General features: G+C 35.4%; 9 protein-coding genes and 2 non-coding genes across 15 annotated transcripts; 8 read left to right on the top strand and 3 right to left on the bottom strand.

Annotated features, from left to right (window-relative positions):
* Window positions 1-13,323: 13,323 nt before the first annotated feature.
* Window positions 13,324-16,639, top strand: LOC132045131 (uncharacterized). The gene is made up of 4 exons (XM_059435668.1): window positions 13,324-13,735; window positions 14,346-14,404; window positions 16,121-16,238; window positions 16,336-16,639. Exons 1-4 carry the CDS (start codon window positions 13,506-13,508, stop codon window positions 16,412-16,414), a joined length of 486 nt encoding a protein of 161 aa, XP_059291651.1. The 5' UTR covers window positions 13,324-13,505; the 3' UTR covers window positions 16,415-16,639.
* Window positions 16,640-18,300: 1,661 nt separating this feature from the next.
* Window positions 18,301-19,864, bottom strand: LOC132045139 (uncharacterized protein At4g14100-like). The gene is made up of 2 exons (XM_059435679.1): window positions 19,320-19,864; window positions 18,301-18,578 (listed from the first exon to the last, which is right to left on the bottom strand). Exons 1-2 carry the CDS (start codon window positions 19,789-19,791, stop codon window positions 18,388-18,390), a joined length of 663 nt encoding a protein of 220 aa, XP_059291662.1. The 5' UTR covers window positions 19,792-19,864; the 3' UTR covers window positions 18,301-18,387.
* TRNAK-CUU (transfer RNA lysine (anticodon CUU)) lies at window positions 19,034-19,106 on the top strand. The gene has a single exon. It is a non-coding gene; the product is annotated as a tRNA-Lys (tRNA).
* Window positions 19,865-21,075: 1,211 nt separating the features above from the next.
* LOC132045133 (succinate dehydrogenase assembly factor 2, mitochondrial) lies at window positions 21,076-25,146 on the bottom strand. The gene is made up of 5 exons (XM_059435672.1): window positions 24,899-25,146; window positions 24,704-24,799; window positions 24,438-24,564; window positions 21,558-21,626; window positions 21,076-21,472 (listed from the first exon to the last, which is right to left on the bottom strand). The coding sequence occupies exons 1-5, from the start codon at window positions 25,003-25,005 to the stop codon at window positions 21,326-21,328; spliced, it is 546 nt and encodes a 181-aa protein (XP_059291655.1). The 5' UTR covers window positions 25,006-25,146; the 3' UTR covers window positions 21,076-21,325.
* A 5,173-nt stretch (window positions 25,147-30,319) lies between these two features.
* Window positions 30,320-31,761, top strand: LOC132045140 (probable glutathione S-transferase parA). Its single transcript, XM_059435680.1, has 2 exons — window positions 30,320-30,835; window positions 31,225-31,761. The coding sequence occupies exons 1-2, from the start codon at window positions 30,515-30,517 to the stop codon at window positions 31,567-31,569; spliced, it is 666 nt and encodes a 221-aa protein (XP_059291663.1). The 5' UTR covers window positions 30,320-30,514; the 3' UTR covers window positions 31,570-31,761.
* Window positions 31,762-33,578: 1,817 nt separating this feature from the next.
* On the top strand, window positions 33,579-36,267 carry LOC132045138 (uncharacterized). The gene is made up of 4 exons (XM_059435678.1): window positions 33,579-33,857; window positions 34,407-34,665; window positions 34,763-34,957; window positions 35,489-36,267. The coding sequence occupies exons 1-4, from the start codon at window positions 33,709-33,711 to the stop codon at window positions 35,882-35,884; spliced, it is 999 nt and encodes a 332-aa protein (XP_059291661.1). The 5' UTR covers window positions 33,579-33,708; the 3' UTR covers window positions 35,885-36,267.
* A 1,736-nt stretch (window positions 36,268-38,003) lies between these two features.
* LOC132045103 (calcium-dependent mitochondrial ATP-magnesium/phosphate carrier protein 2) lies at window positions 38,004-44,566 on the top strand. 2 transcript variants are annotated; one of them, XM_059435634.1, is made up of 5 exons: window positions 38,004-38,892; window positions 42,914-43,699; window positions 43,787-43,877; window positions 43,982-44,179; window positions 44,221-44,566. In XM_059435634.1, exons 1-4 carry the CDS (start codon window positions 38,493-38,495, stop codon window positions 44,172-44,174), a joined length of 1,470 nt encoding a protein of 489 aa, XP_059291617.1. In that variant the 5' UTR covers window positions 38,004-38,492; the 3' UTR covers window positions 44,175-44,179; window positions 44,221-44,566. The 2 variants fall into 2 exon arrangements, with proteins under 2 accessions (XP_059291617.1, XP_059291616.1); XM_059435633.1 differs by having other exon boundaries at window positions 43,982-44,566.
* A 558-nt stretch (window positions 44,567-45,124) lies between these two features.
* On the top strand, window positions 45,125-47,276 carry LOC132045136 (small ribosomal subunit protein eS27z-like). Of its 2 annotated transcripts, XR_009412351.1 has the most exons (5): window positions 45,125-45,244; window positions 46,042-46,085; window positions 46,169-46,267; window positions 46,361-46,389; window positions 46,502-47,276. XR_009412351.1 is itself a non-coding variant. In XM_059435675.1 (4 exons), exons 1-4 carry the CDS (start codon window positions 46,083-46,085, stop codon window positions 46,629-46,631), a joined length of 261 nt encoding a protein of 86 aa, XP_059291658.1. In that variant the 5' UTR covers window positions 45,490-46,082; the 3' UTR covers window positions 46,632-47,276. The 2 variants fall into 2 exon arrangements, 1 of the variants encoding a protein (XP_059291658.1); XM_059435675.1 differs by lacking the exon at window positions 45,125-45,244 and having other exon boundaries at window positions 45,490-46,085.
* A 2,850-nt stretch (window positions 47,277-50,126) lies between these two features.
* TRNAS-AGA (transfer RNA serine (anticodon AGA)) lies at window positions 50,127-50,208 on the top strand. The gene has a single exon. It is a non-coding gene; the product is annotated as a tRNA-Ser (tRNA).
* Window positions 50,139-51,974, top strand: LOC132045098 (pentatricopeptide repeat-containing protein At5g61800). Its single transcript, XM_059435625.1, has one exon. It carries the CDS (start codon window positions 50,325-50,327, stop codon window positions 51,951-51,953), a length of 1,629 nt encoding a protein of 542 aa, XP_059291608.1. The 5' UTR covers window positions 50,139-50,324; the 3' UTR covers window positions 51,954-51,974.
* Window positions 51,975-52,569: 595 nt separating this feature from the next.
* LOC132045099 (sucrose nonfermenting 4-like protein) lies at window positions 52,570-60,226 on the bottom strand. 3 transcript variants are annotated; one of them, XM_059435626.1, is made up of 14 exons: window positions 59,830-60,226; window positions 59,549-59,636; window positions 58,253-58,435; window positions 57,970-58,104; window positions 57,793-57,852; window positions 56,146-56,235; window positions 55,389-55,526; window positions 54,950-55,091; window positions 54,669-54,845; window positions 53,935-53,998; window positions 53,750-53,819; window positions 53,222-53,318; window positions 53,020-53,135; window positions 52,570-52,817 (listed from the first exon to the last, which is right to left on the bottom strand). In XM_059435626.1, exons 1-13 carry the CDS (start codon window positions 59,895-59,897, stop codon window positions 53,044-53,046), a joined length of 1,404 nt encoding a protein of 467 aa, XP_059291609.1. In that variant the 5' UTR covers window positions 59,898-60,226; the 3' UTR covers window positions 52,570-52,817; window positions 53,020-53,043. The 3 variants fall into 3 exon arrangements, 2 of the variants coding, with proteins under 2 accessions (XP_059291609.1, XP_059291610.1); XM_059435627.1 differs by having other exon boundaries at window positions 58,253-58,621; window positions 59,830-59,869; XR_009412346.1 differs by lacking the exons at window positions 52,570-52,817; window positions 53,020-53,135 and having other exon boundaries at window positions 53,257-53,318; window positions 53,914-53,998.
* Window positions 60,227-66,581: the final 6,355 nt, after the last annotated feature.

Genomic DNA, 66,581 nt, shown 5'->3' with positions numbered 1-66,581 from the left:
GATCTTGATTCTGATATTACTGTTTAGGATCACGTCTTTACCATGATATATGAATTAATTTGCATGTTAATGTTGTTTCATTAAAATATCTGGTAAAATACAAGGAGTAGACTCATTATTCACTGAATCTTGAATCACGGTGCACGGTCTTCAAGAATTTCTCAATTAGTCATTGTTGACACCTTGTGGTTTTGTGTCAAAAAGTGTTTTGAAATGATTTTCTTTTCTTTATTTGAGCTGAGGTCGATCGAAAATAATCTCTAATATTTCTGATTTCATCTTATACTTCTCAAACCTACTTGTGAAATTATACTGGGTTTGTTGTAGGCACCTTGTGTTTTTCACAAGGATCTTTTACTCGATTTGACGGATTTCACGCTGTTTACCTTTTACTTCTCTTGTCCTTTTTAACGGTAGCTACATAGCCAACTACCAAATCCTCCATCCCCCACTCCTTTTTTACTTCTAAATTTCAAAGATATTTACTTAATTTGGTTGCGAATCTAGATCCTCCGTACACTATTATAGCTAATAATTTTGCAAGCATCACTGCTTTTGTGCTGTCGAAGATGGACGACAGCATCTACCATTATTTGGTTCAATGATTCTTTTCTTTGCTCTATATCGAAATTGGCAGTGTAGTGACGCTTCTTTGTTTTTCTTCTCTCCTTTTGATCGAACATTTTCATTTTCCGGAGGAGAGTGATTAATAAATAGCGCTAAACTGTTAAGAATCAATTGAGTGCCGCGTTGGTTGCAACCGGGAGCGATTTTAGGTGGTAGAACTTGGAAACGCGAACATACGATCTCTCCGCAAAAACTGGTGATTTTACGTATATATTTTCAAAAAAGTAGCAAGATAATGCTATCTCTTTGGGCCCATACTACAAAAAGCGTTAAATTCACAAGACTTTTAAGGTTAAGTTAATAGGATTAGGGATCAATTCTTACTTAATAAATTTTTTCCTTCTTTCTTAATACATCTTTTGGTGGTGAACTCATATTCAAAAAAATCCTAGGTTCGGCTTTGGTTGCAACGATATTGGTATTAGCTTATAGTCTTTTGAGTTGGCTTTCCTGTTCGGTCTATAACATAAATTTTTTGTTAGCGCTTGGCAACTTGCTAGTGAAATTGTTGGTACCACAAACTTAATGTGAAAAAAGGTGAAGCATTTTTACCAATACAAGATGAGCATATTGAGTTATTGGCTTTAAATAGAAAAAGAGTAGCCATATTGAGCATTCCTTGCTTTATTTTAATTCATGAATCGTCAATTCGGCATTGTCAAACTACCAGGCTTTTCTTTATGAGTGGAATACATACATAGAATTGTCTATAAAATTCCTTCATTACTAACCATCAACCATAAAAATAACAACAGATTTGTGTTCTTGATTGTAACTGCTTGGACCAGTGACTATATAGCACAGATTGTGTCGCGTTATGTCAAGTCGGACACCAGGCCCAAAATTGGCTCCTATATTCGCATGGTTTGCTTCAAATAGGCTGGCCTTTAATTTAACCCTCCAAAATCGAACTAATGCTTGACCCAAGATAAGTTCTTTAGGACATAACTCGTGAAATATTATGATATGAAAATATTAACTTATGCCCCACAAACAAATTATATACCTTGAAGGGAAAATATTTAAAGACCAGCACAAAATAGGGAAAAAGTGAAAATGAACCTTCTTTATGAAATGATTCCCAGAACAGGACTGATTTTGCTTTTACCTCAACTATTTGCGGGCTAAATTCTTTGGGCATATGGAGCGGTCCTCCCGCTTCATTTTCGATGACATAGTATTTCACTGGCCTCTTTTGAGTTTCACATGTAAAATTCAAAACTCAATGATAGTGACTATTTTCCGGTCATAAGGTTAAAAAGTGTTTTATTTGTTAACTTTACTTTCATTTCCCTTATAAAGTAGTAATTTATTGTGTTAAAGTGATTTACCATAAAATTGTGAAGTAGTCTAAATTTGCTTTTCCAACACTTGTATGGGCTAAATACTTGGGAAACTTCAAATGGGTTTGGCCATAAAAGAATTTTCTTTTGACGGGATAGTTGCTGGTTAAGTGCACCAATTACCACTTTTACTTGGACAATCCAAAGGAATGCTCTTATTTCGGGATGGTCTTTAATTTTATCCCTCAAATTGCGGTTCATTAATTTTTGGCCTTAGGCTAAAAAGGTGGCCGAAAATACGCTGACATTTTGGGTTCGAATCCTAGAGTAAAAAAAAATCGCAAGGAAAGATTTCATAGCAAATTATGCCTAATCGGGGTTAAAGTTATGCCTTAAGGCATAGGTATGTAGAAATTAAGTTATCTTACAGAACTATGTCTTACTATACCTTAAGGCATAGTCTCCAGATGGAAGTTATGCCTCCAGGCATAACTTTACCCTGAATAAAAGATAGTTTCTATGAAAATTCTGCCTTGCCATTTTTTTTTTATTCTGCTGAGGTTCGAACCCGAATATCTGATTTCGTAGACGCGCGAATAAGGATAATTTAACCCTCAAATCTTCATTAAATGAGAAGTAGAGTAAAAAATTAAAGACCACCTATTTGAGCGTCAAAATTTAAAGACCAGCCCATATGAAGAGAATCCGCGCAATTTTTTGTCAACCAAATCTAAAGTCCAGCAAGATGTCAAGCCCATTTCTTTACCTTACCGCTACAACTCAACTTACCACAGCTTTGAGATCTATAAAAAAATCATTATTAGTCTATATGAGTTTTTTTACTTTAACATCAATTGTTAGTCTATATAGGTGAATACATTACTTAAATGTCTTCTATAATGTGGGTCTGCTGCAATATGAAAATTGCTGTTCAAGTGGTCCTGAGTTAATTTTGCATCATATACTTGTGATTTCAACTATCAATGAAGTAGTTTAAAGTTTAGCACACCTTCCCTTACAACATTTAACACGAGTGTCATGAACATTGCAAGCAAACGAGACCAAATTATTGTGAATTCGTTCGGTCGTTATTTTTTATATTTTTATTTAAACAAGTTGCTCCATATACATTGTATTAACACTTCTAAATATTTCACGTATTAGTTATGAATATCTGGTCTATTTTCCTTGAAGCCTATTTGGATCATTTTTCACCCACCCCCTATCCCCTCCCATTGCCAGTTCGTCCCTTATCTTTTTCTTTCTTCATCCAACTTCTCTACAATTAGTCACTGCTTGTACTTTGTTGACGAAAGAAAGTGAAAGAGGGAGATAGTTCTTAACTGGCCGTTCTTTTGTTGTTTTCAATGATCATATAATACAACGTGATTGTCTCATTTTTCAGTCTTCATCTCTTCCATAAATCACACTCTAAAGAGAAACACTGTGAAAGTCAAAAGGAAGAAGGAGAATATGATACAATAGTTTCACATGAATCCCTATGTTTAGGCTCATACTCTGCTAAAACCCCACGTAAAAAATTGATATCTTTGGATAATTGTCACAAACGGAATCGCCTTACCCTCAATTGATTTCTTCTCTGGCTTGGCTGCCATTTGTATTGAGAACCTGACGGTGTTGTTTGAAATTGTTGGTGATCTTAATTCTTCTCGTGTATTGATTTATTTATTGTTTGCGAAAATTATTGGTCTGGGAAAAGCAAATAACGACTTCATTAGAGTAAACAAACAGGTAGTAACTTAGTATAAATATCTATTTTCCTTTGTATGAGGTACGAAATCAGCCATATATTTCCCTGCTCAACAATATAAAGTGCAACAATAGTACAATACAACTGAATGATCACAATTATTGAAGTGTGTTCCGTTTTTATGATAATATGTACAAAAACATTCAGTTGGAACTTGTAAGAGATGAGGGTGTTGAACCTTTTTGAAAAATTATATTTTATAAAATATACAGTATTGGAACTTAAAGGGTCTAAAAGAATTGCCGACCTGCATCTGTTGAGCGGTTTCGGAGCCATTTCCTCAGGTCGTGGGCAATGTCTCTCTAAAGGGCATTTTTTCGAACACTTCGTGGTCGTCAAAATAACCATGTCGTGCTGGTAAGCACTTGTGTTCCAGTTTTGCAGTAATGCCGGTAACAACGATGTAGTTATTAAAAGACGTAAATAAATATCCTTAACGTTGGTAAGTGTAAACAAAACATGACGATAAAAATACTACTTATAAGTTACAACTTGTCTCATATCAATTTGATGAAAAAACACATCTTAAAATATTAATCAAAGTTCATACAATTTGAATCTCGAGAAGCGAAAAGTATCTCATAACTTGAGACAGAGGGAGTAGAACATTATAACCGAAAGTAGGCATTCTTGGCAAAATGATCTATTGGTTAAATTTTCTCAGGGGAGGGGGTTTGCAGCTGAAAAGGACGTTTAGTAGTTATCATCAAGAACTAAAACAAGAGAAATTAATGAACATATTGATTGAAAAATACTTACTCAGCTCGTATTGATGTTTAAATTAATTCAAATAATTCAATTTTAAAAATCACGAGTTAAAATAATTATTGTAATATCGATTACTTAATCATGACGAAGCAACGAAAATTTACACTATTTTTTTCTTCATAATGAATACACAGATATTCTTTTTCATATTTCGATTAAGTGTTGATAAAGAAAAAGTGAGATGATAAGAAAGTGTCCAAAAAGTGAGTGACAAAAGTATTATATGGGGAGCATGACAGCCACGCGTTCCATGTACAATTTTGTAGACACTATACGTATCAATCCATTACCTCAATTCATCTGAATTTTTTTTTTTCTCCAAAAATTGATGGAGGAAAAAAAGATGACTAATAATAATATTCGGAAAAGGGTCAAATATACCCCTGTACTATCAGAAAAGGGTTAAATATATCCCTTGTTATACTTTAGATCTAAATATACTCTCTCGTTATACTTTGGGTTCAGATATACCCTCCTCTGTTAAAATTGTTCAAGGTGGACACTAAATCTGACGTGACACTGACAACTCAGTGAGAGAGACACCACATGGCAATGCCACCTCATCACCCAAACCCATTTACCCCTCTCTTCACCTTCTTCTTCTTCCACCACTACCATTTCCTCCCCCTCCACAACCTTTGCCGCCATTAACACCACCATCTCCACCTTCACTCCTGCCTACAAAACCCTAATCGTAAATGTAACTGTTGCGGCTATTCATGTTGATGTATTCACACTGGTAATTACATATTACTCCTAGCAGATTGTTAGCTTTAGAAAATGAAAGGATGTAAGATGTTGATTTCATTTCACCTGATGTAGATGATTATAAATTTTAGTACCCTTTTCCGGTAGAGATTTCCTTTTGATTGAATGTTTGTCGGGACAAAAAGTGATCAGTTTAGTTCAAAGCCATATAAATTTACGATTAGGTTTGTTGTAGGCAGAGAGAGTGAAGGTGGAGATTGATACGCCCAAATTACACCTTTAAAATAGGAGTAAACGGTCGTTGCCAAATATAGAACCCCACGAGGTTGGGGTCGAATCCCACAGAGAATACAATGAAGAAATATACTCGTTAAGTGTAACGCTTGACTAATAGTCTTATTTCTAGAGACGGGAATGTACATAAAGTTTGGTTTTAATGTTTGTCATGATCATTGGTAAGAGAATGATTGATTTATGATTAACAATTACTAAAGACACTAAGGTTGTGGTTCCAATGGAAAGTAATGCAACTGGGTATTAATCCAATTCCTTTATATGTGTAGCTGTAATTAAATATGGGATACACAAATTTATCAAGAGTTTCTCAACCAAGGTGATAAATGTCATCACTAAGCTTTCTCAAGCCTTAGGATGTAGAATATGAATGAACACCCATTTTATTTAAAGTAACTTTCCTATCTCTAGCTCATGTTATTAGATGAGGTTTAGAAGCCTCAAATTCTTGCTATTTACTCTTTTCCTAACTTCCCCTTTCCTTCTCAAGCAAAGAAAAAGTAAATAGGCACAAATAATGTTGTACACCATTAAATGGCATTAAAGAATGAAGAGTAAATAGAAAAGCATCATACACATAAATGGAAGTTGAATGCAAAAACCCAATCACAAAACTAACACATTTGGTCCCACAACCTTAGCTAAATGATTTAGCTATTCATACTCATTAAATAAAAAGTAGTAGCAAATAGAATATTCATGGAAGCTTATAATAATGTTAAAGAAGAAGATGACAAAAGGTGAAGAATCTGTAAAAGCTTCCCACAACAATAGTATTCAATGCTCTCTTTAGTGCTAAAAGACAACTAAAACTGAAAAGTGAGGAATATTCAATAATGTTGATAGAGGCACTAGGTACAAGTATTTATAGAGGGAGGACAAAAAGTCAAATTTCGAACAAATATACGACTTGCGACCCAAGTTTGCGGTCGCATTATCTGCAACAATTCTTCTCGCTTTTTCCAAGACGCGGCACAGAAGTAGTTTATGACCGCTTCGCAAATTTAGGCATGTAGCTTGGTTCATTGGGTGTTCGAACCTCCAAAATGCGACCGCAACTCCAAAGTTGCGGTGCCGCATTCTCATCACAAGTTGATGATCTTTTCTCAGCTTACTGTCATTTCTCTGGGCAGAAGATGCGGTCACAAATTCACTTTGCGGTGCCGCATATTGGCCGCAACTTTATGCTTGTTTGCTCTTTTTGTTCCATTGGTCCCTCTTCTGTCCTCGATTCACAAAATCTGTAAACACACGAAAACACGAACAAACACTTGAAAAGACTACTCAAAAAGTATAAGTAGTGGATGTAAAAAGCCTTAAAATCCACGAATTATCAGAGATGGTGGTGTGGTAGTGTTAAATGGTGAAAAAGGTTGTGGAGGGGGAGGAGATGATAGTGGTGGAAGAAGAAAGGAAAGAGAAGGGTAAATGTAATGGGGGTGGTGAGCAGGCATGCCATGTGGTGTAGAAACAGGGCCGGCCAGAGGGCCAAGCCACTAAAGCAGGGGCTTTAGGCCCTAAAATTTTGGGGGGCCATTTTTTTTCAATCGGTTTTTAGTACCTGTGTTGAATTTCCCGAGTAATTCGATTTCGAGACATGCAAGGCCAATTAAAGAAGGAAGCACTCCCTAGCAAGTTTTTTTTTTATTTTTTTTATTTCTGAGGCTCAAACCAAGACCTCTAGTTAAAGGAGGATGAGGCCTAATTTTTACCTACAATAGATTTATAAGTTAAATTTTCTTTTAAAAAATATTTAGCAGAAAAAATAAGGCTTCCCATTAAAGTTGTCTTTAGGCCACCGATCTTATTGCGCTGCCTATGTGTCCACCTCACCGAGTGATCAGTGCCATGACAGATCTCGTGTCCACCTTAAATAAGTTTAATGAAGGGAGTATATTTAGACCCAAAGTATAATAAGAGGGGTATATTTGAACCCAAAGTAGAACGAGGGGTATATTTAATCATTTTCTGATAGTACAAGGGTATATTTGACCCTTTTTCGAATAATAATTATCCCATGTCTTCTTTCTACCTCATTTTGCTTCAAGAGAGGTGAATTTAATAAGATCTAGAGCCGGCGAATTCAAAATGTATCGTCAAAATTTAGACACGGTCCTTCTAAAAAAAAAAATTAGACATGGTCCCCGTCAAAATTTGCACCGCACAAATTTTCTAAAAATATATTCTAACCCGTGCTGCCCTGCACAACACCCGTATAAGTCTAAACCCGCCTCGCCTCCCCCCGTTGCCATCCTTATCAGAAAGTCCCATCAAAAGTTGCACTGGGCTCTAGAAATAATCCAAAAATAGCAGAAATTACAAAATTTGTGCTCTAAATGTGAGTTTCCAGTAATTTCCTCTTTATATAGTTCTTACCGTCAAATCTAATAGATAGAGTTTGAAGACAGAGACTAAAAATATTAACTTTTGGCATACTTAAAGGATCAAAACTGTTCAAAATATACTTAAGGGACTATTTTGAACGTATTACCCTCAAATATAAGTGATCATTTTTGTTATTTTCTCATAATATAGCTAGCGTTTGGCCATTTCCCAAAATAAATTTGAAAAACCTGATTTATGTGAAGTTTTTCAAATTTTGAAAATGTGTTTGGCCATAGTTTTTTTTTTTTTTTTTTTTTGAAAAACATGAAACATGACTTATACCTATGATTTTTAAAAATTATCAAAAATACTGAATCGTACCATAAAGACCAAGTTATGTAGAATCTTTATCGATGATGTTCATTATCATTTTCAGAAGGGAAAAGGGTCAAAAATACCCATCTACTTTTGTTTATTAGCTAGTTTTGTCCTCCATTACAAGTTCAGGCTATTTATACCCATGTCGTTACCAAAGATAATAAAATTACCTCAATTGGATGGAATCCCTCAAATCAACTTCGATTCCCCAATTTCACTTAAAATTACCCGATTTTCACTTTTCAACCTGACCCGACCCATCTAACTAAAATAGCCCACTAAATATATCCCATTTCCCCAAAACATTTCAGATTTTATTAGAACAGATGATTGGAGCTGAGAAAGAAGGATCCCTAGAGCTGAGTTACATGTTGTTTTTCCTACACGGCCTTTTCCACCTACAACTACCCATTTCAATGTGTCCTGTTCCACTAGGTTACCTACTGTACCTCAGGGGCGAATATCTGTATAAAAAATGAGTCACGTGAACTCATGGTCACCCGACTAAATTCGGTATATTATGTATATAATTCTTAAAATATATCTAATATTAACTGAAGAAACACATGATCAAACTTTACTAAGTGGAGCACTGATTAAGTGTTGGGTTTAGTCCCTTAACGTTATGGGATTGAACCCCACTAAATGAACTTTTGCGTATTACTCGAAGCCATTAATTTAAATTAAATGAAAAGACAGTTTATATATATAGTAATTGGGAAGAATAGTGTAAGGGACTGTATGATGCCAGGGAGTCTGTTCTTTGATGATTCATTTTTGACGCAATAAAAATGATAATGTTAAATCTCCCCAATTGATAATCAATTTATTGTTTGAACAAGTACGTTCAACTCCATATTCCTTTTTAGTTTAGTTTTTTTTTTCATTTTTCTCCTTAATTTTGTGACACGTGTTTTAAGGGAAATGCGACTTGAAAATCTCATAGGGTGGCAGATCCTCTTTTTATTTTTTATGGATAAAAGCCAACTAATCGAGGATTAAAAGGCTAGGTGAGTATTCTCTTCTCTAATTTTTTTTTTAGGCTTAATGGATATGCGGCCCCCTAAACTTGTCCATTTTTTTTTTTCATTTTGACACCTTAACTAAGTGTTATTCCTATTGAATCCCTAAACTCATCCTCAAGTGTATCTATCAAACACAATCCAACTTACATAGCATTCCATCTTTAATGTAGCAACATGCTAATATATATTCAAATTTAATTATGCCATCTTTTAGTTAAGATTAGCAAAGAATTGAGGGAAAAAAAAGTAGCCTTAATTGTTTCAGTAGTGGAAGAAACAGAACTAGCAGATCTGACACATCCATGACCTAAAGAATAACTTACCACATGTCTAACATATCACTCTGCCTTCATTTCCCCAATTTAATTTCTGCTTCTAATAAAAATCAGATTTAGAGGGTTTGATAAACACACTTGAGGACGAGTTTAGGGGTTCAATAGGAACAACACTTAGTTGAAGTTTCAAAATGGAAAAAAGAGACAACTTTAGGGGCCGTATATGCATTAAGCCTTTTTTTTTTTTTTTAATCTAGTACATCCGTCTGAGCTTATTTCTTATTTAATCCACTTCAAAATGAATAATTCTTTTTAAATTTAGAAATATTAAATTTTTCATTTGACTTTTAAGATCTGAAATGTTTTGGGGGAAATGGGGGTATATTTGGTGGGTTATTTTAGTTTGGTGGGTCGGGTCAGGTTGAAAAAAATCAGTTAATTTTAAGTGAAATTGGCAAATTGGAGTTGATTTGGAGGATTCCATCCAATTGAGGGATACTTTTGTTAACTTTGATAACGGCAAGGGTATAAATAGCCAACTTGTAACAGAGGACAAAACTAGCCAATAAATGAAAGTAGATGGTATTTTTGACCCTTTAACCTTATCAGAAACCATAATCACATATATAGATAGGTTAGACACAATGTTTTTTTATAATGAACTAAATAATACAAAAGATCCTAGAACCATAATACGAAATTTTAATAAAAACCGCTAATAACACAATTACTAGCTACTACAAAAAGTCAAATTACAATTATTTATAAAGAACCATAAGTGCAAAAAAAAAAAAAAAAAAAAAAAAAGGTAGAATGGGTTCATAAATGGGGGGCCTCTTTAATAAAATACAAAAGTCTGGGATAAAATTTAAATTTTAAAAAAGCGAACAATTATATCTTGGGCCAAAAACAGAGTTGAACAGATTAAATTTTGAAGATTTGATTTTCAAAATTCTATGGCCAAACAAATATTTTAAAAAACTCCTACCAAAATCTATTGCCAAATGGGAGCATAGATTACTTGTAGCAATATGAAATACTATTGCATTATATCTTTGTTATCAAACACGCTCATACATAAATTCATCAATTGAAGTGGATACAAATTTAACCTAAATATAAATGATAAAAAAGGAGGACAACTATGAAGATGAAGAAACACCTTTAATTTAATTTTAATTCAAACTATTAAAAGGTAATCCTCATTTCTAGAAAATAAAAAGAGAAAAGGAAAATAAATATCCTTATTTTTGGGGACATGTGTCTCCAGTCAGGGTGCATTCGCAAGTAATAAAACCGTCCTCATAGATACAGTTTGCTTCACACACTTTATCAGCTCCAAATCGCTGAGAGCAAAAAGCTTGACATAAGGCTTCGCTTCAATGACTCTTGCACACCCCCCTATAGCTCGTTGTACATGTTTCTCCACAACGTCCTTGTGCTACACACGCTGTCATATATATACACATACAAAGGGTCCGTGGGAGATAGGATCAAAATTTTACTATTGAGAGTCAAAAATAAATAAATAATTAAGCACATAAAAAGTCAAGGATATTCAACATATAATAGTATATGTACATTTTTTTTACCATTTACACACTCTAATTTCTCGCGAAGGGGTATCGATTTACACAGTACAATTGACACACCTTGATTAAATGTGACTCTGCCACTAACAGGAATTTCCAACCGACGTTCTGTCAGAAATTTGGTATTTCTAAGGGAAAGTCTTTTTGAAACGTTTCTGACAAGTAAATTTCTGACGTAGTTTCCAAGAGAAATGGTATGTTTTTGGTAGTTTTATTAGGAGATTTGGTTTTAGAAATATAACTATAATGCTTCACGACGCACAAAAGTTAATTCAAAATTTTCTACTATAAATAAAAAAATAAATAATAATAACTACTAAGGCTAATCGAGAAGAGGATGCTACATTGTAGCAGCGGGTTCATTTAAATCTAGTACTTTTGATGTGTAGCATAAATTTATGTGTAAAATACAACAAATGTATATCTGAACCTATAAATCTTAAAAATACAAATTTAATGCTAAGACTAAAGATTGAACCCTAAATAGTTAAATCTTGAATCGATCAGCCTCTGGCTATAACATTTTATTAGAGAAAAAAAGAGGTTACCTTATGCAATGGCAATAAGGATGAGGAAGATCAAAAAGTTTTTTGAGGACATTGCCATTTTTCAATTATTTGTAAAACAAAATGAAAAAAGGTAGTAGTGATGTAGTATGATTTGCGAGTTTTCTATGTACACCCTCTATATTTATACAATTTAGGCTAATGATAAGTATCTCTATTAAAATCTTCGTTAGGAACGTCTTTAAAGATTTGACTAAATACCAGTAGTCAAATTTGATTGTCACTTAGAAGGTCAATCAATTGCTTTCCGAAGATGTTATAGTGACAAGAAAGATCTACACAATATGTTGCAATATATATGTCTATATATATATGTATATATATATGCATATCCAAATTCAATAAATTGTCAATTCAGGATTTAGTAAGATCTTGATCTTAGATAAATTGTTACTAAACAAAGAGTGATATTTGATTGTCACTGAGAAGGTCAATCAACTGCTTTTCGAAGATGTTATGGTAACAAAAAAGATCCACATAATACATTGCTATATATATGCACATCCAATTTTTTTGTAAATTTAGAATTTAGTAAGATCTTGATTTTAGATAAATTGTTATAAACAAAGAGTGAATACAAATTGATTGAGTGACTAGTTCATATCACAGGAAATTATACAAATATTGGTTCAATCAAATATATATATATATATAATAATTCCTAAGTTTCCAAACGGGGTATATCGGTCTTTCAGAAACCAAATCATGGTGTTATTTACTTCACTAGTTAGCGAGTGATTATGTTTGGTGAAAAATTCTGAATTGTAATCTAGCATTTTCCAATTAAAAATGTTTAAAAAGTTAAATTTTTACTGATAGTGTTACTGTACATTTAGAAACCACACAGGGCATATTACTGTAAACAACACTTCTAAAGAAATAATCTTAGCAGTTAGCACATCGCATAAAAATTTGGATTTTGCTCGTTCATTAATTCTCGATACTCTCCTTTCAAGGTGGAAATAGGAAAGAAAAAAGAGATTTCTTGATATCCGAAAAAGAATCGTTTACCATAAAGTAAGCTATGTGACAAATAAATTATACTTCAACAGAAGTGTTACTCGTGTTTTTCATAATTGAGCTAAGCCTGCCTTATTTCAAAATTTTGGACCTCATGTTTTTTTTTAATAGATTTCTACTTATGATCCCTTTTTTGGGTCAGATAAAACGCCTGCTAATAAAATTTGATTAGTTTTACTGATAATCACTAATTTTATTCTTTGTAAGACCGACGTCACAAAAACTACTACCTATTATTGTAAAGTTATCGATTTAGAGATCGAATATGAGATCTCTTAATAAGTGTAACGGAATTCAGACATTATACTCTTTGAAAAAAAAAAAAGTCATCGATTTAGTTATTTGTAATATTAAATTTAGAAAAATAATTTTTGTAAGTTGTAACTATACTAAACTATGAGGTGGTTGCCAGAATACAAATATCGGGAAGTCAAATATTTGGTTCCATTATACTTCATCGCCGCATAATTCTTTATTACTATGTAAAACAAAATTATTACAAAAATCTGTCTTTCATAATTTATGTTTTAAATAAATATAATTAAATTTTCGACGTCAAAAAATGACATGTCGTATTGACCGACCAGGTTGATAAAAGAAGCGCAGAGAAGATAAGAAAGTGTGTATAAAGTGAGTGGCAAAAGTAATGTGTGGGGAGCATGACAGCCACGCGTTTTACATACAATCTGTAGACACTATAGACAGACATCAACCTATTACCTCTAACGTAAACACAAATTTTACCACTAAAAACATCACCACTTATTTCCAATCTCTTCCTCTACTACTTCTTTCTTCTTTTAGCAATTAAAAGAAACTACATAACGAGTAGAGTTCCAAGAAAGACAATTTGAAGGGCAATTAATATAAGAAATGGCCCTGCAAGCACCTACTAGAATTCCAGCTAGTCCTTTAGCCCCAAATGGTGGCAACAGTGGTCTTAGACAGGCACCAAATGGTTTAGCTTTGAAATCATCATTTTTTTCTCCATCAGTTCATCTCTTGCTTCCACCTCCATCACTCTCTGGTGCTGCTCCTGCTACTGCCCCTCGAATCTCCATGCGTGTTACCTCTAAACAGGCCTATATTTGCCGGGATTGCGGGTAACTCCTGTTTTCTTTCTACTTTATCCTATTCCAATTTCAGGGGATCTAAAGTCTGAATTTAAAATAATTTGATATTATTATATGTATATACTCCGTCCGTCTCATAATATTTGTGGTCTTCGCTAAAAATATTTGGCTCAAAATACTTGTTATTTTATTTAACCAAGATAAATTAAGTAGTTTTTACCCCTTTTACCCCGTGTTAAATACATCTATAGGCTGGTATTATGATTTCACATATTAAAAAAATAGTTTCGCATTGTGGTTTTAAATATTCATTGGGGAGATATTACATGATAAAATATTTTAAGAGGGTAAAATAGTCAAACACCCTCTTATTAATGTTTTATCAAGGAAAAGATTTTAAGAGGGAGGGAGTACATTTTAATTGTGTTTTTGTGTGCATACTTAGTTGGAGCAGAAAACAATGAGCTCGCTCATTGTAATTGAGCAATTGAACTACGGAGTTCGTCCTAAATTTACTGATTACATCTATCTTGCCTTGGGGCATCGCATTCTGGATGTACTAGTCAAGACTCTTTCTGTATATTCTCTCTGCATACTAATTGTATTGCACATCTACATATCTGTCATGAATATGGTGCAGGTATATTTACAATGAGAGAACTCCTTTTGAGAAACAACCCGACAAGTACTTCTGTCCTGGTATGTTACTTTTATAATCATTGCATCGAGCTTATAGTTTCTGTAAAAATCTGTATGTCAATGCCTGCCATTATCTTGATTTGTGATTATGCAAAATAGAAAAGCTTTCTCTCCATGGTCACAATTGCTAGCATTATCCTATCGACGAGCTTTGAGTTTTTCCTTGGTTTGAAATCAAAGTTGGAGCTTACACTTTGTTTGGATGGTTATTACGTATTGTCTCATAATGTGTCGTATTATATCGTATTGTGTTATATTGTATTGTTTTGATGAGTACAATGTTTGGATAGATTGTATCATTTCCCGTTGTTACGTAATGTTAGACATCAACAATTTGAAGGAGAAACCTACAAGAAAAGTAGGGTGCAACGTAGAGTTATTATAAAAATGTATGATAAAGGATAAAATATGATATAAAATATGATTATTAGATAATAATTAAAGACAATGAGAAAAAAAAAATAAGGTAACGACGCAATAACACCAAATTGGTCGTTACATAAAATGAGACTTTTCGTTGTTACGTAACGATGGATTTAACGATACGATACAATAAAATTAAAGTAACAATCAAAACAAACATTGTACTTAAACTAAAAGCACAATACAATAGGTAACACAACCATCCAAACAACCTCTTATCCTCTTGAAAAATAAAGAAATGTTACTATACCTATTTGGTTCTATGGCCAATAAGTTTAATTTCTGATTAAAGTGATCGCGGCATTACAAGATGGTTATAGAATTCTGTTTTTATGATAAGTACAGTATGTGCAAGATTTATTTAAAAGTCGAACCATCTATGAGATGAAAATTGGGAGAACAACCTCTTAATAGCTTTTTAATTAGGGAACATAGAAAAAGAGAATAAATTCAAAGAAGAAGAAAAAGAAACTAATGTCCTAGTGGGAATACCCTGTTAGCTGCTCAACTCTTTGTGACCATTATAATCCATTATCCAGATGCAAACTTTTAAAAATTCACAATTTTTGTTTTAACTTATTTCTTGACAATTGTCTACGGTAACAACCTCTCTACCCCACAAAGGTAGGGGTAAGATCTGCGTACATCATATCCTCCCCATACCCTACTTGTGGGATTACACCGGGTATGTTGTTGTTGTTGTTATTTCTTGACAATATTTCTACTCTATTTGTTTTTGTATAAAACAACTACGAGCTAGTTGCTTCACAATTTTCCTCTGATAGGTTGTTTACCTCTCTTCATTTTTGCTTCCCCTGATCAATAACTTTCAGATACTATAACTTTATCTAAGAAATTAATATATAATATCACTTGCTAAACTAGCACCTGGAAAAAATTGTGGTATTTCTCCAATTTCTTGAGCTTCAAGGTTTATATGAATGTTTAACTACATAATTCCCTTTAACAAAAATTGGACTTAATGGAATAACGTTGTTAAATACTTAAACATTTACTTTCTATTTCTATTTTTGTTCTCTCAAGACCCAGTTTGCTTGACTAGTCCCTTCTAGACGTCTCCGCATTACCAAGGCTTGTACCCGAGACTTCTGGTTAAGAATGGAGAGGTGTCATCCATCCACTAGATCTCTTGTTAATTCTTTGCTCAATTTTTCAATTAGCGTCTATTAACCGTTAGCTATGAAATCCCTAGTGGCATTTCTTCATTTCTTGGGAATACTCAAATTGGATTTTAAATCTTAGTAAAGTAATGGTTTGATCTTGTGATTGCAGTATGTGGAGCTCCCAAAAGAAGATTCAGGGCGTATGAACCTAAAGTAACCAAAGATGCTAATTCCACAGAGGTTCGTAAGGCCAGAAAAAAAGAGCTACAAAGGGATGAGGCTATTGGGTAAGTTCTCTTTTCTTACAAATTTACTCCTCTTTTATCAGTTTCCTTAATTTGAATACAGATCAACATAATCTATGATGATTCCTCGTTGGTGTAGGAACGTACTGCCCATTGCTATTGGAGTTGGAGCTGTTGCACTTGCTGCTTTATACTTCTATGTCAACAACAGTTCTTAGATTGAAGTGGAGGGAAAAGAAAAAATGTCATATCTGATTAACAGATCAAGGAGATTGTTAAATTTTGTATTAAGGCTCTATATACAATTGTTTATTCTATCCATTCATTCTCTAAACTGCACTCCTATAGAGATGCAAATATGAAATTGATAATTTGTCTTGTTAAACAAACTGCCTTGTGCAAAACATGAAATATAAGTATAGTATTATCAGTCAGTTTCATAATTCAAATTCCCTATGTACGAATTTCACCCAAGTGTAAATGGGTAAGGCCGATTCCTTTATTATTTTCACAGCATTCAACCTCAGCTTCCAAAAAAACTTTTCAATTTCTCACGCATACTTATGGCCACACAATGAATTTTTTTAGGTACGATAGCCCAAGATCTAACAAGAGTAGAATACTCTAAACCTAGTGTTAAATTAAGTTATGTTGCGCATTTGATGGGAGTATATATCATACCAATAACATTACTCTTCAATGAGATTTGCACATTAAACTTCAGACATCTCATTTTCGAAGTTGTTCGATTTGCAAATTTTTACGTACTGCTTGCATGGCTTAAATGGTGGTCCCAAATCAAGTATCTAAGCACTTTGACCGGCTATATATCAAAAAATATTACCCTTGCATGGCAAACGCACTCATCCTCTGCTGGTTGGGAAACAACATAATGGATAAGTGTGCATCACCAAAATTTGAGGCACAAACGGGCTTGAGCTCATACTGAACTCTTACAGCCCCAAACCTCATAATTTTGCGAAAACCACACACTCTTTATCCAATGTAATTTTAGTCCAACGTTCAAGGGAAAAGTGTGATGACCCGCCATGTCATCATGCCACCTAGGCGCCACGTGGAACTATTTTTGCCATATAGGAAGCTTATGTGGATGCTTACATGGAAAGAAGGCTAGCTTATGTGAGAAGGTTCTAGAGAAATATGGAGATTTCTCATGGAAGACTTTAGAACCGTATGAAATTGCATGGATAGTCCTTGGAATAATCTAGTTGTGTAGAGATTTCTAAAATAGGGGCTTATTTGTAAATATATAGGGACTTATAGACTAATTATTATTTACATACTAGTCCCTAGGTGAGTAGTATAAATGGGAGGGTCATTCATTTGTAAATCATCAAGAAAAAAATCAATCAAGGCTTCTATAATAAAGCCCTTCCTTCTAGTAAATTCCTCTTGTCTTATTCACCTATTATTCCCTTAGCGACCTTGAGTGTAGTAATCTAGGCTGACTTGGCATAGCAAGATCGTGAGCAAGTTGTGCAAGAACGTGAGCGAGTTTTCAAGTGCCGCACGTGTGCTTAGTTGAAGACTAAGGACGTGACAAAAGGCTGTGAACTTGAAAGACCGAACTTGCATTAGCGAATCTTATCTACTGCTGGTATGGAGGAAAATATTTTCATCATTCCCTAGTATTTAAAAGGGTATAAAAGAGTAGCAAGTGAAAATATGATAATTGTATAAGATTATGCTTGGATGATATTTTTGAGTATTAAAGGTTGACCAAAACATCTAAGCATTGACTGAATCATGTGAGATGGAATAAGAATTCTGATGGAGTATTTCTGAAGGAAAATAACTTTCACCCATGAATGCCAATTTTATCCATTTTGGCTGATTTCATGATAACCAAACATGGGATAACATTTTTCTTAGGAAAAAGATTTTCTATTAAAGCAAAGACTTTAAAATTTGTTTTCTTTGTTCTTCCCCTCTCTTCTCTTTCTTTTCCAATCTTGAGAACAATAATCTAAGCCCCAACGGCCAACATCATTGAAATAGTTTGGAGTATTTACTTTCCAAAAATGGTTCGTCAACTAAGAGTAATAAGATTAAAGTGAAAGCAAAATGAGTAATGCGTGAAAAATGGAAGCTCAGGACCAATTTATTAGATCCAAAGAAACAACAACATCAAGAAGAAATTATTTGATAGTACATGGAAATGTAACAAGAATTAGAGCAGTAAAGAAACATCCATCGATGCTCCAATGAGTTTGCCAATCGAAACATCCTCATTAGTAACAAAACTAACAGGAGATGATATCTTTTCATCCTTGGCCTCATTGAAACAATAAACAGGAGCTTGCCAATTTGGATCCTCCAGCACTTTTCCTACTTCGAATGTCATTACATGTGCAATCATACCTGCACCATACCCAAAATTTCTTTCGTTAATAACCTCTACACAAACTTAGTTTTATACCTATCACTACCTATCACTGAAATTTAATGGACTATAACGGGTTAATACTTCATTTTTTAGGCTACCAATACCTTATCAAGCTCGCAACGAAGAAATATATATACACACTATTTGCGCACAAAACTTAAAACTCATTGAGAAATGAGTTTCACTTTTATACTTGACAATGTAAGGAAAAGATTAAGCTAGCAGGTCAGCTAAAATATAACTGCAACTAACACTTCATAATTCTAGAAACTAGAAATTTGAAGGGGGTAAAAAGGCAAACAAGCTACGGCAGGTTGAACTACTTCGGAGGAGTATTTTTTAATAACTTCAATACATATCCAGTCCTTTAGAAATACATGTACTCCACTGATCATTCTCTGTCTGCGACTACTATAATATTTAACAATAAGCCCGTCTAGCTCAGTTGGTAGAGCGCAAGGCTCTTAACCTTGTGGTCGTGGGTTCGAGCCCCACGGTGGGCGTGTTAGGTTTTTCATTTTGTATATAACTTTAATTACCAAAAAAGACTAATTATAGAGTAGGAAATCAATTCGAAACTGTGACGTTCGATTCAAATGTAATCTACAATCCATATGCCAAAAACAATACTCCAGTCTCCATATGATTAATTGAATAAAAGAATCAAATTGGAAATGGTACCTTAAAGACTTTTAATTTAAGCTTTTTAAAATTACCTGTGAAGAAAGCCCAGTAAACAGGTCTCTTAGTAACAACATCTTCATAATACCAAATGAAATCAACTTTTTCCCACACATTGCATAGAAACCCATCCATATATCGCTGTCCCAAATAATTCCCACCCTGTAACCAAGTAGGTCTAAGTATCCCTACAGGAAAATGCCTGACCATACACTCCTTATTAGCATCCAAAGTATAGTAAAACGAAGTATGGTTATCCCATTCTAAATCATAAAGACGCTTTCCCAATTGATTTTTAATTATGTTGAAGTTCCTTCCATTAGGCCAATCGTACCATAAATCAACGATTTGAAGATTACCCTTGGTGTTGTTCATGAAGAGAATTGAATGGAATTGCTCCGGCCATGGAGTTGGTATTGGGTCGCCCGATTCTGATGCAATGCTGAAGGTGAAGCACAGAAGGAGGAGGCCAGCGGAGATTTTAGTGGTTTCGCCTGAAATCAACATTTCTTTTTTCTCTTAGTGGAAAGGCAATGATAGTGGGATTTCCCTTTTGCTTTTCAAGAAAGACTAGTTGGGGAGAGAGGGAACACGTGGAGAGATTTCTCAAGGGGAAGGGAGAAAACTGCATAGATAAGGTAGAAAATAATAATAATAATAATAATAATGAAAAAAATACCAACCTCCTACCCATTCTGAATGATTAAAAAAAAATAGAAATAATAATAATGATAAAAATGAGGTAGAAATATTTAGAGTTAAAAAAAGGAAAATCTTAAGAAAATAAAATTATATCGGGCCTGGATTTTGACTTCTTCACCAATATTTTTAAGAGAAGTTACCTATATTTTTAATTCTTATTAAGAGCCTGTTTGGATGGGCTTAAAAAATGCAGTTTATAAGTCAAAAAAATAAGTTGGGGTAGTCTAACTTATTTTTTTGGCTTATAAACTGCTTTAGATAAGTTAAGCCAAACGGATTCAATTATTTTTTTGAATTTATTTTAAGAAAATGAGCTTTATAATTTGACAATTTTCTAAGAAAACAAAAAAAAAGTGAAAACGAACTGTAAGTTGTTTTCAGCAACTTATAAGCCAATCCAAATGGGCTCCAAGAAATTGATTTGTTTAATAAATTGACAGTTTAACATTTTGAAACACCCTATGATTTGCACAAATCGCAAACACCACAAAGATTCAATTTTGTTACTATTTATGTCCGGGTAATAATTAAGATATTTAGCAACTATATTCCCTTTCCTTATCAATTTGAACATGTCAGTAAGATACCTCTTTCAGTTTTTGTTTCTATGAGAAAAAATGGAAAATGATTGTTTTATGCTAATTTTACTACTCAATAACTTGTAGCTATATCTCACATGAAATATTCGACGCAAACCTTTCACATTTTAATAATTATTTTAGCCTATGATTGAAGGTACCAAAACTTGAATCTTGACGTTTAGACAATGGCATCAAAATTAAATATAGGAAGTATAGCTAATCTGCAGGTGTCTATGTTTTGTAATCCCATTTCTTCGTCCGTACCTGTTCATTAGTACCCTCTAACGTTTTTCCAGATAATTCAGATTGTACAATCCTATCCCTTTTCAAGAGCCAACATGAAAACCACATCAAAATACATGTCAAAGAACTCATATGAACATCGGGGCTAGAGAGATAGCGATCGCCCTGGGAAAAGAAGAAGAACGCTCTCCAATTAGATTTACGGAACAAAAACCAGAAAATAATTGGTGACATTCAGTTTAATAACTCATATAACAAAAAATGGTGGCATTTAGTACTTCGAGTTTCACGTATAGACCAAAGAAATGCTTTTACATTAAGAGTTCTATCATAGCAATAAAACAAGGGTGCGCGTGCTGCCTGCAGGCTTAACACATTCGGCATCTATTAGCACATTATTGAGGCCTTATTGAAACAGACCTGAGTTGCAATATTTATTCATACACAAAATAATATAGGTTCCTATACAAGACTATGGTTTAGTTGTTCTTTGACATCTGCCAGCAGAAAGAGAGCTACTGATTCCCAGCTATAGGCGCATCTCGGGCTCTCTTGATATCGTCCCACCCTCTCACCCAAGGTTTTCCTGGAACAGCACGAGTCTCAGGAGAAGCATGTTTGTCAAGGTTATTCATAACTTTTTCACGCACAGCAGAAAATACCTACATCCCAAGTGCTAATCAGATAAAATATACATTCAAATAAACCAATTGAATGAAGTATAAATTCTCAAGGTTTATGGCTTACAGGATTTGTGTTTATTGCATCTGGGGGTTGCTCCTGACCAGTCAGCCACTTCCACAAATCTGGATTCTCCTACAGGCATAAATAGAATAAACTGAATAATATAGCTCAAGATCATCTTCACAAATGAGAATTGTCCCGTTACGACCATTCTACTGCATCTAAACAGACCATTCTACTGTATTTAAACAGATAATCTGTGTTCACTTTATCTTTCATTCTTTTGATGGAGGGTTGGGGCAAGGCAAGGAGGGTTGACAGGAGATTAGCTGGTGGCAAAGGATGAGACGAACACCATCGACAGAGTCACAGAGAGAATACAATGTAAACATTTAGCGTTGCAACAAAATTTGAACTTTATATCTATATGTGAAGTCAATGTGGTGCATTTATTCTACGGAAAAAGCTCAAATATGCCATCGAACTATCGGAAATGGCTCATTTATGCCACTCGTCAATAGTTTGGCTCATTTATGCCATCGACGTTACAAAATGGCTCATTTATGCCATTGCCGTTACAAAATGAGTCGGATTTTTAATTAATTTAGGATTAAAAATTGGGCTGATTTAATTAAACAAGGTGGACCTCTAATTGGAGGCCACGTGTCACATCTGGTATTGTAAAACCGACGTTAATGAAAAATGGCATGAATGAACCATTTTGGTAACGGCGATGGCATGGATGAGCCATTTTGTAACGGCGATGGCATAAATGAGCCAAACTATTGACGAGTGGCATAAATGAGTCATTTCCGATAGTTCGATGGCATATTTGAACCTTTTCCGTTTATTCTATGATCGATGAATGAATCATACAGCAACCAGCAGAGCACTGGTCGAATTCTAGTTCCCAACCAACCTTCCCGCATCTTCTTTTATCCTTTTTTACCTGCCTCCCTTTTATGCCTTAATCTTACACTCTCTTAACTATTCGGTTTTCCTTTCGCTAACATGTTTCTGAGTTACCCTCAGAGGGAAATTGAGTCTGAATTTGGCCCCAAAAAAATAAGTCTGAGCTAATACATCCACTATCCAATCCTTACATGCAACAAAGGATATGCATAATATTTTACTCTCTTAATCGGGGGGCCGGGGAGGGGGGGGGGGGGGTGCGCAGAACACAAAAGAAAAAAAATACTCCCATGGTGCATTACTTTCCTTTATAAGAAATAGCAAAATAAAAAGATTAAGCTCAACACCAGCCAAGCAGTTAAAAGTACCAGATTATGGCCTTCCTACCACTGAATGTGATTTAGATGATTTCTCACGAATCAGTTGCAGATCAAATTAAAACACAAGTCCTTAGTTTTGAGCTTAACACATCTACCCTCACTAGTGAAATATTCGTATAAGTCAGTGGCAGACCCAGGATTCAATGGCCCCGGGTGCTCACCTTAAAATCAACAAAAATATATTGCTTTGAGTGGTATTTGAACTTGGCTCCTCCATGGCTTAGCCTAAAGCCTTTAACCAGAGCACCAAGATCTTTTATTGCTTCTTGGGTGCTATTTATTATTTTATACCAAAATTTCAATATTTTCTATATGTGTACATAGAGTATCTGCCACGGTTAATGGTTGCTTGAGCACCAAAAAATAGTACATGGGTCTGCCCCTGGTATAAGTGCAAGTACATGAGGGAACAAGTTCATATAGGGGAGGGCTTACTGTTGTCTACTAGAACTAAAACACCAAGAAGCAAGACACCTCATGTTAGCCCAAGGCAATTAGCTCAATAGTCAAGGATTCACATCAGCAAAATAATGTTTCTCCTAAACCCTAAAGCCAAGCTTATCATTCTTTTCACTCAACCCCACCCACTCCATTCAGGCAAAAAAGGTAGAGGACGAACATGTTAACCCACAACAATGAAATAGGTGCACAACCTAGAAAACCGCCCATACTGGGCAGCCCGGTGCAATACTGCATCTGATGAAACTACTAACCATATTCTTTTTACAGCTAGTCAAGAAAAAAAGGGAAACAACACACGTGAATCAATATATATCGTTCAAGCACGGTAAAAATGAAGACCTCCATTTCCGCTACCTGGAAAAGCACCTTTCGAGGTCCTTGAAAAAGGACAGACTCTATACCATCCCGCTTTAACCACACACTAGATATATATATCACAAATCAATGCAACATACACATACATAATTATATGTTTGCATACTCAATACAGTTAGAAATTCAAAACTTTGGCTTAGAAGTTTTTCTTTTCACACTTGGTGTAAAAGTATCTTGTGTATGTGATTTCTCCCTGGAAAACATTTATTTATTTATTTATTACATAGGGGTAGGGGAAGGGATTACAATGTGAAGATTCGAACCCTCACCAACAAGGTGAAAGTTCAGGTAGCCAACCAACTGAACTACTAGATCCCTACACCTGGAAAACATTTATCCGGAAAATATCTCCCAACATACCAAATACATCATTTTTTTTTTTAAGAGAAGTTAGGCTTTGATCACTCGAATGCCAGTTTGGGCTGTGTGAAACAACCAAGCTGCAGATTGTGGTTTACTTAGAGTAGAAATTGGGCATAACAGATTTGAATATAAAGAAGTTGGCAATAATAGATGCTAATAAAATCTACTGATGGAGGACTTTGATATATTCTATTCTTTTTGTTGGTGATGAGATAAGACTCCCAAGGGCTATCATTTCTGTTGTACTTTTGGGTTAACGCTCATTACAAGATGTTATGAGGGCTAGCAAAGAAATAAAGCTTGAACAAAACTTCTATATGATTCACCTAAATACTTGATTCCTCTAGCAGCAAAATATATGGTAAAATCGATGACAAATAAATGAGAAATTCCAAAGAAAAAATGTAGAAAAAGCATAAAGCTTTAGAATGGAAAAACAACGAAAATTTACCAGGTCAAGAACATTAACAAGGGACTTAATTCCATTTTCGTCCATAGACTGTATATGTTCCTCCACCCATTTGCCAAGAACAAGGTCTAGCTCCAGGTAGCCTCTTTGTTTACTCCGATAAATAAGCCTATAATCCAATACAAAATAAAAACACCAATAACATATCATGATCCAATAGGTGAAAGGAGGGCATATTCGAGCCATTTTTAATACGTTACGGGCATTTCTTTTCTACCCTTTTTCCGTAGTGAAAACTTCAAAATTACCTGTTAAATAAACGCCTTTTGCTCTCTTCATTAGAAAGATCAATATTAACCGCCTCGTTGGAAGAAATAAAACGCGAAACTGTTCCAGCTAAAGGCCTAAACGAGCATACAAAAAGCAAATATAATTAAAAGACAAAAAAAAAATTTACATATAACAAATGTAAAGTGAGTAAGAAAGGTAGATTATTTTAGAACCTGTAAAGATTGTGAGATGGGAGTGCGGAGGTTGCAATGGATGTTCTGTTAGTGGAATTGAGGATTCGAGGAATGGTGAATAGAAGTGCCCTTCGTAAATTCGCCATTCTTTCTCTTTTTTGAGGATCAATGAGAGTTCGAATTTGATCTTGATTTTGGGGTTAACAAGAATTTGAAGGCGGTTGGTTTGCCTAAACAATGCGAGGCGTGGCCTCTTGGCATCCACTATACCCCGCCTGTGAACACTCTTCTAATCCGGGTAATTTAACCCGAATTGATTGATACCCACAAGAAACAAAGGGAAAATTCTCTTTTTGCCCTTTAAGTAAGGCTGGTGTTTAATTTTTCTCCTTTCAATCGAATTTATGTTGCTAGACATATGTTTTTTTGAAGGCACAATGTATGTGGGGGCATAACTTATACTCCCTCTGTTTTAATTTATGTCAACTTTTTACTATTTGGGGAGTGTACGAGGTAGTTCTTTGACCATATTTTTCTTACATTTTTCTAAATTATTTGAATTATAAATTATCACGATTTATTGTACTTTTAATGTAGTTTCTAAATATATAAATTTTATTTTTACTAATTTTAAAAAATCTATATTAAAATTTAAGGTCAAAGTTATAAAGTTTGACCCTGGTACTTCGAAAAGGTTCACATAAATTGAAACGAAGGGAGTATCATATTACCTAGACTCATTCGCCTATGCCAGCACGGGCTCAACAATTGATGTTACGGTGTATGTTTCCCCATTCAGTTTATTTGATCCAATTTTTTTGAGTCTATTTTAAAAAATATCTCTTACAAATTTAGAAATTATTTAATTTAAATATTTAATTTTACCTTTGATGACAAGTTTTTATTGTCACACAAATATTATGACTTATTTAACATCACAAGTTTTAAAAGTCTAATAGTCACATGAGTAACTATTATCACATATTTAAGAACACAAATTTTAAAAGTTTTTTTCATGCATCGAAATACTATCTGAGTTGTAAGATGAAAACAATAATATAACTAAAGACTTTTATTTTATACTATTATAAATACTTCTTATTCCAAAAATATTCTTTGAAATGATGCTACAGTCTACAGCTATGTCCTTCACACATAAGGTCTAGGGTAATGGAAGACCCGGGAAGGCCTCTTTTTCTAGTTCTAGTCTAGTTCTAGCTAAGAATGAGAGAGAAATTAGAAAGGCATCCAGCTGCCAAAGATTGACCCTGCGCAAATAAAGTGAAGCATGTAGCTGAGAAGACTGTGAAAAAGGAAAACAAAAGTGGTCACTATCGAGTTTTGGGTTAAAATTATCCCTTATTTATGGGAGTAGGTTCATTTTAATTCCTCAAATATTACCCTGAGCATATTTAATCCCTTATCTATGGGAGTAGGTTCATTTTGGTCCCTTAAATATCACGCTAAGCATATTTGATCCCTTATCTATGGGAGTAGGTTTATTTTGGTCCCTTAAATATCATGCTAAGCATATCTAATCCCTTAACTATGCTACAGTGGGATACTTTTGGTTTCCCTAATAGAACCCGTTTAAAAAATAACGGTGTTAAACCCATGTGACACTCACTTGACTTGTAAGAGGCTAAACCCATCAGACTTCATTAAGTTCCTTTTTCACTTGATTGAATAGTAAATGTTATAAAAGGGGCTAATTGTGGCCTATGGTATCTTGGTTGTAGACTTACGAGCTCAAGAAGTAGACGTTGGACAATTAGATACGTTTCAAGGTATGTAAGGCTAATCCTTCTTTCAAATGCATGATTTCTATGTTATGATTCCATATGTGCTATCCACATTACTTTTACTCCTAGAAATGCTAGAAGTTCCTCATTCTCAAGAGTCCGAGGACGACTCCACGATTAGCAGAACCCAAGCCTAAAGCTTAGACAATTTTACGATGTAAATGAGCTTACCATATGATTCTTGATTTCGTTCTCACAATTGTCCTTACCTTATGCTATTGTTCCTTCAAAGTGAGGTAGGAAGATGATGATTATGTTAAGGATTCTAAATCTAGGGAAGCCAAGTTTAAAGCTCTTGATGCTTTCAAGTCCCTATTAAGGTTGTCACTTGATTGTCGATTATATTCTTTGACGTCGATCTCACCCTATGATAGTTGTCCTTTCAAGGTGAGACCTAACTATGATGATGATTCCATAATGACATATCGGAAGTTACCGACTTGATGTCACCCGGTAGAGTTGTACTGTTTTTCTCGGATATCTATGCATGCTATATATGTATGTAATTATGTTATGAAACCGAGCTTATATAGCCGGGTATGATATCTATTGCGCGCATACCACCGCAATTGGGTACAAACAATACCGAGCCTTGTTATGGCCGGGTACAGGTAGGATCGAGCCTTGTTATGGCCGGGTACAGGTAGGATCAAGCCTTATAATGGCCGGGTACAGAAGATACCGAGCCTTGTTATGGCCGGGTATAGATGACACCGAACCTATATGATCGAGTATGATATCAGTATATGTACATGTATGAAATGTTTTCTTCAAAGGAAGGTTACGTAAGTATAATGCACGTCTTAAGAGGTACTATGAGGTATAAATGATTCATTCAGTTTATATTATTCTCCATACTGTTTTCATGTTACTATTCATGTCTTCCATAATCAGTACATTATCCGTACTGACTCCCCTATTGCTCGGGGGGCTGCGTTCATGCCCGCAGGTACCGATAGACAGACGGACGATCCGACTTAGTAGATTTCCCTCATTTGTCGGTGCGCTCCACTTGATCCGGAGCTGCGGACCATTTTGGTATGCTATTTTGAGACGTATATGCATATATATGTATGGGTATGATGGGGCCCTGTTCCGTCCTTTCTACATCTTTATTCCAGTAGAAGTCTGTAGACAGTTGTACGTATTTGATAGATGATGTAGCCTTGCTGGTTTTATTTCTTTTGTGTACAGTATATGTGTGGCGGCTCAGTCAGCTCGCATTATTCTTTCAGCATATGTATGTACGGATTGTACAGAGTGCATGATGTCATTCTTTCACGAGACAGTATCAGTTCAATTTGAGTTATGTATGGGTCCTTGTTGTTCGGTATTGTCCAGATACGAGTATAGGGGTATTTGGTCACTAGAGATCAGGCGCTCGTCACAGCTCATTGGTTTGGGTCGTGACAGTATTGAACTTTTACAAAAAAATTATAATGCAACTCTTACTTTTTCTAGACAATTCTATCCCACGGTAAGAATCGAAATTTTAGCCTACTTAGCGGAAATAGCTAGAGTTTTATGTGAGTATAAAGATAAATTCGGTTATCAAGCGGCTATTTTTAATATGACAACAAAATTTAAGAAGTATTTTTTTTCCATCCCAACTTTATTTATATTGGGTTCTTTTTTAAATCCTTGTTTTAAAATGTCTTATACTAGAGCATTGGTTGGTCAAATTTATAACTATTTAGAAATTGACGAGGAAGTTGAACAATCTTTAACTGACGCCGAGCTCGCGATTGATTCCGAGTTTAGAAAATTTTTTAGTCATTATTCTACTTTCGAAGAAAGTGCTACATCTATTGCTCCACGCCCCACTACTTCTCAAAGTACCAAAAAGGGCTTAAAGGGTTTGTCGAATTTAAAAGTTTTACATTCACAACTAGCTCCTTTTAATAATGCAAACTTTGATGAATATCACCTTTATTTGATGCAGCCAAATGTGGATATCAACCAACTAGATGATTTGGACGTCTTAGCATGCTGGAAGAAATACAAGACGAGTCATCCGATACTTTCAAAAATGACTCGAGATATCCTTAAGGTTCAAATATCAACCGTGGCTTCGGAAAGTGTATTTAGCCAAGGAAGACAACAAATTGGAGACCATAGACACTCATTATCCGAATTTAGCTTGCAAGTACTAGCTTGCATTCGCGATTGGATTAGATCGGAGCGACGCAACCAAAACTCAGAAGCGGTGGAAGGCGAAGAGGAAGAGATTGAAGATTTGATAGCAAGTGGAATAGACCAAATGGAAGATTTTGAAGATATCTCAATGACCGAATATGATATGGCAGATATTAGCCAAATGATTGACACTTTTTGATTTTATTATTCTACTACTTTTTTGCAACTCATGTATTATTTGCAAGTTAAAAAAAACTACAACTTGCAAATAAATGTTATCCATGAATGAATAAAATATATGGCTCATTGAGCTTTCTTCAATTTACTTGTGTTCATATTTTTACTTATATTAAGTTACGAATATACCTAAAATATACTAAAAATATACTTATAATATACATCTACTTAGATTAAAAAATAGAAAGTTATATACTTGAAAAATAACTAAAATATACTAAGAAAATACTTATAATATAAATATACTTAAGTTATAAAACAGAATTTATAAACTTAGTATATACGATATATATAATTTATAAGTATATACTACATAAAACTTAAGTTATATAAGTATAAATAGTATACATATAACTTAAACATATATAAGTATATATAGTATACATATAACTTAAACATATAGTATACATATAAGTTATAAGTATATATAGTATACATAAAACTTTAGTTATATAAGTATATATAGTAGTATACATAAAACTTAAGTTATGTAAGTATATATAGTATACATATAACTTAAACATATATAAGCATATATAGTATACATATAACTTAAACATACATACATACATATATATATATATATATATATATATATATATATATATGTATGTATGTATGTATTATAACTTAAGTTACTTATAAGTTAAGTTTTTTTTAAGTTTATAAATTTCCATTTTATAACTTAAGTATATTTATATTATAAGTATATTCTGAGTATATTTTAGATATATCTAGTATAAATATACTTAAGTATAAATAGAAGGTTATAACTTAAGCATATAACTTAATATATATACATATATGTTGTTAGTTAGTAAATATATAAACTTTAGTTATAAACTTATATAACATATATAAATATACCTACGATATACTAAGAAATACTATAATATACATATACTATACAAAAAACAAAAAAAAAGAGGTTTTTTTTAAGTATTGAACCGGCTGGTTCCGGTTTCCAATTTTGAAACCGGTTAACCGGCAACCGGTAGCCAGTTCCTGTTTTTTTTAGAAACCGGCCAGTTTCCTAACCGGCTGCTGCTCCGGTCCGGTTTGGACCGGTTAACAGGCTTAATCTAACTTCTGTTCACCGAATAGATGGAGTATTTGTCTAGACAAAAAAGTCAACATTCTCCTAAATTAGTATTTACCTAGTAAATATCCCGGTCCACAAGAAGAGAAGGTTCAACTACTAAACGGAACTGTTCATAAAAAGAGGACAAGTTAGTTTTTTCTAGTGGTGTGGAAAGAATATTATCCAATTTCTTCCACACTGGCTTACTTTGGTTTTATTCCACTTTCTTGGAAAAGAAGTATTTGCACTATCCTGAACACATTACACATCCTAAGACCTACGCAAGCAGTGACATCTAAACAAATACCCCATCTATATAAATAATTATAATAGGAGCAGTATTCTTCTGTGATTTTATTCATAAGACAACTGATCTTTTATTCATTCATTAGACCAAAAATGGAAGGCACGAAGAATGTGGTTCTGCTGGATTTCTGGGCAAGCTCTTTTGGGATGAGGCTAAGAATTGCATTGGCCTTAAAAGGAATAGAATATGAAGGGAGGGATGAAAACTTATTTGATAAAAGCACTCTGCTTCTGGAGATGAACTCTGTTCACAAAAAGATCCCTGTTTTGATTCACAATGGCAACCCCATTTGTGAGTCTCTAATCATTCTTGAGTACATCGATGAAGTCTGGCATGACAAATATCCCTTACTTCCTTCTAACCCCCATGAAAGATCCCAAGCCAGATTCTGGGCCGACTATATAGACAAGAAGGTATTCCTCCATTTCAATTTGTTTGTCTGATTTTGACTTGAAAACGAATTTTAAAAAGTAAAAAACACTTTTGAATCTTGTCATTTTAAATTAAAGATACGTAAACTGTATCGAAATGTCCTTTAATTTTGTGGTCATAAACATGTTATGTGTAAAGTTGAAGTCAAAGAATTGTCAAAAAGGAAAGAAACATTTTTCTTTTAAACGGACTAAAAAAAAATAAAAAAAATTAAGACAAACAAATTGAAATGGAGGAGTAATAATCATCTCAACACAAAGACCTATTAGCAATCAATATACTGACACACACTTCCTCTACGTTTGCACTTTCCCTTTTTGAATTCCCTTATCAGAATTCTTGATTCCTTCAGTACTTATGGATGTTGCAGATATATAGCACAGGAAGAAGAGTTTGGAGTGGTAAAGGTGAAGATCAAGAGGAAGCAAAGAAGGAATTCATAGAAATCTTTAAAACTTTGGAAGGAGAGCTCGGAGAGAAAACTTACTTTGGTGGTGAAAATCTGGGTTTTGTGGATGTGGCTTTGGTTCCCTTTACAAGTTGGTTTTATTCATATGAGACTTGTGCAAATTTCAGTATAGAAGCGGAGTGTCCAAAGCTGGTGGCATGGGCTAAAAGATGCATGCAGATTGAGAGTGTCTCAAAGGCCCTTCCTCATCCTCACAATATCTATACTTATGTCTTGGAACTCAAGCACAAATTTGGTCTTGATTGAATCAAAGTTACTGAGAGCAAATCACCTCATGCGAATAAAATCACTGTAACTATTTGTTCAAGTATCATTGGTAGCTACTCTGTCTACTAAGTTTCTGTTAGGTGTAATTCAGTCTTTAGAATTCTATTTGCATAACCGCTTCGTTAAACGGAGACAATAAAATGGATTGTAATGAAATATTCATATAGCCTACTCAACTTGTTTGAAATTGATTCATAATTGTTGTATATTAGTAACAATAATAACCTCTTGAGCTGCATTACTAGACTTGAATTACATGGTAGCCACATGGCCAAACCATAAAGAATGAGAGATACTGCAAATTGCAAATGGTCCAAAAATGGTCTAAGTCCAACTTGGGTTTCATAAACTTCCAAGCATAGCAGAGTTTACTATCATCACTTTCGAGGAAGGATGACCATGACTACTCTTAAAAAAAATCAATATATATAAAACAATAAAACATACCCGGTGTAGTATCACAATCGGAGTCGGGAGAGGATAAGATGTACGCAAATTTTATCCCTACCCTTGTGGGCTAGAAGGATTGTTTCCGATAGACAAACTTATGTCATATTATCATATGAAAATATAAATTTATGTCTCATGAAAATATAAATTTATTCTAAGGGCAAAAATTAAAGACCAACACAAATATAGGGGCATAAGTGCCAATGACCCGAAAGAAGAATAGGTGTAAGACTTTTGCAATTGAGGGTAAGTTCGAAGTTACAAAAGTTTATAGGATATAAATGTAAAATTATTGGTCAACCCAAAATAGCTTAAAACAACCAAAAGTTCCCTTCCAAGTTTTTGTGCGGATTGCCTATATAAACCTCTCTTTAATTTTTGCCCACACTTCTCATTTAATGAAAAGCGGGCTCAAGTAACCTTATTTGCTAGTTACGAAATAAGAGAATTTGGGTTTGAACCCAGCAGAATTAAAAAGTAATTTCGCAAGCAAGGTTTCATAGAAATTATGCCTAATTGGGCAAAGTTATATAGAAATTATGTCTTGTCCGGCATAGTTCTGTAGAATTACTTAATTTCTACAGAACTATGACGAAAGGCATAGTTTCTATGTAACTATATGCCCGAAAAGACATAGTTTTTATGTAACTTAGCCTGAATAGGCATAGTTTCTATGAAATATTGCCTTGCAATTTTTTCTTTTACTTTGTTGGAGTTCGAACCCAGAATGTCAGGACTATTTTCGATCACTTTTTTATTACTTAAAGTGACAAACTGCAAAAATTAAAAACCTGCAATATGAGGGCAAAAATTAAAGACCACTCCAAGATGGGGACGGGTAATTTGCACGATTGTCCTTCAAAGGCACTGGTCTTTAATTTTTGCCCGTCGCCTAATGCCCCAAGGTTCTGGGTTCGAACCTTGGCTCAGTCAACAAAAAAAAAAAAAATCGCAAGGCAGATGTTTGTAACAAAATTAGGCCTATTCAGACAGAGGTTCTTTTACCCAAAATTAGCAAGGTTAGGCCTATTCGGGCAAAGTTAGGCTTATTCAGGCAGGGAATAGGCCTAACTTTGCTCGTATAGGCCTAATTTTGCCCTCATAGGTGCTACAAACCTTTGCTTTGCGATTTTTTTAATATTTGATTGAGCGAGGGTTTGAATCCGGAACCCATAAATTTTTAAGCGAAAGATAAAATTTAAACATCAGTGCCTTTGAAGGCATTCCGCACAAAAAAACGGATAGGGACAATCGAGCGAATTGCACCATAAGTTCTAGTCATTAGTTAATTAGGCTTGTTAAAATGGACGTCTAATTATCGATATTATTTTCATGCAATTTGTTTAAAGATACTAGGAGAAAGAATATTTTTTTAGTGAGAAAAACCGTCTGGCAATATTTACACCTGTCAACACCTCGAGCATACTATTGCAACACTCGATTATACATTTTTTCCCTTGTTCTACTATAGCAATTTGTGTTAGTAATATACATTCAGTTTTATATGTATAGGTTAGGACCAATGAAGGTTGTTTAAACGAACGCTGGAGAATTGCTCCAAATATATCGGAAGAAACTCGGTGTTTCTGTTACATCTCTTCTCCTAGCTACCTTTCTTTCTTTCTCCCTATCAAATTTCGAACCAAAGCCAAATTAGGGAATGAATTAATGCAGATAGAACTTATTGGAAGAACAATCACAGAGTGGAAACTGAAAATAATAAAAATGGATAAAAAGGAAAGGGCAAAGGAAAGAAAGGAGAAAAGACGCCAAGAGATCTCTCTTCTCCGTACTATTCCCTATTCTGATCACCAAAGGTCTCTTCTTTATTAGTATTACGTCTTTTGTTTTAATTTTCTACAGTTTTCATTTCCTCTTGATCCATCAAAAGGGTAAGACCATGCATGATGCCATCCATCTCTGGCAGGGGCGAATTCACTGTGTAAATTGTGGTGCACGTGAAACATGGTCTCTGGAAAATTCGATATTTCATGTAGTACATATTTTTCAGCATTGTTGTAGATCTACTGACATCCATGCTCCAAAAAGTCGGAAAGTCGGAATGATGCACTTGGTTGAGTGTGGAGTTATTAATTTGGATCAATTCCCACTTAATACTTTTTTCTCCTTTTTAAGTGGTGCATCTATGTTCTACTCGAGCAGAGGCGAATCTAGGATCTTGAATTCAAAATGTGTGTGATCTTATTATATGTATGCATTTTAAACCTTTTTAGTATAGTTTGAATTAGAAGAAATGATTTCAGTTGAACCCCTAAAATCCGCCCTGGAATCCTCCAGGATGGTTATACACAGAGTCAATTTATTTTTATCAGCGTAATGCTGACCGCATGTTGCATGATTTTTAGATGGTGGTCATCTGAAACTATTGCTGTGGTGACCGGTGCAAATAGAGGAATTGGATTTGAGATTGCTCATCAACTTGCATCACACGGTGTTACTGTTGTACTTACGTCGCGAGAGACTGCCGTTGGTGAAGAAGCAGTGAAAGTCTTGCAAGAAGGAGGTCTAAATGTGGCATTTCATCAATTGGATATTTTGGATCCTCCATCAATCCAAGCTTTTTGTGATTGGATTAAGGAAACATATGGTGGCCTAGATATACTGGTATTGAATTCATTAATTGTGATTGCCACTTTGTCTTTTGTTATTATTGAGAATTAATCTGTTTACTATCAGCTAATGATATATATGGGACTTGTAGATCAACAATGCAGGAGTCAATTTCAATTTCGGCAAAGATAATTCTGTGGAATTTGCTGAAATGGTAATCCAAACGAATTACTTTGGCACCAAAAATATGATCAAAGCTCTGGTTCCGTTAATGAGGCCTTCTCCTGCTGGTGCGCGTATTGTTAGTGTGACCTCGCGATTGGGTAGACTTAATAGCAAACGAAATGTAAGTAACATCTCAGCTATTTTCATTCTTTTTCTTATCATTGTTCTCGGATCCTTATTCATCTTGCTTGTCTTTTAGCAATTACTCAAGCTCCTCAGAGTAGATCATGTTTCTTCGAGGTGATTTTATAGAAAACTGTTTCAGAGAACACACTTTTAATTGCTTAATCGTAGTGCCTCTACACGTCCCCTCACGTTTTGTGCCTCATTCTTTTTCTTTCATGGGCCAAACATGTGAAATTTTTTATTACCTTTTTGAATGACGATGAAATTTGAACTCAGGATTCCTTGTCTGCTCTGGTAACATATTGTAGTGTGTGGCTGTGTGATAGCATGAGAGCTAGATCTAGGACTTCTGTTTTGTGTGTATATAATTACTCTGTGAAGCATGATTTTACTTATACAAAGCACCGGCTTATATGGTTACATGCTTATAAAATTGACCACTAAGATGTAGTTGAGCTTTTTAATATAAGATGGAATTATCTTATTTACCATCTGAATTTGATCTATTTTTGCTTGATGCTACCAGGGAATTTCAAATATCGCTGTGAGACAACAATTGGAAGATGTGGACACGTTATCCGAGGAAGTGATCGATAATACTATGAACACATTTTTGGAACAAGTAAAAGATGGGACTTGGGAATCAGGTGGATGGCCTCATGTGTTTACAGATTACTCATTGTCAAAGCTAGCAGTTAATGCATACACCAGGTTAATGGCGAGGATACTCGAGGAACGGCCAGAAGGTCATAAGATATACATAAATTGCTATTGCCCGGGTTGGGTGAAAACTGCTATGACTGGCTGGGCCGGGCACGTTTCTATAGAAGAAGCTGCTGATACTGCAGTCTGGCTTGCTTTGCTTCCCGACCAGTTTGTGAGTGGTAAGTTTTTCGCTGAGAGGCGCGAGATTAACTTTTAAACTGTCAGTGTATACCGATTCCAGAAGCTCGATTTCTTTTTTTGTTTTCAAAACAAGATTGTGGTGGAGTTCGGATTCAAGATAATCTGCATTTTGCTAGCTGAAATGCAACCAATTGATATTGGTGTTAGTAGAAATTGTTAAAATTGATTGCCTAGAGATGAAGGGGTGACTTCTTCTTTTTGTAATTTTTGTGGTATTTGCCGAGGTGTCTTGACAAGTTGTTCCAGAGATATTGATGAAGAGCAATTTTATTTGTACTTATAGTTGTTTTATTACTTAAGCAGGTTGTTGGCAAGCATGCTTTTGATCTCTGTATGGATTTTTAATAAGCAGTATTATACATACACAATGTTCTTGTTATGTTTCAGTTTTATATAAGCCTATATATAAATACGTACTACTTTGGATACATTATGGTGGCGGTGAAATTCAATCCAAGACCTTTGCGTTCTCCGAAACCTTATTAAAGAAATAAGGTGACCGTTTCGTCTAAAAGCTTAAGCTGTTAGAGAGAATATATTTTTATTTACTTTACTTAATTATATTAACGATGACCACATTGGCTTTGTTGCAACTTCAAGTATCTAGTATCTGGAAATTCAACGGTGATCAGCTATAGTCCAAAGAGTCTAGGCTTGTGTGTCAAACGGAAAAGGAAAAAGGATAACATAAGAAAATGGCTTTTTTGCGTAAGCTATTCATGATTTCATTACGATGACCACATTGGCTTTGTTGCAACTTCAAGTATCTAGTATCTGGAAATTCAACGGTGATCAGCTATAGTCCAAAGAGTCTAGGCTTGTGTGTCAAACAGAAAAGGAAAAAGGATAACATAAGAAAATGGCTTTTTTGCTCAAGCTATTCATGATTTCATTATACTTTTCCTCCCCATCTTTTTGGAAAATAATTAAGTTATCATCTCTTATCTAGAAGGTATTTGTGAGGGTGGCAGTTGGGAATTTGGATGAACCAACTTCCCATACCTACATGGTCCGAACTTCAAAGCACTTGAATTATGATATATCATAGTTTGGTATACAATTTTTTCACAAGGGAGGTGGAACAAGAAGTTCGATGTACTAGAAAAGTTAGGTACTCTATAGAGTACTCGTATACTCCAAGTTCTTAATTTTGGTAGTGCAGAACTGCCTAGAGTTGATTTTTACAAACTTTAAATTAAGTTGTAGGATGAAAATTCAATTTACTTGCTATTGTTAATTTACCTAATACATAGACAGTAAAATTTTCATTTCCAAAGATTAACAAGAGTAAAAAAAGATCTAATTAAATTCATGATTATATTGTTCGAATTGTTGAATTATGACATTTTGAGATAAATTGTAACGTCTACATAGTAGTAGTAAATTAGAAAAAGCGATGATAGTTGCATAAAGTTAAGACTTAAAGACTAAGCAGATCAACAAAGACAAAGTAGTTTCTTTTATCTTTTTAAGTTTTAGGGAGGAAAGTTGTATAGGATGGTTTTAAACTTTTGCTAACTTTTTTTTTTCTTTGGTCAGATCTTGTAAGTAACAAGCAGAGTCTTTGTGTTGGGTGGTTGACATCTATAAAACCATTTCTCACTAATTTTAACAAAAATATAGTGAGCAAAATTATCTCGTACCTATCAAAAATGACATATAATTAATAAAATTGAAGTGGTACGTATAAGTTATTTGATGCATCATTATTATAAAACGAAAAATAAATTTATTCTATATCTCATAATTGAGAGGCAAATCTAAACTATTTCACTAACAATAACTCAAAAATAGTACTATATTAAAACTAAATTCAAACGAAAAACAAATTTTAATAAACGAAATATCCAATTGATAAAAATGAAAGAAAGATGACACTGACTTTTATGACCTTTTTTCGTTTTTGGAATAAAGGCAAGAAACATGAGTATGACAATGAAAGCTACCAGACTCATACATTCCCAACCCCCGGGGTAAACGTGCCAATTCCATCCCATCCAATTGGAACTAATATTCCCATTCCCATCCATATAAATAGAATGACAATCGTTGAGCCCCTCTTTGCACAGCGTTGCTGAAAAAATTCACACACACACACACACACACACTGAATTAGACCACACCAATATAGCTAAGCTGCACCACCGCCACCCTCACAATTCATTGGACCTCCTAATTGGAACAACAAATTGGGTAATTGCGCTTTTTGTACGTGTGTGTGTGTATGAAACAAGCCATTCACGTTTTCTTTTAATTATTGTCAAACAGTACCCCCAATAAATTACTAGTAATTAATCAGTTTCTTTTCAACTTTGGTAGACTTTTACTATTCCCTTTCTTCTTTTATTTTTTGACCCGTGCATTTTTTGACCCGTGTATTAAACGGGTCTATATTCCTCGGATCTTCACAAAATATTCTCTTCTAAGTTCTACCTCTCATCTATTATTACAGGAACTAATTCCCTTCTTTACAATCTCACTACACCCAAAAAGAAAGAAAAAAAACACTGTTGCGTTTGTTCTTTTAGATCTGAAATTATTTAAAAATTCCATGTGTTGAAGAAACCGACAAATTTTTTTTTTTTAAATCTGGAGCTGTAGCAGAGCATGTGAATAGTCCGGTAATGGCAAGTAAAGACCGGCCCGGTTGTTGCAACCCGGTTAAGAAACCCGGCCCGGTTTCAATGGACCATGTTTTATCAGCATTAAGGGAAACTAATGAAGAGAGAGACCTTAGAATTAGAAGTTTGTTTAGTTTTTTTGATTCAGACAATGTGGGTTACTTGGATCATGTGAAAATTGAAAAGGGATTGTTTGCTATGCAAATTCCAGTGGATTATAAATTTGCTAGGGAATTATTGATAGAGTGTGATAAAAATAAGGATGGGAGAGTGGATTATCAGGAGTTTAGAAAGTATATGGATGATAAAGAGTTGGAGTTGTATAAGATTTTCCAGGGTATTGATGTGGAGCATAATGGATGTATCTTGCCTGAAGAGCTATGGGATGCACTTGTAATAGCTGGTAATTAGCATTTTCCTGATTAGCTCTTTAATATCTGGTTTAGAGTTTAATGCTAAAATTGCTGCCTTGTTTCCTAGTACTGCTGCCTTGGTGTGAATGTAGAATTGCATTTAGCTATTCGCGCAAGAGATATTATGTTTATATGTTAAGAATTTGACATTCTTGAGATCTCATAAGTCATAACTGGTGAGAGGCACTTTTGTTTTTGTGAGGTCAATTGTTTTTTCATTGGTATCTCCAAGATGATGATGTAAAAAGCGTGCGTGTGACTGTGTGTTTTGACTTATAAAGAAAATACGCCGTGATGATGTCAATATTATAAAGCTTTTAAATTGTTGGATCAATAGTTAAGTATCCAAAAATCTAGCCAGCTGCCTATACAAAAAGGTGTATTGTCTTTACGGAAAAAAAAACTATCGATGAAGTAAAAGAGAACTTTTAACTCCTGGATTTTCAGCTCTTTCAAAAGTTTGATTATTCCTTTCTTCTTACAAGCAAATTATCCGAATAATTGTCTTCCATAACCTGTTCTTCTAGCATCCAACTTGCTTGCCATCTAACTTGCAATCACTTTCCCCATTTTAATATGGAGTATATTATAGATCATAACGATGCTGCAAAACTACAATCTATTAGGAAATTGTAAAGAAAGGATCTTGGGCCTAACTCAACCCCGAAAACTAGCTCATAGGGTGAGGATTGCGCAAGTCCATATAAGGAGACCACCCATACCTTTTTCGTCCGATGCGGGACTCTTCAACACCCCACCTCACGCCCAGGGCTGGACATCTGGTGCGTGAGCAATTTAATATTGGGGCCCAACATTTTCACTCTTCAACAGAAATAATTCAAAACCTCCCTGTGCTTCTTAGTCAATATCAACTTAGTTGTATTAGTGGAAATGGTTCATGCATTTGGTGACATCACTTGCCATTTCCCACTACTCTCTGACAACTTTGGAAGAATGCTATAGTGAGTAATCTGTCCCCGGTTCCTTATCCTGGACAGTTCCTCATGTCTCTAAAAACTGCCTTCTATTCAAAAGGATGTCATGCTCTTCCTTTTTCTGATACTAATTACCTGGAATATGATATGCTCTAGTTTGTTGGTCACATGATTCTTTGATGCTACAGTCACTTTTCTGGTGTCTTTTAGCACAGCTATGTAGGAAACATATGGGGCCTGGGAACAAGCTCAGATTTACGCTTGAGCTTCAGTTCATTAGCTACAGAATGATAATTTAGCTTCAATCAATTAGTCGAAACTGCACGCTGCTTCGTCTTCAATTGCTGCCTTTTTTTTTTGGACAGGAATCCCTGATTTTCTGTTTCTTGGGATCCATCTCTTTCTGTACTAGGCCAAACTGTTATCTTTTACATCTCGGGGATGAGCAGTCAATGTTAGATTTCCATTTGGAAGACGGGTACAAAAAAGACCAAAGAGTGGTTGGGTGCTACATGAGAGGTTTAATAGTCCGTTATGTTTGTCAAGTAGGTGTGATGTTATCTTATCTTGGATGATATTACATTGTGTTCTGATATTTTTACAGATTTGTTCATCTTCATTCGTGTTGTATAAAAAGTAACACAGGTTTGCGAGAAAACAAAGAGATTTTTGTTGATTTCAGTGGTTGATAACCCTTGTGTACTATTAGTGTGGTGACTTTGTAACAATTTGCAGTAGTTGACTGATGCTATTATGTATCTTTGTCTTGCATTTAGATTTTGTCCTTATTTAAGCTCATATCATCTTTCTCTATGCTTTAATTAGTAACTCTTATATTTACATATGGCTAGACAGCGTGTGGAGATGTATGTTGTTCCTTTCTCCAAGTCTAATAAAAAAGAAGAGTAGATATGTATGCATGTTTGAATGTATGTCGAATATATGAGTCTTTGTACTATCTTAGAACTAGTTTCTTGCATTGGGAGGAGATAAAGTGTTTTTTCAAAGGGCTGTATTGCCCGAAGTTCTTGAGGTTCTGTCTCTGTCATAGACTCATAATGCTAAACTCTTATTTTCATGTTATATGTACCTCTTATTTTTGAGAAATGTCAGTTTCAGCCATTAACTAAGCCATTTGAAGTCTGAACTAATGGGAGAAAGGCTGAATTTGGTACTTCTAGAACTATTTCCCAGCGTAAAGAGAAAAGGAATCAATCAGAGGAACTTCCTTCCCACTCTGTTTTGTTGGCATTGAAGCATGGAATGATGGAGTTTGGCAAGCAGGAATGTCACATGGAGCAAATGTGAGGGATGATTTGTAAGGGGTTGCGGGTTTTTTGGGACTTCCCTGAGGAGAGAAGAGTTGTCAGCCCAATTTGTTTTTTTTTTTTTTTTTTTTTTTTTTTTTTTTGGGCGAGGGGGGGGGGGGGGGTTGGTTGGTGAATGGTTTATTTATGGCAACTTGGGGATTTGTCTTGAACAGGAGCTAGCACATCTGAAGTGCTAAAATCAACTAAATATGTACTCACTTAGAGGAGGGTTTCGTTCTGAAAGTATTGCACCTTCAGAGACCTTAGGAGTTTTCACTTCACTCCGAACCTGTGGAACTTTTCTGGGGGCATCTTATGTCATTCACTGCCACCATTAGTACGGCCACCTTCACCGAATTGCTTGTAGGTGTTCGCACCGAGGCTTCTTGCTGATTTCCTTCTACTTTGTCAACTATTTTCCGACTTTCTATCTCTTGGGGAAAAAATATTGCCTTCGCTGCTATTTCTGCCAAAGGACCATCAGAACTCTGTTGGGCCCATTTCTGTAGAGACACCATCCTGAAGCTAGCGCCTTTATCTTGTTATGACTATCACCCATAGTCATCTCTCTCTCTCTAATACCTTACGTGATTCCCTCCAAAGTGTATTTCATTAGTGCAAGTCCTAAATGAGCTAAATACTTAGTTAAGTCCAGCCTGCATTTGCCTAGACCACGATGTCACTGTTTTATGAATGTACTTAATGTTTCTCTGGCGTAGATATTGATCAATTTCTGTATAAAAATTTAAACATAGTAATATAAGTTTCTCCAGATGATATTGGCTTGAAAATATTTTTGGGTTAGTTGACCTTTTTGCTATTTTGTGTTGCTTGATGTTTGAAAATGGTAATCACTACTTGTAATTTGTCTTTTATTTTACCAATGATTACTTGATTTGTAAGTTACTTGGTATACTTTTTTGTGCCCACTATGTTGGAACCGCTACTTCGGTGTGTCGTGTGAAGACCTATTCTCCTACTGAATTTAGTTCTTTCAACTCTTCATTGTTTTTTCCTGCTCTGGTGGAGGAATCAAGTATAGATAAAGTTTAAGGCTATAGCCTTATGCCCTATACGTATATAAATTGCTATAGTATAGCACTGGGGCCTGCACAATTAGGTTGAGGCTTAGGCCCAAACTCCAAAGTTGAGCTGAATTCTTTACCTCATATATGCAGGGTATAACTAAGTAATATCTATGGATGTTATGCCTGCTGTTTCTGTATCTCCTGACTAATTGTGGAGATTGAGATTGATCTTGTACAAGAAATAGGTAAAGATGCTGATCAGTGGAAGCTTTTCAAACAGTCTTCCCATCATTGAATTCCCTGTTGTTCTACTGTTTTCTTTCTAGTAATTTATATTTTTGTACTCCTTGTTACAGTGCTAGTTGGCCTTGTGAAATTTTGTGACTCATACTACAGAGCTTTTTACTTAATTATGAAGTTTCACCTGTTATGTAAATGCTCTGAACAAGTTCTCCTTGTCTGGCTTTTCACTTTTGCCAGTTGGTTTATAGGATAAATATCTCTTCTGATTTCATCTTTATTCAATTAGAGGCCAAAATGGATTTGGGCGATAAATTGGAACGCCTTCTGAATCAACATATCAAAATTTCACCTTTACTCATTAATTATGTCGCTATTGCGAATATTCACCTCTTCCGGATATATGTTTCCAGGCCATTCAGTGTTCCCATGCCTCTTTTTATTTCATTAGTTGTCTTCCTCTTATAAGCGAGGGCAATTTCTTTTTCTTTTTTGCAGGGATAGAAATTGATGATGATGAACTTGCACGTTTTGTGGAACATGTTGATAAAGATAATAATGGGATTATCACTTTCGAAGAATGGAGGAATTTTCTTCTACTTTATCCACATGAGGCCACCTTGGAAAATATTTACCGGTACTGGGAGAGGGTATGTCTTGTAGATATTGGTGAACAGGCTGTCGTACCGGATGGCATCAGTAAGCATGTTCATGCAGCTAAATATTTGATTGCTGGGGGAGTTGCAGGAGCCATTTCTCGTACAGCTACAGCTCCCTTTGATCGGCTAAAGGTGGTTTTACAAGTTCAGACTACTCGTGCTTCTATTGGTCCCGCTGTCAGGAGCATATGGAATGATGGTGGTTTATTGAGTTTTTTCAGGGGAAATGGATTAAATGTGATGAAGGTTGCACCTGAAAGTGCAATCAAGTTTTACGCTTATGAAATGTTGAAAAATGTTATTGCTCGTACAAAGGGTGAGGAACAGGGCGACATTGGAGCTTCTGGACGTCTTGTGGCTGGGGGCTTGGCTGGTGCAGTAGCACAGACTGCTATCTATCCCATGGATCTTGTTAAGACTCGGTTACAAACTCATGTATGTGAAGGTGGAAAGGTTCCCAATCTGGGAAAACTATCAAAAGATATATTGATTCAGGAAGGGCCTCGGGCCTTTTATAGAGGGCTGATACCATCTCTTCTTGGAATTATACCTTATGCAGGCATTGAGTTGGCTGCCTATGAGACGTTAAAGGATATGTCCAGGATTCATATTCTTCATGATAGCGGTATAGCTTGTAACTCTTCAACTGCTACTAACTTTTTTCCGATGACGTGAGATTAGCATTTTAATAACAATTGTGTTTGATATACAGAACCTGGTGCTCTTGTGCAACTGGGTTGCGGGACAGTTTCCGGAGCACTTGGAGCAACTTGTGTTTATCCTTTGCAGGTCGTAAGAACGAGGTAAGTCTTCATGTTTGACTGGACTTTATTTTTAGGATTTGGATAAACTGTGCTTTACCGTGCAACTTGTATTCATTCTCACACTCAATTTCAATTCCTGCTAGAATGCAAGCTCAACATACAAATACTGATGCTGCTTACAAGGGAATGTCTGATGTGTTCCGGAGAACATTTCAGCATGAAGGTCTCAGGGGATTTTACAAAGGTCTTTTTCCAAATCTTCTAAAAGTAGTGCCAGCAGCAAGCATTTCTTATCTCGTTTATGAATCCATGAAAAAGAATCTGGATCTCGATTAGGTGGTGTAATCTTGGAAGGTGCGCTCTACATTTGAGGTTAAATCAGCTGATTCTGAGGACGATGATGATGGTGATGAAAATGACTTAGGTTATTAGTCTTATTGGTGATATGATTGTTGAAATCATACGCCCAATTTTTACTTGTCAAGAAAAAAAAAAAAAAACACTTGATTGATGCCCCCATTGGATGTTGAAGAAATTTTAACGGAGTTTTCTTCTTCGACTGACTGAATAACTATGTTGGCAATTGAGAATAGTCTTCACATGGTCGTTTCCGTCCGAGTTACAGGAATATACTCTGTAAACTAATTCTAATTTACATACACAATGGATACTGTGAGGTGTATACCTTACCACTTTTGCAAATGGATGATCAAACTCATCTCGCTCCATATCATGGTTCTACTTCAATTTCTGCTGAGGATGCTGAGTACTTATTTGATCTACTTATCCTGAAATAGAAATCCTGTCTATACTTGATGTGTCGGCTTATTTAAAGCGGAAGTCATTATTTTATGCTAAACATGTTTATTTATAACTTAAAGTGAACTAAAATTTTCAATATTTATAAGCTGAATTTTAAGATACGATATGACAAACTACTGAATTAGTAGGAAAGTGGAATTCACTAGCAAAAGTAACTAGCACTAGTGCTACTGATGGACCTTGGGAACAACTCTTATATTGAGGAGAGAATTTTGTATCAACAGTACAGATATAAATAAGTAGTAAGGAATAGTATATTAAATAGCGGAAGACGTATTTGTTAAATCATTATAACAACGAGATGTTAATGATGAGAATTAAATAGGATTTACACACTTTTAATTTTTTAAAAGGATTACAATTTTGGGTTAGGCGTTTATGGGAAATGTAATTTGTCTTATTTACTCGTTTTAAGCAAATAGACTAAGATTAATTTCAAGCCAAAATCTTGTTATAAACCTTAAATTATTTTCCATATATTTAGACGGCAAACAAAGAAAACAAATTATTGAATTTTGAGTAGCATAAAGTTTCCTATACTGCTGTCGACGGCGTTCTTGAAGAAGAGACAAACAAACGCACTGGTGTTAGGTTTTTATTTTCTCTGTGGGAGGTAACGCTTCTGTTTTCTCGAATCATAAAATAATATGTAATTCATCAATGCGTGATATATTTATAATTTGCGATGTTATAACAGTGACTTATCAATATTCTCCTTTCACTCTTTTTGTTTCTCGATGATGAGGATTAGTATATATCTCTATGTTTGAATTTTTGTGGATGAGTTGTTTAAAAGTTTTTCTAAGGTTTGGTGGTTTCATAGTCATGAATCATCAAACATGTTGACGTATATATCCTGCCACTGCCAGTATTGTCTTTTTTCAACACCCCACCTCCGATTTTTTCATTCTCCTTTTTTTCTTTTTTCTTTTTTTGTTTAAGATATTGCGTGTGGTAAGTTGGTGCTGGGCAAGCGAATACAAAATTCAACATTTGTTCGAATTAAATTATGCGGAGAACTTCCTATAAGCCATTGCTAAATGCTTTTATTGTCAGAAAGTTAATCTGTTCTGTTTCAATCAGTGGCAAATGCAGGATTTTTCTAAGCATTGTCACTATTGTCACAATTTGGTTCAATTTTTAAATGTGGTCAGGTCTAAGACTTTGTTGGTTTCCGATTCCAAATTGATATTTATTTTGAATTTTTTCAATTGTGTTGGCTTACTATATACACAAAATTATACATATTGTATTTACCTGCACATATAGGAAAGTTTTCAATGATACATCTTACCAGAGGGTGTCTCTGCCTTTATGTGTTTGATAATATGTGTAATTGGTCACACTTGTTAAGTTTCTAACATCTTTCATTCACTGACAGCAACTTGTTACACCTGATTTCTTCAAAAACTCCTACACAAAATGGTGAGTCACCGTTTGAACAATTGAACCTCTTAATACTCATTGTATTGATGTTTCTGAACCATATAGTCATTTGTTTTCCTCAGGTTCTTCCGAATGATATTGATTTGTTTAACCCTCCTGGTGAGCTTGGGACAAATAAACATAAGCTAAAGTTTTTAATCCAAAGAACTACTTGTTTTGTGGTAATGTACAACTACTGATAATCTACATATCGTTTGATCCATTATCACGTCTTTTATGTTTTGCCTGCTCTTATTTTAACTCAACTATTGCAGGAAAAGAAATGTCAAGGCTGCTACAATGTGTAAGTAACACAAACTTGGTTTATATTCTTGTTTGTATGGGTATTTGTTTGATAATTAACCTATACTTATTTAATAACGTACTACTACTATCTTTTCGTAAATTTCTTACAGGACTATAGTTCACGATCGTCATCAATCAGTTGTTCTATGCGGCCATTGCCAAGATGTGGTTGGCCGACCAACCGGTGGGCGAATTAAGCCTACAGAAGGTCACTGTGTTAGGGCTAAAAAAGAAAGCTAAGATGGTCATTTAATTTGCCTGACATTGGCTATAGTTGGTTTAGACTTTAGAACTGCCAAGTTGATCTAGGTACTCAAAGGATATGTTATTCAACAGATTAGGTTTTTCGTTTACTCTGTTTCTTTTGAGAAAAACTATGAATAGTTTGGCTATGATATTACTCTGTTACTGCAATTTGAAGAGGTTAATCTTCTTGGCCTGGCTTCAATTTTGTCCTTGTGAAAATCCAAGCATGAAGTTTTACATGGTACTGTTTACTGTTGTAGAGGAAAATACAGTAAAAACCTGTTATATCCAGTTAAATTGCACCGCTAGTCATGTATGATTCTTTTATATTGTCAGAGTATATAACTTAAATCCTTTGTGGAACCGTTCAATTTTGGCTGTAGATTCAACAAGCACCACGAAACTGCAGAACACTTTGCTTTGTCAATGGATAAATTAGGAAAGTAATTAAGAACACAGACTGAATTTCTTGATAAGAAGGCATTGCCTCCAACACAATTAATAGCAATGCAACAAACTGAACAAGGACATTCGGTTAAACAGTAGTTCAATCCAAAACTAAAAGACTAGCATGACATACATGTGAAACTTGAAAACCCCAACTTATCCATGATGGAGAAGTAAGATGATAAAACAAGACGAAGAAAAAGAAATTAAAATCCTGGAAGAAAGGCGTTGCCTTCCCTTTGCCTCAGTGACTTGCCTTTTAGCCCTTGGCATCGGACTCACATCGGATGCATCAAAGGGTGTGACCTAGTGATCGCCATTTCCTCGAGTACTCCATCAAAATCCTTCTTTTTCTTCTTTCTCCACATCTTCTTGTGCTTCAAAGCTAATAGGAGCTGAGTTGTTGTTTACTCTTGCTTCTACAAGTCCTATTATATAACAATCTTGGAACCCAAGAAGTTGTCCACCATATTGTTAAACCAAGGGCTAGAAAGATAAAGAAATAACAAATCTTTATGGTCCCCCCATCCTAGAATTATTCTTTTTGTATTAGGTCGTCCTGCTTATCCACCACTAAGGATATTTATATTCTCTCTTCTTAAAGATTTAGATTAATTAAACAACAACAAACAACAATTATGTATCAATTCAAGCAAGTTGGAGTCAGCTATTAAAACAATATAAGCTTACATAATAAATATTTTATTGATATTTTAAATGTTTTGGATTTGATGATAATCCGTAAACGTGAACCCTATTTAAATGTGATTATTAATTATTGGGTCATGCACTATATTGTGACGGTTAGTGTAGGCTTAACCCTATGAAGCTCGTAATGGGAGTGCGATCAAGATTTTATTAATTGCAGCTAGGTTCCCCCTCTAGCTTTAACCCTCTAGCCTTTATATAAATAACACAATCTTTGTAGTATGTGGTAGCTGTCCCATTGATGTTACTATAATGTGAAAGGGTAAAAGTGCGAAAGACCTAATACTTCATCAATTTGTGACATGACTAAAACAGACACACAATCAGGCTGGTTAATCTACATTAATTTTGTGTCCCAACATCATGTATGATCTTGGTTTTGCTCCCTCTGTTCACTTTTACTTGTTCACTATGGATTTTGCATATCTCTTAAAAAATAATAAATGAAGTACATATTTTACCATTTACCCATATTAATTGGTGTATAATTGTATTGTATTTGAAAAATGATTTGAAATAAGTAATTAATGCTAAGGGCAAAACAGAAAAAAATAAAATTCTCTTGATATGTGAAATTGGACAAGTATAAATGAAAATCTATTTTTGAAGTAGTGGACAAGTAAAAGTGAACGGAGGGAGTAATATGTTAATACAATAACAACAACAATGACAATAATTATGTCTCGATCCAAGTAAATTGGAGTCAGCTATATAAATATCACGATCCATGACGCTCCATTTAAGTTCATCTCAATCCAATAACAGAATTATTAGATTAACAAAAGCAAGAAAATCTATTCACTCTCCATGTGGAGAAAAAGCAGAAAAAAGTATAAACAAATCATTCCAAGGGAATGAAGAAGAGCTAAAGTTAGCTGACAAGTGGAATGCAAGTGGAAAGTGTTGGGTTAAAACTTAAATGCTTTTAACTGAGGCCCCTCAAACATTAAAAAAAAATATAAGTAAAGGATGCTGAAAGAAGAAAACAGAGGACCCTCTTACCTGCTAAAAGTAGAATATGATGCAGATTGGCTTTCCCTTCATAGAGTACAATTATTTTGCGCCGTCCACTTCTAATACTCAAAAATTATAAAATTACAAATGGTTCTAAGGAATCTTGTGGAGACTGAAAGCCACTATAATGCATAAAGTGGGGAGGAGACATTATCAGTTTATCACAGTAAAAAAGGAGCTGAATGTGGAAAGTGTACAATGCTTGTCATTTTCCATAATGTTCCTTTTGAAAGTGAAATTATTGATAGGCAAAGGAACTAAAGGGATTAAATATGTAGTCCCTCGGGTCCAAAATAATTGCGGTCTATCAAGAAGGTATTTTTATATTTTTTCCAAATTTATCCTGGACACATTCTTAATTCAATGAATAAATTTAATATTTGTTATAGTTTCAAAGCCCTCTTAATTAAAGCTATTTTAGTCAATACAACTCTTAATGTTTAAAAATAAGTGAATCTCTTAATTAATGTGCTAAAATCTAAAACCTCAATTATTTTGAACCAGAGGAAGTAGGTGTCTTAGTTGGATAATGAAGCCTTTTATGTTAGTTTAGGGATTTGAGATGCTTGCTCCTTGGAATTTGGAGCTGGTGGCCTATAGTAATATCACCGTTGGACCTTGGCTATCATAATACCGTTTAGTCATCGTTTGAAAAAAAGTTCACCTAATTACTTTGATTACTGCCTTTGGACAAACACTTGTCAGATTACCATCTACATGAAGGTTCAACTACTCTAGTTCCTTGCTTTCTTCTCTAGTATTCCATTAGCCCTCCCATCCTTGTGTTGGCTTCGATTCCAGTAATCAAATAAATAAGAAAATCAGATTTATTTTTCCGTTGTGATAAGAACAAAAGAAATATGGTTCAGTAGGATTTTAGTAGCTCAGTTGGTTGGCTACTTAAACTTTCATCTTGTTGGTGAGGATTCGAATCCCCACGTTGTAATCTCCTCTCTCATTTTTCCTTCCCTTACTGCATATTTAATTATATCGTCTTAATAATGATCATGATCTACAAATCCACGGAATAGGATATAAGACTCCTTCCATTTTTGATTCGTCGTCTATTTATAACTCCTATCATGTCTTCATTAGAAAAATTGTAACTTTTGTTATCAGCAAAGAGAGGCGAGTGTAGAGTACCGGCATTGGGTTCATCAAAACCAATATTTTCAACGCAGAATATAAATTTATATATAAAAATTCATACAAATTGCATAGTAGATATGCTCACATAACTTTAAGAACATAATGAGTTAAAGTAAAAGATTGTGAAACGCATACGATAATTAAATACTTAAGCGAAATATTGACATCTGAGTGGACGTGCCGGAGTGGTTATCGGGCATGACTAGAAATCATGTGGGCTCTGCCCGCGCAGGTTCGAATCCTGCCGTCCACGATTTTTTTTTTCTCCGTTTCTTCCTTCCCTTTTCTTGCTATCATTTCCATTCCAGGCTAACTGTGCTAGTTATGGTTTTGATTTTCATTTTTCCACAATGAAAAACAACAACTTCCATGGTTCAAATAAGGTACAACCAATCATTATCCTACTTGATATTCACACTAAAACATCAATGCAAAACAATTTCACAAATTCAACAAGTACATGCTCAAGCCATTACAAATGGCCACCTCCTCTCTTTCAATAATTCCACACTTACCCTCACTCAAATCCTTCATTCTTTCACTACCCTTCTCTCTTCTTCTCTTCCTTTACAACCCACCATTCACAATGCCACTCATTATGCTAACTCCATTTTCAACCTCATTCAAAACCCATCAACTTTCTGTTACAACACTATTATTAGAGCCCATACACTTCTTTTTTCCCCAAATAATTCTTTTTTATACTTCATCAAAATGCGAAGAATTTCAGTTCCACCTGATTCCCATACTTTTCCTTTTGTTCTTAAAGCTTGTGCTTTACTGAATTCTTTAACACTTGGCAAAACCCTTCATTGTCAAGCGTTGAAGTTTGGGTTTTTAGTTGATGTGTTTGTGTGTAATAATCTTGTTCATGTGTATACTGTTAGTGGTGGTATTAGTGATGCATATAAGGTGTTTGATGAAAGTTGTTGTAGAGATGTTGTTTCTTATAATTTGATTATTGATGGGTGTGTTAAGGCTGGTGAGATTGGGAAAGCACGGGAAGTGTTTGACGAAATGCCTGTGAGAGATAAAGTTTCTTGGGGCACTCTTTTGGCTGGATATGCAAAAATGAACCAGTGTAAAGAGGCGATTGAGCTATTTGATCGAATGGTGTCGTTAAATGTGAAGTTTGATAACGTTGCGTTGGTTTCTGCTCTCTCAGCTTGTGCACAACTCGGGGAACTAGAAAAGGGGAAGACGATACATGATTATATTAAAAGGAAGGGGATTGCGATAGATTCGTACTTGTGTACTGGCTTGGTTGATTTGTATGCTAAATGTGGTTGCATTGAGGTTGCTAGGCAGATATTCGAGACAAACTTGGAAAAGAAGGTGTTTACTTGGAATGCTATGTTAGTTGGATTAGCAATGCATGGTCATGGAAAACTATTATTTGATTACTTTGAAAAAATGGTGGAGACTGGTGTTAAGCCTGATGGGGTGACTTTTTTGGCGTTGTTGGTGGGATGTAACCATGCTGGTCTTGTTCATGAAGCTAGGAGGTTATTCGGAGAAATGGAAGGGGTTTATGGTGTTTGTCGAGAACTAAAACATTATGGATGCATGGCGGATTTGCTGGCACGTGCAGGGTTGATTAAAGAAGCTACGGAGATGATAGAAGCGATGCCAATGGCTGGTGACGTGTTTGTCTGGGGCGGTTTGCTTGGTGGGTGTAGGATACATGGGCACGTTGAGCTAGCAGTGAAAGCTGCTGAAAATGTGATGGAGGTGAAACCTGAAGATGGTGGGGTTTATTCAATCTTGGCGAATGTGTTTGCAGATGCTGGCCGTTGGGACGACTTGGTTAATATTAGGAGAAGAAGAGACTGTGCGAAGATCAAGAAGAATGCTGGTTGTAGTTTGATTCAATTGAATGGAGTGACACATGAGTTTATTTCATGGGATGACTTGCACCCTCAAAGCGACGAGATATATTCTATTTTAAATTGTCTGCAACTCAATTTGAAGCAATATTACTGCAATGAGAAGCATTAACAAGCTGAAAATTGAAGTGGATTCTCAAATCATTTCCAACATGCTGATCGACAGAGGAACTAACAACCTTAACCTAAGCACATTATCAACAGCACTGTTAACTACATCAATGGTGCAAATATTCAGATTAATCACTGTTATAGGGAGGCAAATCAAGTGGCAGATTTCCTTGCTAAACTTGCTTCAACAAGTAGAAATAGGACCTTATATCATTCTCTTCAAGACTTACCAAGAGAAGCAAAGGGGCTACTTCGACTTGACAAATGGCATCTTCCTCCTTTTAGAAGGAGATTTGAAAAATGTTGACTTCTTTGTTAGTTAATTTGATTATTGCTATTTTTAGATTTGTATAGGCTGCTAGTCCTCCCTTTAGATTGTTTTAACAATCTTTTTTTGCTCATTAGAGGCAAGGTTCATGTCCTCCTCTAATTCTATAAGTTTTTTGCTTATATGACATGGTAGGGGTCAAGCCAAACCCGCCACACCTTAGGCTTACAACCTAATGGTGATGGCTTAATATATATATATATATATATATATAAGGGAACTCTGATGAACTAACAATATTTTTTTGAGACAGGCTTGAACGGAGCAACATGAATAGTGAAGATTCATATACCAGAATCCAACACGTTGTTGAAGCGTATCTGCTAATGTACTGGTTCAACTATAATAAGAAGAAATTCTTGAGTTACATCGCAGTCCAGGTTTTCTGTATTCTTTTTTTTCCTAGACAACACGAACTTCGTTTGTTGTGTAACAATTTTACACTGCTCTTCCACTCAGCCAAATGACATAGTGACAGCTTTTCTCTTTGAGCAATTGAGCTGCCATTACCAAGTCATCGTACTAGTTTGCTCCCACCTGTCAAATAAAACAATGAATTGTAAGTGCGATTAGCACAAACCATAAATAATGACCAAAAGGTAATTGGATCCAGTTCACTACTTTTCGTAAAAGTAACCTTTATGTTCGTTTAATAAGTCAACACTTCATACAAAAGTTTCATAATCAGCAAGTGCAATATATCATATGCAAATTGATTCACGAAGTATAATCTAAATACCTGTGAAATTGTACAAGAGAAATTTCAGCCTAAAATAAGATTAAACACATCTCTCAAAGTGATTATGCCTTCTACATGCCGGCTAGTGGGATCAATGATCACAACCCGGCGCACAACTGAAACAAAAAGAAAAGGCGTTCAAACTACAAGATTATGATGCTCACAAGAAAAATGTCAGAAATAAAAAAGAAGCGGTACAAACTTGGATCTGAAAGGAGCTCCATTATCTTATACAGTGAATCAGAACGTGTGCATGTCCTACAACGATCACGGGATGCTTCATCTAGGACCTCCAGGGCCTGTAGCCAATTTCAAATTATTGCATTATATGCAGGAAAAAGTAAAAAAGCTTAGGTAACAACAGGATTACAACTTCCAAAAATCCTCTCCTCTGCGAATTTACACACAGTGATAGAATTTCCTTCATGCCTATGATGAACATCAACAATTCGCAACACTGTTTACCAAAAAAAAAAACTCCCAAGTACTTTTACCCATAACATCTGGAATTCATATGAACGAGTTCCAAGAAAAGCGCAAAAACCAAATGGTAGGTAATAAGAGTTTAACCAGCTTCATATACCATACAAGTATCACTACCATTTAAGTCTTGATAGAGTAAAATTCTGTATGTCAAAGAACTGACAATGGAGACAAGTAGCACCTCGCTTATATTTGCAAGCATGATAATCTTGAGGAAAAAAGAGATGGTGGATTGCAAGGCACTTACTTGAGTCATTATCATCTGGTCAAGCCGAAAGCGTGCATACAAATTGCCTCTTGCCAAAGAGGTTATATCACTATGTAAAGACAGTCAAATAAAAAATCCTAAGGCTTTAACTGAAAAAAACACAACTTCAATAATGCTGAAAATAAAAAATCTCACGAATTTACCATTGGAAGCGCATGAATTACCTCCGAGAGTACACATTTATAAGCGCTCCATTATCATCAATGATGGGTATTGAGCTTATTTCACCTGTCAGAGCAAGATAACAATGTGCTTAGTATACATATAATTGATACTAACTAACAAAGAAAAAAGTTATGGTAATAACTAACATCTGGAGAGCGTCAAATTCCAGTAACAATAGGAAGAGTTTTCTAACTCAACTAAACAATTCCTATAATTGAGACGTGGAACGTTAAGTGGAAGGATCAGGACTGTATCACATGTTTAATACTACTAGTACATATGAATCCCCACTGGCATATAGACAAGGAATAAGATAGGGAGAGGGTTGGGGGTTTTGGGGGTGGGGGGGGGGGGGGGGGGGGGGGGGGGGAGGATAGAGAAACAGGGAAGTTAACTCTGCACCCTAAACTTTTCCAGGGAACTAGCTTGCGATTAGTGCATTATCACTAAACCATGAGTTTGAGGAATCCTAGCTATGAATTTATAGGCTAGGAGCCAATTGAATCCTAAAATATTTGTACTAGTGCAATACAAAATCCAGAGCAAGTAATAATTCCTATGTGAGTCTAAAGACACTGACACACAGTTGTGAACAGAAAAGATTATCAGATGCACCCGTTTCAGTAAACACAGGAAAAAAACTCAGAAACACAGGCTGAATTCTGTTTATCTGTGAGGAAGTTACCCTGGAGAATTCTGTACTGCTCATAAAAATTAAAATACGATTTTGTACCTTCTATTAATAATTTAAGAGCAGAACCAAGGAGATCTCTGCTGTGTAATGTCAATAATACACGGCTGCTTGCCCTTCCACCAACTTCTCTCGCCCAGGTGCCTAATGGAAGATTACCCACTGGTTGTTGTAGAAGAGGCAGATAGTCTAGAGAGTGTCTAAAATGCCTGCACGTGTCTAAGGTTTTCCAAGGAAATTAAATGAAACCAACATAAGCCCTTGCAAAAACATTTGAGGGGAAAAAAACTGCATAAGTGAAAGCAAGTTATAGGCAAACACACGGTTTAATATTCCAGCAAGGCATGCAGTATGCAACAACTGCGAACATGACCCGTCTTCTGCTGAATGTAAAACTGGAACTGCAGATATCTTATTTTGTAATAATGTTAGCGCCACGTCTTTCAGTGACTCATCAGGACCAGCCTGTGATTGCAGAGAAAAAATGAATAGAAAGAATAGGATTCAAGATAAAAGCTGCTGTAAGAGAAAAGAAAGACAAATTTCTCATGGTTAGATAACCTGCAATTAATTAAGGAAATAACAACACCCCCACCCCCCCCACCCCCCCCACCCCACACCCACACACACACAAAAAACCCAAAAAAACCGCCAAAACCTCCAGCGAGAGACATGATAAACAAAAGCAAAAACATTAATATTCCAACAATTAGAAGAGAAGGATAGTTAGCTAATACTCCAGCTACGCATAAGATTATATACTTGCAGTAACACCGTTCTGTTTGGAGGTATCATAGCCCCTGACACTTCTGCATGCAGTTGGAATTTTCTGTATTTCCAAGCTGAAACCGTGTGCATTTCAAGATCATCGTTGGTCAGCATTGAATGACCTTCATGGAGCTGCGGAAGTAAGTAAAATCTTAGGCGTGACATATAGGAAAGAAGCATAGATGTAGTAGATGACAATGCACTAATGTAATAAACAGCAATTCTAAGAATCAAATTAACATTAATGATGAAAAGTCTAATGCATACGACAGGAGAATTCAACTACGCAGAGTTATGCATAGTAGATCGAATAGAAAAGAAGGGCAATCATTTATTGTGAATAAATCATTAAACCATACTATATCGGTTCTCCCCATAAATACAATGCAAGGAATATTCATCTGAAGATTTATGATCCTCAATGAGCATAGATGGTCACTTCATTTCAGATATAAATAAAACATAAGTCTGTGACATATAATTCACTCTCCACTATTTGCTACACTTGAAAAATCAAATGCTTGCCATGAGTCGGGGGGTGGTGTTCCTCCATTGACAAGCAACTTATTAGCACATAAAAAGGGACTTTCTAAGGTTTTACTAAAAAATGGATTTTGATTACTAGATAATAAGAACCAAGCCAGAAAACGTTTCCTCAAAAATATTCTCCTCTGGCTTATTTTCATCACTTGAATTCATAGCTCAAAAATTCAAAACTTGTTGCTAGCAATGCTTAGCAGCTTAACAGTACCTTCAACAAGATCAAAATGAAATCAGAAGCAGTAAGCATTCCCGAGATCATCGCATTCCGCTCATCCCAAAGAGGCATCACTGCAAGTCCCTAAACATGTATTTAACTAGTTAACTTTAAATAATTCCAACCATAAAGCAAAGTCAACATGTAACTTGAACGGAGGAAAAAAGTGTGAAACAAATCATTAAAGACAGAGAAATACTATTTTTAGTGCAAGTAGGACAGCATGAACGCCTACAGGATAATAGAATTTTTCAACTATACCTGCCATGTGACCTGAGGTCAGCGGTTCAATCCGTGAAAACAGCCTCTTGCAGAAATGCAAGGTAAGCCTGCGTACAATAGACCCTTTTGGTCCGACCCTTACGGTCCGACCCTTACCCGGACCCCGCACATAGCGGGAGCTTAGTGCACCGGGTTGCCTGTGGCACAATTGAATAGATGCCCAACCAATATCCAGGGGCATTCTTTTGGCAGATTTGCCAGCACTGAATAACATTTTTCCTTTCCTATGTTTTCTTCAATGAAATTAACCCAACGAATAGATTATCCAAAGCACTACAGGCTAAAGGAAAGACACTCACATCCCGATCACAGAGACTTGGCAAATGAATATTAGACAGCTGTATTCCACAACCTCCAATGTAGGAATATCTGACACAGAAACGGACAAGGTGCCATACTATACATCTTCGTACTTGTATAAAAAGAAGCTCTCCACAAGTCACTTTTTGGAATAGGCCATATATGCAAGATTTCAGAGGGTAAGCAAAGCGGCTTCACAATAACTTATCGTTTAAGGAAAACTAGGGTCTCCATATTTTCTATTGCATGCAAATCTCTAAGAACTAAAAGAACTCGTGGAAACCATCAAACAATGGGGTAAGACTTAGTCTTAACCACAATTAGTTTATGTATAATGGATCTTCTATTTCCATTATGTTCTGTTCTTCGCTAAGTCCACATAAATTCTGAAAAAGTGAATGACTTTTTAGACAATATGTCTCCACGTAATTGTAAGTCTATTTTGTATGTCAAAGAAGTCAGGTTTGGTCCTTCGGGTAGCAACCCCACGGATATTGGACTGCGAGGTGAGTAACTATGTCCGACAATTATTTGCCAATCCACGCAATTCAATAACAATAACAAATCAAATTAATAGATGCATCTCAGATGGCAAGCCATTTCGAAATCAAGAAATTTCTCTTTCTTAAGTTTAATATTTGTTCGAATTGACACTTTAGATCCAAATAGATCTAATCTTGTAAATTAAAAGCTCTTTTTTTAATTTTTTATACTGCAGTCCTGAATTTGTCTTTATCATAAAGCTCTTTCTTTTATCAAACCTCCAATCATCATAGTGCAACATTTAGGAATCGATGCATTTGAATGTCTAGTAGGGCATGGTCAAACCATTACAAAGGACCTTCACTCATCGTATCCAAAATATTAAAATAATGTAGTTTTGAAAGTGCAGAAAAGTTTCTGTTGATTTATTAATAAAGTCCATGATAAAAATGTATAATTTTTGAAATAAAATCTTGGTAACTCATATGCAAATCTCTAAGACAAATTACAACTTCCAGAATTTGCTTGAACAAGTGCTTGTGGTTAGCTACAACCTTGAGTGATAGAAAACCAAACCTGTTCATTCATGATATAAAAAGCCTGTTTCACAGCCACTTCAGTATCTAATGCAAAGACCTATCAGCGAAGAATCATCAATTAGGTAATCCCAATTAGGTAATCAGTAAAATTAATTAGAGATATTATCAAGTAAAGGCATAATATAAGGGGAAGCATAGATAAAGACTGCCAAACCTTTCCTGAACTTGGAATCAGCTCATATGCTTGGAAAGATGACAAGAATATGAATAGACGATGGCGGGAAACATTTATTTCATTGTTTGACAACTGCATGACTGGTTTAAGCTGTAGTCCGCGTGATGATGAAGCCTGGTTAACATGACAAAGAAATTATACGAAATTAAAATGTGAAGGAAAATGGTTGGATGAAATCATTTTGAATAGTTGTCAGAATGAAGGATGGAAAACGAAGTCATGAACCATATCAGGTAAGAAATTCTTTCTGGTCATCACTGACCTCTAAATGCATATTTCTAGCAAAACCCGAGACCATCATCGACTGAGCATCCTCTCTCGGTGAGGCAGAAGGCGTGGAATCCGTGTCCTTCACAAATACTAAGTTGTTGATTGCACCATACTCATCCTGAACACAAAGCTTTTCCTGGTCGACTTGCCAGATGCCATCAACCAAGAATTTGTACTGCATAGTTCATTTGTAGCCAATAAGTTCAACTCCGTACAAAATGTGCACTTTCCTTTACCAAACCAGGTGTGTCTGTGTATGTATTATATGATCAGTAACAGCTATAATATGTAAAACTTCATGATACTCCTTATCTTGTGAGGTTTGCTAAATGGTTAGCTTGTTAAGAAAATAAGGATGTTCCTGAAAATCAAATTATTTACCAGATTAGACAATTAGACACAAATCACACAAATTAGTATCAGTAAAACAGCAGCCAAAGCGTCAAAACCAAAGAACACTACAATCCTCGGAAACTAGACATGAAAAATCATCAGCAAGAGAAAACCCAATGCTTGTACAATAGTAGGGACTTAGTAGCTCAGTTGGTTGGCTACTTGAACTTTCACCTTGTTAGTGAGGGTTCGAATCCCCACATTGTAATCCCCTCCCCCATTTCCCCTTCCCCTACCCCCTATGTAATAAAAACAATTTTTTTTATTAAAAAAAAAAAAAAAATTCCTGTACGATAATACTAAATCTGGGAAATTTTATTTACGTGCCTAAGTATTTGCTTATACTTAGACGCTAATAAGCACATTGATGCATCTGTCTCAGAGGCAGTTAACGGTAAGATGGATCGCTAATAAGCACGTTGATGCATCTGTCTTAGAGGCAGTTAACGGTAAGATGGATCACAGTTAGTAATAGCATATCTGCTGGAGTATTCCCTCAATCTCAATTTAGTTAACTCAGTTTCAGTTATAATCCATCCATATCATAGCAAGTTTCCCATACTGTATCTTTTCAGCGTAGACCTGCTATCTTATCAACTTACCTTCCATCTTTTACACATATAGCTATTTTTTATTTTTTATTTTGAAACTGGTAACGTAACAGTTACACATATAGCTATTATTTGAAATATCATTACCTAGCCTAATTATAAGACAACTCAACTTTACTTTCCTAATGTTGCTATTGTCTTATGAAATGATATAAACTTTGAAGGAGGGAGTAAATTTGTAAGACAAAAATGTCATCGAGGTTCCCTTTCTTTTGATTTTTAGGTCAACTTTGCACGGAATCATAGCTAATTACACAATCATCACATTAAAATTTAAGGAATACCTTATGATATCCTGGTGGAAGATCAACATTCCTCTGAAAAACGACGGCCGAACCCTCCACCAAATTCATCAGTATCTGCTCACTCCAGCTGCACCACTCATATTGAGTAAATATCTCAAAAGTTCACTCAACTATGCGAAATTACGTAGCAAAGTCATTCAACTCTGTTTTGTATCAATAAACTCAGCTTCAAAAATTTCGCTTATAAAATCACTCAGCTGTTAATAGTCACACTTTGTCCAATCATAAAATAGTAGTTGTAATTGAGAAATGGAAATTACCCATTAAAGGAACCGCAAAGAAAAACTTGAGTACCACCATAGCGCCATGTAAAAGTAACTAGTACCATTTCCTCTTCAGACCCTAAACTTCAATTCTGTGATTTCGTATATATACATGGTTTACGGGGATACAATCAACGAATCAGACACAAAATAAAAACAGTGGAAATCCAGAGGAAAAAGGGAAATGGTGGAGCAAAAAAGCATTGGTATATCCGAATAACAAGAAGCCAGCGAAGAGGGGAAATTATATTTAAAGAAAAAAATGTAACCATGGATACGACATTATAGTAGTATACTATGATGTTGTTTGTGTAGTTTAATGTTTGTTGAAATAGTTGCAGAATTTCTCCATTGGTTCCCTTTTCTTTTTCAAAGTTTCTTTCGATTTGTCATTTAAATTAGAGAAAAGACATCATTTAACCCCTGAACTTGGCATGAAAACTCAGTTTGGAAACTAAACTTAACTTCTATTTATTTACCCCCCTTAACAACTGTACGATTTAATTATCTTCCCCCTCTAGTGGCGGACACAGGCGCGTGTTTAACGACGCTCACGCGCGCGTTAATTAATTTTTGTTAACGTTTTTTTTTTTTTTTTTAATACAAATCGGCGGGAACGATTATAATTCGTTCCCCTTTTTAATCCCAACCCGACCCACCACCCTTTAGAACCACTAAGTTCAACTTCATCTTCATCTTCATCACCTTCAATCGACCCTTTTTTTTTCCCCCGTTCATTCATGAAATTCCTCTTGCTCACACCATTGCTCCTTCATATATGTATTCTTCCTCCACGAAATTTCTCCATCAAATTTCTCCTCCAAATTTACGTCCATAATCACTCTGTTTCTAATTCGAAAATTTTGTGGGTTCGTAAATGTCTCGAGGTAGGCGTTCATCTCACGTAAAATGTAATTGTGGCACCGTTGCAAAACACCTCACTTCGTCGACTCCTAGTAATCCCGGACGGAAATTCTACAAATGTCCGAGGCCTAAGGGCAATTCTTGTGGATTTTGGGAATGGGAAGATGAATTGTTTCTGAGATGCGGTGGAATAATGTTCAAAGTTTGACGTCGTTGTTAGATGCGGTCAAGATCGAAAGGGACAAATTGCAAGAAGAATTAATTGCCATTGAGGCTAGACATCTAAATGAAGTTAACAAAATGAAGGAGGAATTAATTGGCTTGAAGAGTAAACGAATTTGACTTGAAAAAAGTTCTAAACTTGGAGGAGAAACTTGCAAATACAAGGATGTTGCTTTTTATTTCGTGGGGAATATTTATTGGCTTTTTGGCGGCTTCGTTAATCAACTGAATTTATGTTGTTGTATGTTGTAATCGCGTAGTAGGTAATGTAAGAACTTTATGGTCTTGTTGTAATGTAAATGTCATGGAAGAACTTTATGGTCTTGTTGTAATGTAAATGTCATGGAAGAACTTTATGCTCTTGTTGAAGAATTTTGTTGTTATGGAAAATATTACCTTGAAAATGATAGCATAAGTCGAGAAATTTTATAAATTACTTTAAATAGAGAATCTGGAGACCTAATCTATCATTACTATCTCGGATCCTCCTTTACATGAACAAAAAACGGTATACGGTTCTCATCTAAACATGCCTTAAAACACGACACATCTCCTATCCTAATCCCAAAAGATCGATGAAGGCTTTCCAACCTTGAGCGAGGGCGCGTGTATACGCCCGACCTTGTATTTCATATTATACTCGTGATCGTCGTAATGAACAACGGCGTCTTGTCGGTGTTTGGAAGAAATTCCGTATGTCGATTGGAAGGATACGCCAAAAAAAAAAAAAACATGTTATTACCAAAAGAGGTAAAAGAACAATTGAAAATATATAATACGACAAGACTTACGAAATCGTCTTTTTCGACGTACGATTTCACAATCGATTCTTTGTCAAAACGTACGGCCATTTCCATTTAAATCCATCTTAGATGAAGGTTTTCTTTTAATGTCACTATATGTGTTAAGAGTTATTTGAGTTGAGTGAAAGTGAAATGGAAAGAGGCTTTATTTATAGTTGAGTTGAGTTATAGTGTTAGTGTGATCAAGTACTTAATGATGTCTCGGATTCATTGGTTTTGACCATCACTCCCAATACCAATACCGTCATTTGCTAACTCGGATTCAATGTGTTTGGTAGCCAATCTGTATAATGCATTTACTTGCATCCATTAATGCGTTTTTGGTTGCTCAAATGTGTACAACACTCAACGTACAATTTCTTAGAAAATGTATGCCTTGCTCAAATATCATTTCTTGCATTTAGTGTTATACACAAAATTGCGATGATAGTGGGCGGCTTCTACATGCATTTAATGTCATACACCGGGAAATCGAAATGCCACAAAACCGGGAAATATACGGCAAAATTGCATCACGGTATGCAATATTTAGTTATGCGGATCCGCGAGACTTTTAGTTGTGTTTAACTAAAAATCTCGCGGAGAAACGAACTTTAGTTATGTTTAGTTATGCGGGTCAATGGAGACTTTTAGTTGTGTTTAACTAAAAGTCTGTGGGAAAACAACTTTTTAGTTATGTTTAGTTATGCTTAGGGTCAAATGAGACTTTTAGTTGTGTTTAACTAAAAGTCTGCCGGAGAGAACGAACTTTTAGTTATGTTTAGTTATGCATGTCTGTTCTCGTATCGTTTCTTATATTCTTTGTATTATGCAGTTATTAGTATTAGGAAAACTTAATACATTGATTATGTTTAGTTATGCTGAATAAATGAGACTTTTAGTTGTGTTTAACTAAAAAAATACGCGGAGAAAACGACTTTAGTTATGTTTAGTTATCTTAGGGTCGGCGAACTTACTAGTTGTGTTTAACTAAAGTCTATAGGAGAAACGAACTTTAGTTATGTTTAGTTATCTTAGGTCAATGGCACTTTTTAGTTGTGTTTAACTAAAAGTCTGCGGGAGAAGCGAACTTTTAGTTATGTTTAGTTATGCCTGTCTGTTCTACATGCATTTAATGTATGCACAACACCGGGAAACCGAAATGCCGGAAAACCGAAATATATAGCAAAATTGCGATCCACAGTACTTAATATTGCAGAAACGAATGTCGATACTGAGGGCAAATTGCGATCCTGCATTTGCTTAATATTCCAACGATAAGAATGTCACTACGAGGCAAAATTGCGATCCACGGCTTCAAAATTGATAAAGCCTAAGTTGCATATTTGTTTGACAAATGTACATATCTACCATAATTGTTTTTACTAAAACAACATTAAAATGCGATCATTTCTTCTGCATGCTTGATCGATACCAAAGACATAAAATCTGCCTGATCCACGACTTCCATTTCATTTACGGCGGTGATGAACTCGTTTGACTTAAAGAGTTCAACTCGGCGGCTTTGGCCACTTGTTCTCGTTCTTTTTGTCCACTCGTTTGTTGAAGACCTTGTTGTGTCATAATTGGACTACTTTTCCATTTAGTCCTCCTGGTCTTGGTTTGTGTTGTCCAAGACTACACGGTATTCTTCTTGGTTCATAGGCATGGTTGGAGTCTGATTTGCCATTCCGGTGCATTAGCAAAATAGATATCCATTAGGCTAAATAGATCTCATTAGGCTAGATTGTTTACGGTAAATGGTTAATGAGGTTGCAAACTTACATTGACAATTTTGAAACCACTTTAGTGCAAGAAGCACTCCCGTTCCCACAACTCTTGGCCTCTTAAAGGTGCCCTCTTCCCGATGCTGATGCACTTGCATGAAGCCTAAATCCACATTTAAGGTGTCAAACACTTAGAATTGTAAAATTGATTAAGTGGTAATTTAACAAGCTAAGTAATACTGTGATGTAGATATTTGTCTTGTACCACTTCCAGTTGAAATCTTTGAAAAATCATGGCCTAATTCATATTTTAGTAGTTAGAGTCAATGTACAGGTAATATTTAATCAAGTAGTAAATAACAGGAGAGTTTTTTACTGTTTGGTAGAACCTCTTGGTCTTCCCCTTCCTCTACTTGGTTGGGAATTACTTGATGCTTGTGTAGAAGAACTGACACTTGACCTTGTTGAACTAGTACTTGTCCCTCTCCCCTTGCCCTTCCTGCCTCTCCACAGTTGTGGATTCATAGGACAACCATAGCATTGTGACCCTTTGCATGGCACAGGCTGCAGTCATCTTGAACCGCTTTTGGCCAGAACCTGTCTTGTTTCTGTCTGCTCCTTTCTTACACCTTCGCTTGGCCTGCACAGCTTTTTAATCTCGGGTGGGAGGACGGGAGGATTAGTTGTCTTTGGCCACATTGCCATAGTAACGAGGTTGAATGAATGAGTTGTATGTTTTGAGGTAAGTGTCCTTAGTGTACCCGATGTGCAACATAGTCGATAGGTTCCGATTTTAAAATGAAGTGCGGCTATGGCATGACGGCGAGGAATACAGACATCCAAGATCTACAAAGTGCAAATTCTTTGTTCGAGGATTTACTATGAATTTATTACCCCATTGTCCTTGACCTAAAGCCATATTCCGTTCCATTCAAGAGTACACTTCATTGACTTTGATGTGTTCTCTTGCAATACACTTCAAAGCCGTTGGGCTGATGTTTGTTATCCAAGTCTCGGAAAACTCTCTTAGTTGTCCCACTTCTCATCATTTTGACTCTAATTTCCTCAAGCATTGTGATAATGGTCTTGTGCCTTGGCCCCAAAATCCGGGAATTAAAACTCTCGGCCATGTTGTTGTCAACACTATCCACCCAACCCAGTGAGGTATTTAAAGTAGACCTTGGACCACTTTATCTATGTTGTAATACAACAAATCTCCATTTATTCCATCACCTAACTTCTCCATATGATCAAATTTTTTTGCAACTCCTGCTCATATGTGGACTTAGCACGTCTCCGGAAGCGAGTTTCTAATCTCTATGCCTTTCCATTTTTTGGAAAAATTGGCAAGCACGTATGTCTTGCACACATTCTTTGTCTGCATTTGGCAACGGATCCTTAATGGCTATATCGAGACCCTACAATAACATGTAAAAAATATTAGGTGATGATAAGCGAGCATAAGTTAAAGAGAATGAAAAAATTCAGAAATCAATAACCAAGAATACATTACCTTTTGCATATACGAAAGAGTTGTCAAATGGGTCCGTCTCCAAGCTCAAGATCATGCCTTAGAATGTTGACAAACCATCTCAGTAAAAGTATTCTCAACTTGACAAATTTGCCCAAGCCAGGTGGTAGCATCCGGTTGTTCCCATCCTTACAAAACGGCCACAAGCAATTGCCGCTACTAACACCTTTTAAAAACACCCATCAACCCAATTGCTCTCTACAACCAGCCTTGAATGCCTTAACTTCATGGCATGAAAACATATATAAAAGAATGAAACCTTTTGATTCCACCTTCAAAAGTTTCTTCACTCGATCTAACCAGCGTATGTACTTGCCGGATTAGTCCTTAAAGCTCATCCCTATAATCGAAAATTCTTTTGAACTCCTCTACATTGTCACCCATGATTTGTTGCAAAACAATGCTTCGGCTTTCACCCACGATCTGCAATATACACCTCCAGTTCCTTTCTTACCAAATTTTGAGCTCAAAAATTCTAATGCCAGGTTCGGAAATAATTACATCCTTGTACCTTTACGAAATATACAAAGAATTTACCAACTTGTTCTTTGTTGTGCCATTGCACTTGTGAACAGGATTATAATTCTTCACAACAAAATCATTTGTTCTAGAATCGTAATCGGCAAACAATAACCATGGACGACGACGATGCACTTTACCCTCACCCTAGTTGGTTCATTGACATATTTATCCAACTCTACATGTTCTTGAACCTGCATACCTAGTAAGTGCTTTCTATAAAGCTTAGCACTTTCAAATGCAAGACCAGTCTCCCAAACTATTTCTTTACACTCGGGATCAAAAATAACCTATTTCTAATTCTTTTGGTCTCTTGACTTTTTGTAGGCTTTTCAACCACACCTTCGTCATCGGCTTCATCATCGAGTCTCTATTTCAAAGCTAACGAGGTTCATACGAGTCATAAAATGGCTCATCCCCACCCAAATTTTCCTTCAAAAGTACTCTTACTTCTAGATAAATATTCATCATGTCCCATATCTACACACCCTTTGGCCCTAAATCTATCCATTCGCATCTCTTGCCTTATCTTTCTTCTTTTGACTTTAGAGCCACCCTATCTTTCCTTAGATTCCTATCCTCACCATGAACATCACTATCAAATTCTTCTTCTTCCTTCCTCTACCACTACATTGTCGGACTCTCGATTCACTCTCGCTTTCTAAGTCGGAATCATCATCATCATCATCCAGTGCGGAAGTAATGGCATGCGATAACGGCGAAGGCCCGCGAGGTTCATCAAGACCCGGCGGCCTCTTCAAACCCTAAGCCTTCACTACCCCAAAATGTTTGACTACCCTACACCGCCCCTACCTTTTCATTTATATCTTCATGTGGGGTTATCAAAAAGCAGTAAAGATTCCCCACCCAGGGGTAATAGGTGGAAGAGCGAGGGGGACCACAATAGGTTCCTCGATAAGATGAGTCGGAAAAATTACAACAATATCTCCGTTTTTTAATTGAGGTGCAATACCGATAATGTCTATCACTTTTAACTTCTACTACAAATCGACATTTAGGTGGTCAATATATACTGCAACAAGATGAAACATTATAACCGATTTCTTTAACATAGTAAACAAGCTCAAAATAAGAGAGATTTAT

The sequence above is a fragment of the Lycium ferocissimum genome, unplaced genomic scaffold (assembly GCF_029784015.1).
Source record: "Lycium ferocissimum isolate CSIRO_LF1 unplaced genomic scaffold, AGI_CSIRO_Lferr_CH_V1 ctg60, whole genome shotgun sequence".
NCBI classification, from domain to species: domain Eukaryota; kingdom Viridiplantae; phylum Streptophyta; class Magnoliopsida; order Solanales; family Solanaceae; genus Lycium; species Lycium ferocissimum.
The sequence above is the reverse complement of the archived record's forward strand: the minus strand, read 5'-3'. Positions and strand labels throughout refer to the sequence as shown.

Coding starts and splice junctions, on each gene's coding strand:
- LOC132045131 (XM_059435668.1), top strand. CDS start 13,506: ATGGCCCTGCAAGCACCTACTAGAATTCCAGCTAGTCCTTTAGCCCCA. Junction 14,405..16,120: donor CGACAAGTACTTCTGTCCTG/GTATGTTACTTT, acceptor TTGTGATTGCAG/TATGTGGAGCTCCCAAAAGA. Junction 16,239..16,335: donor CAAAGGGATGAGGCTATTGG/GTAAGTTCTCTT, acceptor TCGTTGGTGTAG/GAACGTACTGCCCATTGCTA.
- LOC132045099 (XM_059435626.1), bottom strand. CDS start 59,897: ATGGTACTAGTTACTTTTACATGGCGCTATGGTGGTACTCAAGTTTTT. Junction 58,105..58,252: donor CTAGAAATATGCATTTAGAG/GTCAGTGATGAC, acceptor CATGTTAACCAG/GCTTCATCATCACGCGGACT. Junction 55,527..56,145: donor TCATTTTGATCTTGTTGAAG/GTACTGTTAAGC, acceptor TTACTTCCGCAG/CTCCATGAAGGTCATTCAAT.
- LOC132045103 (XM_059435634.1), top strand. CDS start 38,493: ATGGCAAGTAAAGACCGGCCCGGTTGTTGCAACCCGGTTAAGAAACCC. Junction 43,700..43,786: donor TCATATTCTTCATGATAGCG/GTATAGCTTGTA, acceptor TTTGATATACAG/AACCTGGTGCTCTTGTGCAA. Junction 43,878..43,981: donor TTGCAGGTCGTAAGAACGAG/GTAAGTCTTCAT, acceptor AATTCCTGCTAG/AATGCAAGCTCAACATACAA.
- LOC132045136 (XM_059435675.1), top strand. Junction 46,268..46,360: donor AAAGAACTACTTGTTTTGTG/GTAATGTACAAC, acceptor CAACTATTGCAG/GAAAAGAAATGTCAAGGCTG. Junction 46,390..46,501: donor TGTCAAGGCTGCTACAATGT/GTAAGTAACACA, acceptor AATTTCTTACAG/GACTATAGTTCACGATCGTC.
- LOC132045098 (XM_059435625.1), top strand. CDS start 50,325: ATGGTTCAAATAAGGTACAACCAATCATTATCCTACTTGATATTCACA.
- LOC132045138 (XM_059435678.1), top strand. CDS start 33,709: ATGCAGATAGAACTTATTGGAAGAACAATCACAGAGTGGAAACTGAAA. Junction 34,666..34,762: donor ATGGTGGCCTAGATATACTG/GTATTGAATTCA, acceptor TGGGACTTGTAG/ATCAACAATGCAGGAGTCAA. Junction 34,958..35,488: donor GACTTAATAGCAAACGAAAT/GTAAGTAACATC, acceptor TGATGCTACCAG/GGAATTTCAAATATCGCTGT.
- LOC132045140 (XM_059435680.1), top strand. CDS start 30,515: ATGGAAGGCACGAAGAATGTGGTTCTGCTGGATTTCTGGGCAAGCTCT. Junction 30,836..31,224: donor CCGACTATATAGACAAGAAG/GTATTCCTCCAT, acceptor TGGATGTTGCAG/ATATATAGCACAGGAAGAAG.
- LOC132045133 (XM_059435672.1), bottom strand. CDS start 25,005: ATGGCGAATTTACGAAGGGCACTTCTATTCACCATTCCTCGAATCCTC. Junction 21,627..24,437: donor TTGTTAATGTTCTTGACCTG/GTAAATTTTCGT, acceptor TTATGCCTGTAG/GAGAATCCAGATTTGTGGAA. Junction 21,473..21,557: donor ATGCAATAAACACAAATCCT/GTAAGCCATAAA, acceptor CTTGGGATGTAG/GTATTTTCTGCTGTGCGTGA.
- LOC132045139 (XM_059435679.1), bottom strand. CDS start 19,791: ATGTTGATTTCAGGCGAAACCACTAAAATCTCCGCTGGCCTCCTCCTT. Junction 18,579..19,319: donor TTACTGGGCTTTCTTCACAG/GTAATTTTAAAA, acceptor GGTATGGTGCAG/GTATGATTGCACATGTAATG.